Raw genomic sequence first — 71,856 nt, 5'->3', positions numbered from 1 at the left:
CAATAGCACTTGGAGTCATACCATTGCCTCCATAAATGATCAGATTGCTCCTCCTCCTCCAATTAGAAACGATTTGATATTCCTAATATGACTGAAATGAGCTCCACAATCCTTTAATCCAAAGAATGCTTAATCCATCCTCAGTTGAGATATGTCTATAGGAAGATACATGAAAAGGTAAGATAAGGTACAACACAAGGTTTTCACAGACATGTTTCACAACAGCCCTATCTACATAGCATCCTACAATTCTTACATTAGGATTTATTCAATTCAAATGAAGTATAAACATTAACAAATTACTGCAACAGTTTACTGTTAATTCATGTCATGTTGACACCATTTTGAAAACTTCCCAAACTCCAAATCTATTCTATCTATACAATTATCAGACCTCAGCAATGACGAGGGAATGTTAACAAAAGAGACTCAACCCTCTTTGCGGTATCGATTTTAAATTGTGTACTAAACTTGAATAAAACAAGTTAACGTGGATTTAAAAATAAAGAATCCATTCTAATTAAGGAAAAGAGTGGCGTTCTACAAGAAATTCCAGCAATGGATTTACAATCTAGCTACGCGAGCGCGATCTGCTATGACGGGGTGAGTAGCGGGGAGATCCTCTGCTTCGTCTGGGAGAGTAACTACGGCTTCTGCTGCGGCTTCGGCTACGACTTCTGGTTCGACTGCGGCTACGTGAACGAGATCTTCCATAGCTTGGACTTCGTGGACCGTCAACTTTCACACGGATATATGCTGTTTCTCCCTATTGAATACGTGAAGAGAAATGTTCACTACTTTCAAATGTAATCCAGGAAAGCCACTGAATAAGGCTAATACTATGTTAGTTTTTTTTTGTGTAAAGTATTACGTCCTTGTGCCACTCAGTGGCGACTTTCAACCAGAATAGTTTTCCTTGCAACTTAAGGCATGTTAAAGATAGTGCTGCAAATTAATCACAAACTTTTCGTTAAGACAAAGAGGTTAAATTGTAAAACTCAGCACAATATATTTGCCCACACAATTATTAAATGGCCAATTCCCACAAGGATTCAAAGATTGTTGTATTAGCCATAAACAGAAACCCGTTTGCTTAAGCCATTCCTTGTGGTTATTTTTGCCTTACCTGAAGCTCCAAATGAACAGTTAAGTTACGGCTCTTAGTCATCATCTCTTAAGCCTTTCAGAATTAGGTTACATACCTCATGTGATCGAAATTTTGTGTTATCCAGCTTTCGTACAGCATAGTTCATATCTTCCTTGCGAACAAACTCCACGACACCAGTCCCATCACGAAAAACATCAGCGTAACATACATCACCTGCTTCCCGCATGTGATCTTTCAAATCTTGCCAACTACCACTCGGAGGAAGCCCTGGGAAAGTCCATTTTGTTATTAAAAAAAACATTATATGTTGTTCAAAAATAAGTGAAAGGATTGTAATCTCAGACTCACCTGATACCACCACTCTGTATTCTGAGCGCCTAGAGGGGGGCCCATATCTTCCCCTTGGTGTTTGACCACCACCACCACCACCTCCGCCTCCTCCTCCACCACCGCCTCCTCCTCCGCCGCCGCCGCCACCACCACCACCACCCCCTCTTCCAGTCCCTCTCCCACTCCGTGGAAATTCAACACGCAGACGGTATCCATCATAATCATAACCATCGCGTCCATATACGGCATCTTCCGCGTCTCTGTAAATACAGAGAAACGTCAAATTTCAAGTGAACATTGACAAAACAGTCATTGGAGCAGGCTCCAAGTTTTAAAATAAGGCAGTACGGCCAAAACTTTATCATTCCATGTTCCCAAAAACATGAAATCGTCTTGTATTTGGGGTAACCGCGTGGTCTACACAGTGCGCGGGAAAACAAGAACCAATCACAAGTACTTCACTATTATAATGTAACACGCCATCAAACATATGTGCTGTTTGAGTTAAATCTGATCTCACGTTTGTCTGCAAAGCATGCGGTCTTATTCTCACTTAGAGCTGCAGCAAATCCCCGCTAAACAAAGGGCTTGCGTGGCGCGCTTTCCCTCTGCAGCAAAATGGCGATCAGACTGGAATAGATACAACCAGTCGGTTACATTCCAGATAAACACTGCCGAAGTGGTGCTCCGTATGGCACATAAATCTTTCATCATCATGGTTTAAACCTCCCCTTGTCCTCGGGAACCCCAAACATTTTACACAACAGAAACAAGGTCAATCAGAATGTAACTGAAACTAAACGGACAGCACATTTATCATCTGAACAAATGGATCGCCCTCTCATTTAAGCGGCTGCCCTTAACTATGGTAACACGCTTTAAAAAAAAACTTGAACAAGCCTTAAAAAAAAAGCTGCACCAAGTTCAATTCCTGCGGGAGTTAAACTAGTAGATAAATGTAACTACGTCCAAATGTATTACGACCACCCCGCCCGGAGATGTGTCCACCACGAGGTTGCACCGAATACTCATGTTCAAAAGCTGAAAGCCAACACGGTCCCCGCCACACAACAGGCAGCAAAGCCAAGCTCAGGCTGGTTGTAAGGAGAAAACACACTGATGCCAAGCCCCGAGCTGCAACGGAGGGATGCAACCTCCCCACCATTGCCAATATTCCCGCGGATAGAAACAAAAACACATCGAGTGGATATCTTAGCTCCAGCCTAGGGAGTTACATGTACTGTATGTCCCCCCCCCCCCAGATAGAATAGTAACCTTCCCGGCCCTCCCTCCCTCCGAGGGGGGGGCGCTCGGGAGGTGAGGGCAGAGCAAGAGGAGAGAAGGTGGGAGACGGGAGGGGTTGGAGAGTGGAGAGTACATAGAAAATAGGTGGAGGAGTATGCCATTCGGCCCTGCAAGCCAGCACCGCCATTCAATGTGATCATGGCTGATCATCGCGTCAGTACCCCGTTCCCGCCTTCTCCCCTTATCCCTCGATTCCCTTAGCCCTAAGAGCCAAGTGTCTTGAACTTTCTCTTGAAAGTTAGGGGGTAAGGTGAGAGGGGGAGAGATGCTGGTGGTGGTGAGGGAGTAGAGTAGGGCGCCTGGTGGTGGGGGGAGCGGGGTGGGGGTGTGATGGGGGGAGCGGGGTGGGGGTGTGATGGGGGGGCCGGGGGGGGGTGTGATGGGGACCCGGGTGAGAGGCGGGGACCCGGGTGAGAGGCGGGGACCCGGGTGAGAGGCGGGGACCCGGGTGAGGGGTGGGGTGTGATGGGGACCCGGGTGAGGGGTGGGGGTGTGATGGAGGCCGTGCGCGACTGGGGGTGGGTGCGCACACCTGACCCCCGCCGTCCTGCCCGGTCGGTCGGTCCCGGCTCCGCTCTGCTCTACCTCGGGTCCTCGAACTCGACGAAGGCGAAGGGCGGGCCGCCGCGGCGGTTCTTCAGGTCGATGTCCCTGATGCTGCCGTACTTGTAGAAGACGTCCTCGATGTCCTTGGTGCGGATGTCCGGCGGCAGGTTGCCCACGTAGATCCGACAGTCGTTGTTGCCCGCCGGCCCGCGGATAACGCCGCTGTGGTTTTGCATCCCGTTCCCCTCCAGCGCGGCGGTTGGTGCGGCTCCAAGTAGGTGCGTAAAAACTAAAAAAAAAAAAACCCGATGGGATCACCGAGAGAGAGAGAGCGAGAAACGCCGAGAGTATTTGCGCGACTCTGCCGGAGCCCACGCTCTGCAGTCTGTAGAATTAGTTTGGTTAAGACGCCAAACGAAAGGAAACTGGCCGGGAGATGGATGTTTCGGCGCAAGTCGCGGGTTCCAACCGCCGTCCGCCGCTTCCCGCGATCGCAACAAAATGGCGGGTGCTCCCCTCACTCTCGGCTCCGTCCCGAGGAGTGCGGCGGCCGCAAGTAGTCCCGGCCCCCGCGGAGCGCCACCACTCCAACAAAAGAGTACGGCTCTTCCAAGTCGGCCCATCCCACAGCCGGTTGTTCCTACGTGTCCTGTGCAACTGCAGACCGATTTCTTTCACGTTTCCCGATTTTTCATGCCGTTGAACGTCTCTCACCCGGCAGGAACGGTGCATGTTAGGGTTTTTTTGGGTGGGGGGGAGGGGTGCTGCGCAAGAACCCCGGGTGAGGAGGCGGCGCTGACGTCATGGTACTTGGCGCGCTTGGGCATCTCCTTCCCCCGACACCCGGACGGCGGCTCCATGTCGCCCACAGACACCAGCGACGCTGCTCGCTGCCTTTACACCAAAGATGCTGCTTTACACCACTTATAGCGGCCAGACTCAAGAGACTGCAACAATATAAGCGGCTGCTGGGGGATGCGTTGCAGCCGCACAGTTGGCCCAATCTAGCATGTCTCCAGTGACTCTTACAAACTTCCACAAGAAGCATGCTTCAAATGCTGCTTTATTTGTCACGTGGATCTTATAGAGGTGTACAAAGGCATGAGAGGAATGGTTCAAGTAGGCGCACAAAGATTTGTTGCCCAGAGTAGGGGAATCGAGAACCAGAGGACATAGTTTTACCGTGAGGAGGAAAGATTTAATAGGAACCTGAGGCATAACTTTTTCACACAAAGGGTGGTTGCCACATGCAATGAACTGCCGGGGGAGGTAGTTGAAAGTACAGGAGAAAATACATGTGCTATTATTGCAACGTTTGAGAAACATGAACAGGAGGGATATGGGCCAAACGCAGGCAGGTGGGAGCTAGGCCAGATGGTGCATCAGGACGGCGTGGGCAAGTTGGGCCGATGGGCCTGTTTCCATGCTGTATGACTATATGGTTAGCGTCCAGGCCTGACGTCAGAGAGCCAACATCCCGGCGAGCGGGCCTGATCGGCGGGCTGCCCGTAGCGGCGACTGTGGAGAGGGCTCTGGAGGCCCCGACCACTGGTGAACATCGAGGAAGAGACTGACTTTGGTGCCTTCCCTCACAGTGGGAAACTTTTGATTTTGCTGTGTGGGGATGTTTTATGTTTAAATCTATCGTGTGTTGTGTTCTTTATTTTAGTGTATGGCTGTATGGTGATCACATTTCACTGCCATCTGGCACATGTGACAAATAAATGTATCTTGTATCTTGTGTATCTGCACAGTGAAATTAATTTGCATATATTACACATGCAGGAGTCGCCTTGTTTTGGCACCATTTCCAAAGTCCAGTCGGCCCACGCTCGATGTACTGGAGCAGTTCTCGAATATTGACATCCCTCTACTTGTCCAGCAATCTTTGTGTCCCATGGGCTCCTACAGCCGACTTTGAAGGCATAGGAGGCATTGCCTCGATTCACTTTCCTATCGGCGATTATTTCTCCAGTTATGCCGCCTGATGAGCCTGGTCCTGCTGACGGACGGGCCCTGCGGTCTGATGAGGTTTATTTTAACAAAGTGCTGGAGTAACCCAGTGGGTCAGGCAACATTTCCGGAGGGAAACTATTGGTAACGTTTCAGGTTGGGTCACTTCCTCTTGACTATTTGGGAACGGCTTGGCCCAGGACCGCAAGAAATAGTAGAGAGTTGTGGATGTAGCCCAGTCCATTACACAGACCAGACTCCCCCACCACCGACTCCCATCTGCATTTCATTCTGCCTTGGAAAATCAGCCAACGTAATCAAAGACATCCTACCTAGCTCATTGCTTCTTCCAGCTCCAGTCTGGCAGTAGATACAAAAGCTTGAAGGCAGGCACTGCCAGGCTTGGGGATAGCTTCTTCCCCTCTGTTATCAGGCTTCTGAACAGTCCTTCCATAAGCTAGGGTATTGTCTGATTCACCTCTACCCCATTGTGGCCATCGGGCTTTGTCTATGGAACTGATGCGCTACTGAGCTAAAATATACTCTGTACCTTCCCCATTGCTCTATCGATTGTACTTGCGTTTGACTTGATTGTATTTATCTATAGTATTATCTGCTCCGATTGGATAGCATACAAAACAAGTTTCTTCCCAGTACTTTGGTACACGTGACAATAATAAACCTAATCACTGGAGAATTCAATGTTGATGTTGGAGTAACAGCACCGCATACTCCACTTGTGTAGCTTGCAACCCAACAGTATGAACAGTGTCAAATTCAATTTCAGATTAACTAACCAAATCCACCTTCTGACTTTCTCCCCTCAACTCCCTCCCTCCCTCCTCCTCCCCTCTTCCCTACACTGCACCTGGACTTGCACCTACTTCACTCACCTTCCACTTGCATTCCTTCTGGCTTCACAATTCACGACGACAGATGGCACAATGGGCTAAGTGTTCGGCTGGCAACCGGAAGGTAGCCGGTTCGAATCCCGCTTGGAGTGCATACTGTTGTTGTGTCCTTGGGCAAGACACTTCACTCACCTTTGCCTGTGTGTGAATGTGTGAGTGATTGGTGGTGGTCGGAGGGGCCGTAGGCGCAGATTGGCAGCCACGCTTCCATCAGTCTGCCCCAGGGCAGCTGTGGCTACAGAAGTAGCTTACCACCACCGAGTGTGACTGAGGAGTGAATGAATAATGCGATGTAAAGCGCCTTGAGTATTAGAAAGGCGCTATATAAATCCCATCCATTATCATTATTAACTCTTTTATGCTTATCTTTTCACCTCTGGCCTTTGTCCAACCATCTGCCTATCAACTCCAACTGTATGTGAGTATCACTTGCCAGGGTTTGTCCTGCTTCCACTTCTCTTCCAGCTTTCTTAGCCCCACCCCCTATCAAAATCAGTTTGAAGAAGGGTCCTGACCCTAAAAGTCACCTATTCATCTTCTCCCTGAATGCTGCCTGACCTGCTGAGTTACTTCAGCACGTTGAGTCTAAACCTAAACAACACGTAGTTAAAGAGAGACTTGTAGTCATGTGGTGCTTTTACAAATCCTTGGACCTTGGATACACACAGAAACAAGCCCCTTGATCTACTGAGTCAGTGCCAACCATAAGCCAGTCATTTACACTAGTGCTACATTGTTCCCTTTTATTTTAGTCTCTTAGATTACACCACTTGCCTACACACCAAGGGGAATTTGCACTGGACAATTGGTCTGCCACCCTATTTATTGTTTGGATCGGTGGGAACCCATAATGTCACAAGAAGTACGTGCAAACTCCACGCAGAAAGCATCTGAGATCGGGATTGAACCTGAGACTCGTGGCGTTGTGAGGCCACAGCTGTGCCACTGACTTCCAAAGCATTTTACAGCAAAATGTAAACCAGCATCTGCAGTCACCCTTGTTTAGTTTAGAGATACAGCGGTCCCTTTGGCCCACCGAGTCCGCAGCAGATCCCTGCACATTAGCACTATCCTACACAAACTAGGGATAATTTAGAATTTTACCAGCCAATTAACCTACAAACCTGTATTTGGAGTGTGGGAGGAAATCGAAGCACTTGTAGAAAACCCGCCATTGTATCTACCTTTATAAGAATCATCGTTGCTGAATAATGTTTAAATTTTTTAAAAAATGTTTTCAAGTCTTCAGCTTAAACGGCAGACCACCAGCTATGCTTGGATACGAGAGACATCCTCTGCACTTGATTTAATTTCATTCCTATGCCATGAATTGCCCTACCTTGTAATACCAATTGCTTAGGGATCAGCATGATCTCTATTAAACAGTGACTAAGTTTAGGTTTATTGTCAGGTGTTCCAAGGTAAACAGCTTTGCATGCTATTCAAACAGATCAGATAATGCTATACATAAAAACAATCATGCCAAACTCTAGTACAATAGGTAGAGCAAAGGGGAAGACACAGAGTGCAGAATATAGTTCTCAGCATTGTAGAGAATATTAGCATTAAGCTGAGGTTGGATGCATTTGGATTGTTTATTTCTGGAACGCAGAGGAAGACCCGATAGAAATATGTAAAGTGACGAGTGGCATAGATAGGGAAGATCGACGGTAGAAATGTCAAATACTCTAGGACATAGCTTTAATGTGAGAGCGAGAAAGTTTAAAGATGATAGTCCCCACCAGACTGGCCGGGAAGCTAATGGAATTGGGGCTCAACACCTCCCTGTGTGCCTGGGTCCTGGACTTTCTCACCGCCAGGCCCCAGGTAGTCAAGATGGGAGGGAATACATTGAAGTACCTCACCCTGAGCACAGGATCGCCCCAGGGTTGCGTCCTCAGCCCCCTACTGTACTCCCTGTACACACATGACTGTGTGGCTAGGTTCAGCTCCAACTCTATAATCAAGTTTGCTGATGACACTGTGGTGGTGGGCCTGATCTCAGACAACGACGAGAAGGCCTACCGGGAGGAGGTGGCTGGTCTAGCACTCTGGTGCCAGGATAACAGCCTCCTCTTGAACATCAAAAAAACGAAGGAGCTGATCATGGACTTTAGGAGGGCACATCATCCGAGGACGTACACTCCATTGAGGATAAATGGGGATCCTGTGGATAGGGTGAACTGTTTTAAATATCTGGGAGTCCACATCTCCGAGGATATGACATGGGCATCACACGCCTCAGCACTCGTGAGTAAGGCAAGGCAGCGCCTTTACAACCTCAGGCAATTGAGGAAATTCAGAGTGTCTCCGAGGATCCTCCAGTGCTTCTACGCAGCGGCGGTGGAAAGCATCTTGTCCGGGAACATTACCATCTGGTTTGGGAATTGCTCTGCCAAGGACAAGAAGGCTCTGCAGAGAGTAGTGCGTTCGGCCGAACGCACTATGGGAACTTCACTTGCCCCCCTGCAGGAACTATACATCAGGAGGTGCAACTCCAGAGCCAACAATATCATGAGAGACCCCTTCCACCCCTGCAACGGACTGTTCCAACTGCTACGGTCAGGCAAACGCCTCCGTTGCCATGCGGTGAGTACGGAGAGGTTGAGAAGGAGTTTCTTCCCAGAGGCCATTCGGACTGTAAACGCCTATCTCACCAGGGACTAACTCTACTGAACGTTTTTCCTTCCATTATTTATTATGTAAAAGAATATGTGTGTTATGATTGTGTTTATAGTTTGTTTGGTTGTTTGTCTTTTGCACAAAAGTCCGCGAGCATTGCCACTTTCATTTCACTGCACATCTCGTATGTGTATGTGACAAATAAACTTGACTTGACTTGACTTGATTTACAAGTCAAGTCTCCTTAAACTGCATCTGGAATGCGCTGCCAGGATAAATGATGGAAACAGATATGATATCGATGTTTAAGAGGCATTTAGCCTCGTGAATAGGTAAAGAACGGAGGGATATGGTTCTTGGGCAAGCAGATACAATAAATATCAATTGGCATCCTAGTCTTCACAGACACTGTGGTCTGAAGGGCCTATAGTGTGGTTCTGTTCTGATGTAGCATGGGCTGATGAGTTATTCATAACTACACCTTTGATTTGGAGAAGCTGCGCTCTATAAGGCGCATTTGGAATATTGTGAGCAATTTTGGGCACCATATCTGAGGAAGGATGTGCTGGCTCTGGAGAGGGTCCAGAGGAGGTTTACAAGAATGATCCCAGGAATGAGTAGGTTAACATATGATGAGCGTTTGACGGCACTGGGCCTGTACTCGCTGGAGTTTAGAAGAATGAGGGGTGACCTAATTGAAACGTACAGAATAGTGAAAGACTTGGATAGAGTGGATGTGGAGAGGATATTTCCACTAGTGGGAGAGTCTAGGACCAGAGGTCAGAGCCACAGAATTAAAGTAGATGAGGAGGTATTTCTATAGTCAGAGGGTGGTAAATCTGTGGAATTCTTTGCCACAGAAGGCTGTGGAGACAAAGTCAGTGGCAGAGATAAATAGATTCTTGATTAGTACATGTGTCAGAGATTATGGGGTTAGGAGGGAGAGATAGATCAGACATGATTGAATGGCGGATTAGATTTGGTGGGGTGAATCGCCTAATTCTGCTCCTATCACTTATGAAAGCACATGTAATGAAAATGAAATTGGGCTGCTTGTGTTTAAAAAGAGGGTGGCCCAGTGGCGCAGCAGTAGATTTGGGCCACGTGGGTTTTCTCCGGGTGCTCCGGTTTGCCTCCACACTCCAAAAGATGTACAGGTTTGTAGGTCAATTGTCTTTGGTAAAATTGTCCCCGGTGTGTAGGATCGCGTTAGTGTATGGAGTAATCGCTGGTCGCTGCAAACGTGGCGGGCCAAAGAGCCTGTTTCTGCACAGTATCACTCAAGTAAAACCTAACGTCGTATTCTGCAAATTTACTAATCAGCTTACTTACATTTGCTCTTCTTCCATTGCCTCCGCCTCCAACACCTATGTGTATGGCAAAGCCTCCTTTACTCTCAGTTACAAACCCTTCTCCTATCTCTAACATTCCTTCTCCTCCTGGACTCCTCTTGCCGGCCTTCCACCCTCTCCGGACTTCTTGATTTCCAACTGTGGAGGGACTTCTCCACTCCCCTTGCCCATACATTCACGAGGATGTTGCCAGCAATCGAGAGCCTGAGCTATAGGGAGAAGTTGGGCAGGCTAGGACTTTATTCCTTACGCTCTTGTACTTAAGTATTATTGTGACTAATGTATAGTAAGATTGTTACTGAACTTTACACAAACGAAGAATTTCACTAAACCGTGGTACATTACGAGTGTATTGCCATGACATGAGGGCCTGAGCTATCAAGAGATGTTACACAGGCTAAGACTTTATTCCTTGGAGCTGATCTTATAGAGGTGTATAAGATCATGAGGGAAATAGATAGGGTGAATGCACAGAGTATTTTGCCCAGGGTCGAGGAATCAAAGACCAGAGGACATAGATTTCAGGTGAGAGGAGAAAGATTTAATAGGAGCCTGAGGTGCAACTTTTTAACTCAGAGAGTGCTAGGTGTATGGAACAAGCTGCCAGAGGAGGTAGTTGAGGCAGGAAATATAATAATATTTAAAAGACACATGGACAGACACATGGATAGGGAAGGTTTTGATGGCTATGGGCCAAACGCAGGCATGCAGCATGGAAACAGGACCTTCGGCTCAACTTGTCCATGCCGACTAAGATGCCCCATTAACACAAATCCCACCTGCCTGGATTTGGCCTATAACCTCAACCTTATCTATCCTGTTCAAATGTATTTTAATTTGTTATAGTACCTGCCCCAAATACCTCTTCTGACAGCTTGTTCCATACACTTACCTCCCTCTGTGTGAAAAGGTTGCCTCTCAGTTTCCTATTAAATGTTTCCCTTCTTACTTTAAACCTATGTTCACTGGTTATTAATTCCCCTACTCTGGGTGAAAGGCATCTCTGTAAGATCTCTCCTCAGCATTCTGTACTCCAAGGAATAAACTAAATAAAGGATCAGTCTGAAGAAGGACCTCGACATGAAATGTCACCCTTCTCGGCCTTTTGGCTAACATCAAGTGTAGTATCTGTTCTTATCAGTCAGTAAAAGAGCTATATAAAGAGCATCTGTTCTTGTTAGAACAGGGAAAGAGATCTGTTCTTATTAGAACAGTCCTGGCGGTCCTTTAAGGACAGGAGCTGCAGATTACGATTTAAAAAATCGTAGCAATGGCAGCTGCAATGGGAACCAGAGGACAGGGTATCCGCAATACCCTCAGGATTAGTGTCAAGGATCTCAGTGAGGGGATGCCCTTCAGTCGAGACACCTTTGTAAAGAAGGTATTGCTGGAGACCTGCAAGTTCGAGCCCAGGGATATCTACTGCCTCCAGGACTTCCCGGGTAACGGTTATTTTGACGTTACATTTGTGCTTCCGACAGGATGGCAAAAACTGTTAAAGGATTTCCAAGAGAAGGGGAATGAAGCTCCGCTGTCGTTGCTGAAGGTGCAGCCACTCTTCACCCTCCCGAATCAAAAAGAGAGGACGATCACGGTCCATATGTTTAACCCACATGTGCCCGTAGTGGATGTCCTCACCTTCCTTGCTCGCTACGTCGACGGAGCAGGGAACAGCGTGGACGTGAAGGATCTGCATGGGATTTGGACGAGCAAGCGGCAGGTCAAGGTAAAACTGAGGGTGGACAAGGAAGGAACTCTCCTCCACCCTCCATCGGTGTTCGCAATTGGAGGAAACCGAGGATATTTAATTTACGTGGGGCAGCCCAGAGTTTGCAGAAAGTGTAATAAGCCTGGACATGTGATGGCCCAATGCAATGCAGTGGTCTGCAAAAACTGCAAAATGGAGGGCCACGAGACAAAGGACTGTCAAGCCAGCAAGAACTGTAACCTGTGTGGGGAGGGAGGCCACCTTTACAGGGCCTGCCCAAAAAGAGCATGCACATATGCACAGGCAACAAGAGGGGCGGCTTCCAGCACCCCCAGGGTAGGTGAGACACCCACTACCACTGCCAAGTCCCCAGCAGAAAGGGGAAACAGGGATGAGGACAGCCCAACCACCTCAGCCACCTCAACCACCTCGAGCCCCCAAGTGCCAGGAGAACTCCAGCACCAAGCCCAGGAGGGAGAGTCGATGGAGGAGGGGGGAGAGCAAATTTGGACTACTGTAAAATCCAAAAAACACCAGAAGGGTCAGCACACGGAGCAGAGGCCAGAAGGGGATGGCAAGCCCAAAAAAACCACCAAAAAACGGTCTCTCTCCCTGACAGAAGGGAGAAACCTCTCCTCGTCGGAGGATGAGGCGAACGGGAAACCCCACAAGAAGAAAATCGGGGCGGAAAGGAGAAGGTGCAGGACGATTGTACACCTGCACCAGGAGACCGAGAGCAGTGCAGCGGTCGAGGGGCTCCAGCCCCAGGACATCGGGAGCAGTGCAGCGATCGAGGGGCTCCGGCCCCAGGACAACGGGAGCAGTGCAACGATCGAGGGGCTCCGGCCCCAGGACAACGGGAGCAGTGCAGCGGTCGAGGGGCTCCGGCCCCAGGACAACGGGAGCAGTGCAGCGATCGAGGAGCTCCAGCCCCAGGGCATCGGGAGCAGTGCAGCGGTCGAGGGGCTCCAGCCCCAGGGCATCGGGAGCAGTGCAGCGGTCGAGGGGCTCCAGCCCCAGGGCATCGGGAGCAGTGCAGTGGCCATTGGGCCCCAGCTCCGGGCAACCGGGAGCTTTGTAGCGGCCGATGGGCCCCAGCTCCGGGCAACCGGGAGTATCGTAGAGGCCGATCGGCCCCAGCTCCGGGCAACCGGGAGCAGTGCAGCGGCCATTGGGCCTCAGCTCCGAGTTTCCGGGAGCAGTAAGCCTGTCACTGAGCCCCAGCCACGAGAGACGGGGGAAGCGGCGCACCCAGAAGGGGGTAAAACGAGCAGCCCCCCCCCAACGACACCTCGGGTTACCACAGGGGAAACCCAACCCGTTGAGGAGGCCGGGTATCTGAGCCCAGGAAAGGTGAGGCAATTCACCGAAGCGGTGGGCATGAGGGAGCAGGAAAACGGACTCTAAAGGACAATGGAGCTCAAACTGGCATCCTTAAACGTGCGCAGTGTGAAGAGCACTGCGCGATGTGTTAATGCCTTGCAGTACCTGGCCAAGGTCAAGGCAGATGTGACTTTTCTACAGGAGTGCGGGTTGCCACACCTCCGCTGTTATCGGAGGTGGTCGCGATGGTGGCCCCACGGACTGTCTGTGTGGTCGGGGGGCAATGATTGTCGTGCTTCTGGCCTGGGGATCTTGCTGCGGGGAGGGAACTTCGCCATCACTGAGGTCAGGGAGGTGGTTGCGGGGCGTCTCCTCGTGGTGGATGTAATGTACCGTGGTTCTCCGCTCCGGCTGATTAATGTGTCTGCCCCACCCGTGCGGAGCGAGCGGCAGGCCGTTCTCCAGCAGCTCCCAGTGCTGTTGGCCACGTCCCGGCAGCTCGTTCTGGCCGGTGACTTCAACTGCATCATTGATGCGGCTGGACGATCCGGCAGTGCCGACAACAGACTGGACAGCACGTCCAAGTTCCTGATGGAAACGGTAAAAGACGCAAAGCTGCACGACGCCTTCAGCGACCCTGCAGGCGGGTCCCAGCCGCGGTTCACCTGGTCGAGATCGGACGGTTTGGCCCGATCCCGGATAGACTTCGTCTTCACCACGAAGGCCGTCACGGTGAGACACACCGACCTCACGCCGGTGTTCTTCTCTGACCACTGCCTCCTCCAGGCTTCCTGTCACCTACAGGAGGACCGGAAGGCAGGCAGAGGGACGTGGAAGTTAAATGTGAAGCTGTTGACCCCAGAGAACGTTGAGGAGCTAAAGAGGGACTACGCACGTTGGAGAACGGTGAGGCCCCTCTTTGACTCCCCGACACTCTGGTGGGAAGCAACCAAGGAGAACATTAAGAGGTTCTTCATAGCCAAAGGGGTTCAGAGAGCAAGACAGAGTCAGAGGGAATTGTGCCAACTCCAGACAGAATTGCAACAACTGCTCCTTCTGCAGTCGAGGGGGGTGGATGTGAGGGAGGAACTTAGAGAGGTGAAGGACCGGCAAGCTCGGTTCTTTACCTCTGAATCCTCCAAGATCATCTTCCGATCCAGGGTCCGCCATGTGGAGCAGGATGAGACGTGCTCACGTTTCTTCTTCCATAAGGTTCACAGGGGGAGCTCTGTGATCAACAGCCTTAGGGAGGAGGACGGCTCGGTAGCATCCTCGCAGACAGACATGATGAGGGTCTGCAAATCCTTTTACTCGGAATTGTATGACCAAAAGGCCACAGACAGCACCGCCTCCCAGAACTTCCTGTCCTCTATCACGGAGGTCTTGGAGGACAGCAAGCAGGAGAGTCTGGACCAACCACTGACCCTAGAGGAGCTGACTGGCTCCATCCGCTCCTTTGACTCGAGTAAAACTCCCGGAAGCGATGGCTTACCGGCCGAGTTGTATTCGGCTCTGTGGGACTGGGTGGGCCCGGACCTGCTGGAAGTGTACAACGACATGCTTCTAGCCGGCAGCATGTCAGACTCCATGAGGAAGGGCAGCATCACCCTAATCTACAAGCAGAAGGGGGAGATGAAAGATATAAAGAATTGGAGACCCATAACATTGTTGAATGTAGACTACAAGATCCTGTCTAAGGCCATCGCCAACCGGGTCAAGTCTGCTCTGGGACGGGTGATCCACCCGGACCAAACCTGTGCTGTACCTGGCAGGAAAATCTCAGACAGCCTAGCGCTGCTGAGAGATACCATCGCCTACGTGCAGGACAGACGGGTGGATGCCTGCCTAGTCAGCTTGGACCAGGAGAAGGCCTTCGACAGGATATCGCACACGTACATGAGGGACGTGCTCTCCAAAATGGGTTTTGGGGAGGGAATCCGAAATTGGATCAAACTGCTCTACACCAACATCCGTAGTGCAGTCCAAATCAATGGGTGGGAATCAGACAGTTTCCCTGTAAGGTCTGGAGTCAGGCAGGGTTGCCCTCTCTCTCCTGTCTTGTTTGTCTGCTGTATTGAACCTTTTGCCGAGTCCATCAGGAAGGATGCGAGCATAAGAGGAGTGACATTGCCAGGCAGTGGGGGCATTCAGGTCAAGACCTCCCTGTACATGGACGATGTCGCCGTCTTCTGCTCGGATCCAAGGTCGGTCCGCAGATTGATCAGCATCTGTGACCAGTTTGAGTCGGCCACGGGAGCCAGGGTGAACCGCAGGAAGAGCGAGGCCATGCTCTTTGGCAACTGGCCCGACCGATCTTCCATCCCCTTCACCATCAAGCCTGACTTCTTGAAGGTGCTGGGGATCTGGTTCGGGGGGGCTGAGTCGAGTAACAAAAATTGGCTGGAGCGGATAGCCAAGGTGGGGAGGAAGCTGGAGCTGTGGAAGCAACGCTCCCTCTCCATAACCGGGAAAAATTTGGTCATCAGGTGTGAGGTGCTCTCGGGTCTGCTGTACTTGGCACAAGTGTGGCCTGTCCCTCCCTCCTACGCCACGGGGATCACCCGGGCCGTCTTCCAGTTCATCTGGGGGTCGAGGATGGACCGGGTACGACGGGTCACCATGTACAAGTCGGCAGACAACGGGGGTAAAAGCGTGCCCAACGTCGCCCTCATCCTGATGGCCACCTTTGTGTGTGGCTGCATCAGGCGGAGTGTAGAGCCAAGGCACGTGGGCACTAAGTGCCACTACCTGCTGAGGTTCTACCTGTCCCCGGTGTTGCGAAGGATGGGCCTGGCGCAGATGCCACGCAATGTACCAGTCAGCTGGACATTGCCGCCCCATCTGACGTCTGTTGACAGGTTCTTCCGGACCAACACCTTTGACCACAAGTCCATCGGGCAGTGGTCAGCACGGAATGTCCTGCAGGCACTGCAGGGAAAGGACTCGATGGATCCGGTGGCGTGGTTCCCAGAGCAGACTGCCCAGCTTGTCTGGCAAAATGCCTCATCGCCAGAACTGACCAACAAGCACCAAGACCTGGCTTGGCTGGCGGTGAGGGGAGCCCTCTCAGTTAGATCCTTCCTGCACCGTCGGAACCTCACTACCAGCGCACGCTGCCCCCGGGACGGTTGCTATGGAGAGGAGACGGTTGCCCACCTCTTTGCAGAGTGTGGATTTGCAAAACGAGTCTGGAGAGGTATGAAAGGGTCCCTGGAACGATTTATCCCGAACAGCTCCGTCACAGAGGACTCTGTGATTTACGGACTGTTCCCAGGGACACATTCAGAGACTGACATCGAGTGCTGCTGGAGGGTCATCAACTCGGTGAAAGACGCTCTTTGGTCTGCCCGAGCGTTGCTCACCACCCAGCAGAGCGAGATGTCCGTCAGGGAATGTTGCCGACTGGCCCACTGCAGACTGCAGGAGTACGTGCTAAGGGACTCGCTGAAGCTTGGTGCAGCCAACGCCAAGGCTTGGTGGGGGAGGGCCACAGTCTAGGGTCCTTCCGCTGCTGGACATGGGGGGCACAGTATGGTGGAGACGCCCCTCAAATTAAATTAAATTAAGGGAAGGTATCCCACACCAGAGGGCCACATGAGTGGCACGGGTGGGGGACATTTTTTGTGGAACTTGAAATGTCAGATGGAAATTTTCGCACTTTGTACACATTGTATATATTTATTACTTGAACAGGGGCCACAGAGTGGCACTGGTGGGGGACTGTTTGGTGAAATTTGACAAATGTAAAAAATTGTACTGGAAAAAGTTTGTATAGTCTCCGAAAATGTCGGATGAATTTTGTTTTGAATGGTTCAGAAATTGTATATATTTACCAATTGAATAAAGTATATTTTGAAATAAAAAAAAAAAAATGAAATGTCACCCATTCCTTCTCTCCAGAGATGCTGCCTCACCAGCTGAGTTACTCCAGCATTTTGTCTACCCAGGAATAAACTAGACTGCCCAACCTCTCATAAGTCATAGGAGCAGAATTAAGCCATTCGGCAAACCGGGTCCATGCCAACTAGCGATGATCCCGTACACTTAAGGGCCTGTCCCACTTAGGTGACTCTTTAGACGACTGCCAGGGACTAGTTTTAATGGAATTCACCTACGACACCTGGTGACAACCTACGACAGCAAAAATTGTCACCACTGTCGCCGAATAATTTTCAACATGTTGAAAATTTTGCGGCAGTTGCCTGTAGTCGCCAAAAAAATCGCCTGTGAGACAGTCCTTTAGCATTATGCTACACACTAGGAACAATTTTGATTTTTTTTTTACCGAAGCCAAATAACCTACAAACCTGCGCGTCTTTGGAGTGTGGGTGGAAACCAGAGCACCCGGAGAAAACCCATGTGGTCAGAGGGAGTTCATACAAACTCTGTATAGACGGCTCAAGTAATAAGCATCGATCCCGGATCTTTGGCACTGTAAGGCAACAGCCCTACCGCTGCTCCACTATGCTCCCTGATTTCAGTGTGTGAATGCAACCCCAATATGACTCTTCTACATCTTTTCCCTTTTCATTGAACATAATCAGGAATGTCCGTCCTAATCAGAAGCTACCTTCACAAGGGATCTACCTCCTTCTGTAATGTGCCCTGTTTGATGGTAATGAGGATATTTGTAGTTTTCGAGATACACCGTGGAAACAGGCCCTTCAGCCCACCGAGTGCGCAGACCATCGATTCCACGTGCACTAGTTCTATCCTACACACTAGGGACAATTTACAGAAACCAATTTAACCTACAAATCAGCACGTCTTTGGGATGTGGGAGGAAACCGGGGCACCCGGAGAAAATCTACACGATCGCGTACATATAGCACCCGTAGTCGGGATCGAACCTGGGTTTTTGGTGCTGTAAGGCAGCAACTCTTAACACTGCACTGCCGTGCCGCCCTTTCCACAGTGCTGTCTGATCTATTGTACGTTTCCAACATTTTCTATTTTTTATATTAGATAACAACCCTCTTCAGATCAAATCCATTTATCCATTTTTGAGATGCCAACATCCTAATGTCTCTCTTCATTAAACCTTTCTGTTCACCATTATAAATAGAAAGAGGCTGCAAATGAGCCGCAGAGAGAGGAGTAAATAATTTAGGAGACATTACGCCACATTCTTCTAAGCTGAGGTGGAATGACAAGTACTCGATCCCTCTATATAAAGGTAGCAGGAATTAAATATAAAGTAGTGTGAATGTGTGTTTGACTGGTTGCTGATTCATAGACTTTGCAGAATAAGGAACATGTAAGGAGCTGGTTCTGGGAAGGGGAGTGAGGAATCTTTGCAGTTGGGGGCTTGCGATTGCCAAAATGAGCAGGTGTTAATTTGGAGAGAAGGGTAGAGAGGGACGACCTATGACACACTAAGCAAGGCTGAATAATGTTTGCTAGAGGAAGGATGGCATTTAACTCACTCTTAAATCCATCCAGTGGAGGCCAAGTCACTGGATGGATTTAAGAGAGAGTTAGATAGAGCTCTAGGGGCTAGTGGAGTCAAGGGATATGGGGAGAAGGCAGGCACGGGCTATTGATTGGGGACGACCAGCCATGATCACAATGAATGGCGGTGCTGGCTCGAAGGGCCGAATGGCCTCCTCCTGCACCTATTTTCTATGTTTCTATGAGTGCAGAGAGACGTTGCCAGGATTCGAGGGTTTGAGCTACAGGGAGAGATTGAGCGGGCTAGGACTTTATTATTTGGAGCGCAGGAGGCTGAGGAGTGGTCTTATAGAGGTGTATAAAATCATGAAGGGAATAGATAGGGTGAATGCACAAAGTCTTTTGCCCAGAGTAGGGGAATCAAGACTCAAGGGCAGTTTTAAGGTGAGAAGGGAAACATTTAAATGGAACTTGAGGAGTATTTTTTCACTAAAGAGAGTAGTGGGTATTTGGAACGATCTGCCAGATGAGGTAGTTGAGGTGGGTACTATAATGACATTTAAAATACATTTGGACATGTACGTGGATCGGAAAGATTTACAGGGTTATGAATCAAATGCTGGCAAATGGAGTGTATAAAGAAACTGCAGATGCTGGTTTATACCGAAGATAGACACAAAGTGCTGGAGTAACTGAGCGGGTCAGGCAGCATCTCTGGAGAGAAAGGATGGGTGACATTTCAGGTTGGAATCCTTCAGACTGGAAGTAGAGGGGTGGGAAATGAAAGTAAGAAAAGGCTTCCCGACCCAAAACGTCACCCATCCTTTTTCTCAAGAGATGCGGCCTGACCCACTCAGTTACTCCAGTACTTCGTGTCTGTCACCGGAAAATAGGACTAACTGAGATGGGGCATCTTGTCTGACTGGGCAAGTTGGTCCAAAGGGCCTGTATCCATGCTGCATGACTCTAATGTTGTGGCACCTACAATACTGGTGTTGGTGGGTTATTGAAACATCTCCAGCGAGTGCAACATGCTGCACATGTTTTTTTGTTTGAAAGATGCAACATGGAAACAGGCCCTTCAGCCCACCGAGTCCATGCCGACCACCCATTCACTAGTTCCATGTTATTCCACTTTCCCATCCACTTCCTACCCACTAGGGACAATTTACAGAGTCCGATTAACCTACAAACCTGCATGTCTTTGGGACGTGTGAGGAAAGCAGAGCACTTGGAGGAAACCCACGCAGTCCCAGGGAGAACATGGAAACTCCATACAGTCAGCACCCGAGGTCAGGATTGAACCTGGGTCTCTGGCGCTGTGAGGCAGCAGCTCTACCACTGCGCCACCGTGTTGGTTATCATTGCACAGATTCTGCACGGATCAGCTCTTGTTTTGTTGAATACACTGCCATATTGTGTTCTGTGTGGACCAGTGTCAAATCAATTCAGGTTTAATAGTTAAAGGGGTAAGTAACCAACAGGACACTTTATTTGCATTTTTGCATGTTTTCCATGCTGTATGTGATACATCCCTGATTTCAATGACCAAGTTACTGTTGGGTCACAGACCTTTCACTCATTCTCGCCCAGCTGGGCTAAGTTAAAGTTAACCATTTTCCACCATGCTTATTCATTCAAAGATTATTCATAACCACGGGGACACTCCTTACCCCTTAGTCATTGTCATTCCAGTAGACTTGCAGAAGATAATCTGTTATCAAAGTCATTTTATCACCCAACTAATAACTAGGAGGTAAAGAGATCTAAGTTTAGTTTAGTATAGAGATACAGTGCAGAAACAGGGCCTTCGGCCCACTGTTCACCCTGCCATCATAGAAACATAGAAAATAGGCGCAGGAGTAGACCATTCGGCTCTTCGAGCTAGCACCGCCATTCAATATGATCATGGCTGATCATCTAAAATGTTCCCGATGTTGGTGGAGTCCAGAACCAGGTGTCACAGTTTAAGAAAAAAGAATTTGGCTCTTAGAGCCAAGTCTAACTCTCTCTTGAAAACATCCAGTGAATTGACCTCCACTGCCTTCTGTGGCAGAGAATGCCACAGATTCACAACTCTTTGGGTGAAAACGATTTTCTTCATCTCAACCCTGAAAGGCCTACCCCTTATTCTTAAACTGTGACCCCTGGTTCTGAACTCCCCCAACTTCGGGAACATTTTTCCTGCATTCACCCTGTCCAATCCTCTAAGAATGTTATATGTTTCTATGAGATTACCTCTCATCCTTCTTATTTCCAGTGAATACAGCCCAGTCGACCCATTCTTTCATCATATGTCAGTCCCGCCATCCTGCGAATTAACCTGGTGAACCTGCAACCTCATAGCATCCTCCTCGCAGCTCACACGGCCACCCAGCTTTGTGTCATACGCAAACTTGGAGATGTTACATTTAATTTCCTCGTCTAAATTGTTAATATATATTGTAAACAACTGGGATCCCAGCACCGAGCCCCGCGGCACCCCACTAGTCACTGCCTGCCATTCTGAAAACGGCCCGTTAATTCCTACTCTTTGCTTCCTGTCAGCCAACAAGTTCTCTATCCATGTCGATACCCTACCCCTTTTTCAAGTCCTTACCTTCCCGGAGATGTGATCATTTTTCGGATCACATTCTCCGGGCTCTGCAGCCTACCATCGATGGAGTTGGAAGCCCCCTCGGACTGTCGTGAGCCCCACCGCGGGGCGCGGACTTAACATCGGAGCTGATCCCTTGCCTGGGATCGCACCCACCTGTGGACTTACCATCAAGGGCTTGCAGTCTCGGGAGAGGCTCGTCGGGAGCTCCAACGCCGCGGAAGGCTCGACCAGCCCCAACGCGAGGTTTGATCGCCCGGCGCGGGGGAGCTGACAACCCCCCGATGCAGGAGCTGAACGCCTCGAAGCGGCTACGGGAGTCAAGACTGTCTCGTCTACGGTGGCTCGAGGCCCACGACCGAGGAAGAACAAAAGGAAGAGACTTGAACTTAATTTCACCTTCAATCACAGTGAGGAATGTGTAGGAGTCAGTGGTGGATGTTCATGTTAAAATGTGTTTTTGAGTCTGTGGCTTTTAATTATATGACTGACCTGGCCAGTGAAATTCCTCGTATGTTGCAAAACATATTTGGCGAATAAAATCTAATTCTGATTCTGATTGACTCCCACAGCTATCTAGACTACACTATCTTCCACACTTTCTCTTACAAGGATGCCATCACTTTCTTGGTGTTCCCCATCTCTGTCTCTGCTCTCAAGATGAAGTTCTCCATTATAGGACAGTCATAAAGCACGGATATTCAGTCCATGCCGACCAAGATGCCCCATCTAACCTTATCCCACTTACACAAAGCACCATCCTTTAAAAATGTAGATTACCTCCAGATTATGCGAACTTCACTTGGTTATCAAATAAAGTCATACAGCACAGAAACAGGCCCTTCAGCCCAACACATCCATGCTAACCAAGATGCCCCATCTAAGCTAGTCCCATTTGGCTCATATTCCTCTAAACCTCTTATTTCCATGTTTCTGTCCAAATGTCTGTTAAGTGGGATAGCACCTGCCTTAACTGCCTCCTCTGGCAATTCATTCTATATACACACTACCCTCTGAGTGAAAAAGTTGCCCTCAGGCAATTGAGATTAAATCTTTCCACTCACATTAAAATTATGTCCTATGGTTTTTGATTCCCCTATTCCAGCAATGATTTTACACACCTCTATAACACTTCCAAACTATCCACTTTCTTCTGGAAATGGGGTTACCCCCCACACTTGCGGATGAAGCCCTCACCCATGCCTTTTCCAGTCCCTGTAATTCTGCTCTTGTTCCCTCCACCTTCCTGCCCACACAACCTCCCCCCTGACAGAACAAAGGTGGAGTTCTGATCAATACCTTTCAACCCACCGGCCTCTGCATCCAACACATCATTCTCTGACATTTCTGCGATCCCACCACTAGTTGCATCTCCTTCCCATCCCTTTCTGTTTTCCACAGAGACCTTTCTTTCCGTGACGCCACGATTCGTTCAATTTCCGATACCCCCCCCACTCCCACATACACGCTTCTCTCTCCTAATCTACACAAGTCCTCTCAGGTATAACGTTCTCTCCACAGCTCCTGCTCCCCTATCGAACAGTTCCTTTTGCTTCCTCCAGCTATAGAAGCAATGGCCAATAAAGAACACCAACGCCTCTACTTCTATAGAAGGCTTTGGATGTTCAGCATGTCCCCAACAACTCTCACCAACTTCTACAGATGCGCCGCAGAAAGTATCTTATCAGGATGCATCACAGCATGGTTTGGGAACAGCTCCAATCAAGCCCGCAAGAAATTACAGACTATTGTGGACGCAGCCCAGACCATCGTACAAACCAACCTCCCTTCCATTGACTCCATCTATACTGCACGCTACCTCGGCAAGGCATGATAAAGGACGAGTCACTGGTCACTCCCTCTTCTCCCCTCTCCCATCAGGAAAGCGGCACAGAAATGTGAAAACACACACCTCCAGATTCAGGGACAGTTTCTACCCGGCTGTTATCAGGCAACTGAATGGTTCAGTTCTATTCCAGTCAACAACTACAGAGTGGTCCTGACCTCCCATCCACCTCATAGGAGACCCTCAGAATGTCTCTAATCGGACTTTACTGGACTTAATTCCGCACTAAACATTATTCCCTTCATCCTGTATCTGTGCACTATGGACGGCTTGATTGTAATCATGTACAATCTTTCTGCTGACTGGATAGCATGCAAGAAAAAAGCTTTTCACTGTTCCTCGGTACACGTGAAACTAAACTAAGCTGACCTTAAGTAAACTAAATTAACTGGAGTTTGAAGAAGGGTCCCGACCCGAACCGTCACCCATCCCTTTCCCCCAGAGGTGCTGCCTGACCCACTGAGTTACTCCAGCACTTTGTGTCAAACTAAACTAAACTAAACTAAACTAAACCAAACTCTACTTCACATCTACCGTAGTCCTCTCACATATAACTTTCTCTCCACTGTCTCTGCCCCCCCCCCCCCCCCCCCCCCTATCAACCAGTTCCTTTCCCCTCATCCACCACCTCTGTCCTCATCGCCAGCCCCTGCCCACTTAGGGGTCCCCTGTTCCCCTCATCTCCCATTCCCATCCATCCACCACCCCTCCCTCTGGTTCTGCATCTAACCCCTCATCTGTTGTCTACACCCATGACCCCACCCCTTTGTTTCCTCTGCTGGCCCATCTGCCAATCGCCGCCTCCTTACCTGCGTCCACCTCTCACTTGCCAGCTCTTGCCCCACCCTTTCCCCCTCACCAGCTATCTCCTGTCTGCTCCAGTCTTCAGGAAGGCTCCCAACCTTTCTGAAGCGGCACGGTGGCGCAGCAGTAGATTTGCTGCCTTACAGCGCCAGAGACCCGGGTTCGATCCCGACTATGGGCGCTTGTCTGCACGGAGTTTGTACGTTCTCCCCGTGACCTGCGTGGGTTTTCTCCGAGGTCTTCGGTTTCCTCCCACACTCCAAAGTCGTACAGGTTATAGGTGAATTGGCCAGGTGTAAATGTAAAATTGACCCTAGTGTGTGTAGGATAGTGTTGGTGTACGGGTCGGTGAGGACTCGGTGGTCTGAAGGGCCTGTTTCTGCGCAGGATCTCTAAAATAAACTAAACCTAAAACGTCATCTGTCCATTTCCCTTCGCAGATGCTGACTGACCCGCTGAGTCCTACCGGCACTTTGCTTTATGCCCAAGATTCCAGCATCTGCAGCCCTTGTGTCTCCAGTCTGTTTTCTAGGGTGCACAATCATTAAGGAAGGTCCCTCTTCATGTTCTCTCTCCAAGGGAACATAGGCACATACAATATAGTGGAGGGGATGTGGCCAGCAGCCAAATGCTCTACAGTCCAACAAACCATTATAGAGTCACACCGCATGGAAACAGGCCCTTTGGCCCAACTTGCCCAAGTCAACCATGATGTCCCATCTACACTCGTCCCACCTGCCCACATTTGCTCCTTATTCCTCTAAACCGCTCCGTTCCATGTACCTGTTCAATATATATTTTAAATGTTTTAATAGCTGCCTCAACTACCTCCTCTGGCAGCTCGTTCCATATACCCACACCCCTCTGTATGAAAAAGTTGCCCCTCAGGTTCCTATTAATTCTTTCTCGTCTCACCTTAAACCTATGTCCCCTGGTTTGTGAGTCTCCTACTCTGGGTTAAAGACTCTGCGCATTCACTCGATCAATCCCTCTCATGATTTTACACACCTCTATAAGATCAGCCCACAGCCTGCTGCGCTGCAAGGTTTCTTTTGCATTAGGACATTAATAGCTGTGCGTAAATGGCGGACTAATAGCAGACAAATTATGAAGCAAGTTACAGAGAAGTAACATCAGATAGTAACATATTAACAATAGAACCAAGTGTCGGGATTACCCGATGCAATGTAAGTAGGAGTTCCAGCTGCTATTTATTGCTGTCTGAACTGTAACTGTACAGAGCCTCTAATGCCATCTGTTAGCGACTCATCTTTAATTGAATGACAACGAGTAAATAGGCCAAGAGAGTTCTTGGTGCCTACTTTGAGTTTTTAGACCATAGACAGCATGGAAGCCAGCCCGTGTCCACACTGACCATCGATCACCCATTCACTCTCGTTCTATTTAGGGCGGTACAGTAGCGCAGCGGCAGAGTTGCTGCCTTACAACGCCACAGACCCAGGTTTGATCCTGACTACGGGTGCTCTCTGTACGGAGTTTGTACATTTCTCTTGTGACCGCAAGGGCTTTCTCCGGGTGCTCCGGTTTTCTCCCACACTCCAAAGACGTACAAGTTAGTAGCTTAATTGGCTTTGGTAAAAATTGTAAAATGTCTCTAGTGTGTAGGATAGTGCTGGTGTACGGGGTGATCGCTGGTTGGCGCTGACTCGGTGGGCCGAAGGTTCCGTTTCCGCGCTGTATCGCTAAACTAAACAAAACAATGTTACCCCCTCTTTCTCATCTACTCCCCGACACACTGGGGGCTATTAACAGAGGCCAATTAACCTACAAACCCACACATCCTTGGAATGTGGGAGCACCCGGAGAAAATCCACGCGGTCGCACCGAAAACATGCAAACACCTCACAGACAGCACCCGAAGTTAGGAACACAAACCCCGGTCACCCCACTGTGAGGCAGTAGCTCCTCCTGCTGCGCCTCAGTGATCTTACTGAAGTGTTTAGAACTGGGCTGGGAAACCTTTTCATGGTGGAAGGCCGCATTAAGTTAGCTGTAATCTAATAAGGCCACATCCAAGATACTTCAATTAGATATACTTCAAAATGTACATTATTTTGTTAAAATAGCCCTCATGACTTACTAATGTTTTAATTGTGACTGTCAGTCGGGGAGGATTATTTTGTTGAATCTTTTTTCACTCTTTGATATTTGAAATACGTTCATTTTAAGTTTAAAATAAAAATAATAAAAGATGAACAAAAACATATTAATAATAATAAATATTTGTTCTACAAAATTTGGGTTCATTCAAAAGGCCGCACTTAATGGCTTAGAAGGCCGCATGTGGTCTTAAGGCTGCAGGTTCCCCACCCCTGGTCTAGAATGATGTTTTAGGTGCTGGTGTTAGGGTGTCTTATGCCTTTTTGCAAAAGAATGAACATTTTACAAAGTATAATCAAACCAACCAAAAAAGTAAATAACTATACTCACAGCTTTGTCGTTACTCTGTTCCTTTCCACAATACAGCAAACCTCTAGGTTTAACCTCTTTATAACGCATTTTGGTTATAGTGGACCAAATCTGTTGTAGACCATTTGTTGCTTGTTGTTTCATGGTTCTCATCACCATCGATCACTGGCCCGGCGTGGTCTGTTATAGTGAGGTTGTCTGTCACTGATTGATTGATTGTCACTGGTGTCAGTTCTTCCTTTCAACTGGTCTCTCAAGTCTACACATCAACAGGCACACTTACTGAGACAAGATCTTGGTCAGGGCTTTTTAATATCAATAAGGCATGAACCACAATTCTTCAACTTTCATCAAAATGCATTCATCTTGTTGGATTGAGAAAATGTGGGATGGTTATTTGCCAATAATCTTTACATTTGAAGCAAATCTTCATGCGGTAGAGTTGCTGCCTTTCAGCGCCAGGGACCCGGGTTCGATCCTGACTACGGGTGTTGTCTGTACAGAGTTTGCAGGTTCTCCCTGTGACCGCGTGGGTTTTCTCTGGGTTTACTCCCACACTCCATTGACGTGCAGGTTTGAAGGTTAATTGGCTTTAGTAAAGATTGTAAATTGTCCCCAGTGTGTTGGATGGTGCTGGTGTATGGGTGATTGCTGGTCAGTACGGGCCCAGTGGGCCGAAGGGCCTGTTTCCGCACTGTATCTTTAAACTAAACAAAACTTTTAATATTTTAGATCAGGAAACGGTGATCTCCAAAAAACAACACTTCTGACACAATATTACACTCATTAAATATGGATTGTGAATATTTTGTGACTGTTTGCTAGTTTGGAGGAGTGCTTGAATCCAGTTGGGTAAGTGAGGATGCTTTGGGCAGAAGCATCAAGGAGATCTTTCTAACGTGGCCAGCTTTCTTCAAATGATTGTCGAGTCTTTTACCCAGAGGAGGTGAAACAAGAACCAGATGACATGGGCTTAAGGTGAGAGGGTCAAGTTTTAATAGGAATCTGAGGGGCAACTTTTTCACACAAAGGGTTGGAGGTATATGGAACAAGCTGTCAGAGTACGTAAAATGTGTAGGAAGGAACTGCAGATGCTGGTTTATACCGAACATAGATGCAAAGTGCTAAGTAACTCAGCACCGGCACTTTATGCCAGAGTAGGTAGATGAGGAAGGTACTATAAGAACATTTAAAAGACACTTGGATAGGTATGTGGATAGAAAAGATGTATTGGGATATCTCTAATATAAGGACGGTTAAATATTAGGGGCGGCACAGCGGTGTAACGGTAGAGTTGCTGCCTTATAATGCCAGAGACTACGGGTGCTGTCTGTACGGAGTTTGTAAGTCCTCCCTGTGACCACGTGGATTTTCTCCGGATGCTCCGGTTTCCTCCCACACTCCAAAGACGTACAGGTTTGTAAGTTGATTGGCATCGGTAAGTTGTATAATTGTCCCTAGTGTGTAGGATAGTGTGAGTGTACGGGTGATCACTGGTCAGCGCGGACTCAGTGGGCTAAAGGGCCTGTTTCCGCGCTGTTTCTCTAAAGTCTAAAGTAAAGTCCAAAGAACAAATTTGGTACAACAGTTCCCAGGAATTTAGGTGAAAGGATGATTGCCACCTGGACCCAAACCTATTTCTCCCCCTCCCCCTCCACCCACATTCCTTCCTCTGGCTTCACAATTTGCTACTCTTCAATCCTTTTGTCTCACGCCTTCTGCTTTAGTCACTGGCCTTTGTCCAACCATGTATGGTGCTGTGTACAGTGTTTGTACATTCTCCCCATAACCTGCGTGTTTTTTCCCCGAGATCTTCGGTTTCCTCCCACACTCGAAAGACGTACAAGTGTGTAGGTTAATAGGCTTGGTATTAATGTAAATTGTCCATTGTGTGTGTAGGATAGTGTTAATGTGTGGGGATTGCTGGTCGGCCCAAACCCGGTGGGCCGAAGAGCCTGTTTCTGCACTGTATCTCTAAACTAAACTCAACTAATCTATCCTGTTCCTGCATTGTACTGTTCTGTGTTCTATTTGACTATTGTGAACAGGTGATCGATAGTCAGAATGGACTCGGCGGGCCGAAAGGCCTGTTTCTGTAGGGATCGAGAACGTCACAAAGGCGTAGGCCATTGCCTGTTTGAGTTGGAAGTGAATCGTACAACTCTATGGGTAGCAGTAACCCTCCAGCTCTTGTGAAATTGGTCATTGTTCGGGTGTGTGGCTAAAGTACCGGCCAGCTGTTCAATGATGGGGAAACACTGCTGTTCAGTCCAACGCTCTCTTTATTCAATGCCAAACAAACACGCTCTCTAGCTGGGCTAATGACAGTAATCAAGCCTCCAAAACGTGCTATTGTTCTGTTTCTTTGCCCAAGATGCCAAATGTAGCACCAAAGTATTGTTGCCACAGAGATTAATGAACCGTTCACTTAGACTGAACTTTAAGCCTCATTGTCCCCCTGGCAAAATTCCACCTTAAGGACTAAAGCAGACATTAATGAATCTAATAATTCGTCTGCACATCAGTAAACCTGTGCACCTGTTGCTAGTTTCTGTCTCAAGACTTAGCTCCTGCTTTGGCATGTTTTTGTCCCATGTTTAACATCAACTTTTTGAAAATGGAAACCACGATAATCCAGCATCCATTTTATCTCTTTAAAAATGTCAATGCCTTCTACATGCTCATCCATATCGTTGATATAAACCACCAACAGCAATGGGCCCAGCGCATCCCTGAGGCACACCACCAGTCACAGGCCTCCTGTCCGAAATACAACCTTCCACCATCACCCTCTGCATCCTTCCATGAAGCCACTTCTCTATCTATCCAAGGTACACAAAAGTGCTGGAGAAACTCAGCGGGTGCAGCAGTATCTATACCCTTCTTCAGACTGATGTGGGGGGGGGGGAGAAGAAAAGGAAAAGGAGGAGGAGGAGCCCGAGGGCTGAGGGAGAGACAGCAAGGGCTAACAAAATTGGGAGAATTCAATGTTCATGCCCCCAGGATGCAGACTCCCCAAGCGGAATATGAGGTGCTGTTCCTCCAATTTCCGGTGGTGCTCGCTCTGGCCATGGAGGAGACCCAGGACAGAGAGGTCGGATACAGAATGGGAGGGGGAGTTGAAGTGCTGAGCCACAGGGAGATCAGGTTGTTTAAAGCGGACCGAGCGGAGGTGTTCGGTGAAACGATCGCCAAGCCTACGCTTAGTCTCACCGATGTAGATCAGCTGATATCTAGAGCAGCAGATGCAATAGATGAGGTTGGAGGAGATGCAGGCGAACCTCTTTCGCACCTGGAACGACTGCTTGGGTCCTTGAATGGAGTCCCCGCCCGCACCCCCACATCAGTCTGAAGAAGGGTTTCGGCTCGAAACGTTGCCTATTTCCTTCGCTCCATAGATGCTGCTACACCCGCTGAGTTTCTCCAGCATTTTTGTCTACCTTCAATTTTCCAGCATCTGCAGTTCCTTCTTAAACTCTCTATCTATCCAGTCGGCTAGCTTTCCTTGGATCCCATGCGATCTAACCTTGCAGAGCAGCCTACCGCGTGGAACCTTATCAAGTACATAGACTCTTCTATCTGCTGAAGTCCATGTAGACAATATCTACGTCTTGCACTCATCAACGTTTTTAGTTGGTAAATTGGTTTGGTAAATTGCAGGGGATCTGAGGTTAAACAAAGTGAGAGACAAGCCACCTCGGATACTGTCACTGTAATGTAAAGTGAGATTTTTTAAAGTTCGAACCCACGGTACGGCACGGTGGCGCATGGGTAGAGTTGCTGCTTAACAGCACCAGAGACCCGGCTTCGATCCTAACTACGGGTGCTGTCTGTACGGAGCTTGTACGTTCTCCTCGTGACTGCGTGGGTTTTCTTCGGCTGCTCCGGTTTCCTCCCACACTCCAAAGACGTACAGGTTTGTAGATTCATTGGCTTGGTATAAATGTAGTATGTGTTGGATAGTGCTAGTGTGCAGGGATCGCTGGTCGGTGCGGACTCGGTGGGCCGAAGGTCCTGTTTCCGCTCTGTATCTCTAAACTAAACTAAACCAAGTGAAAAATATGGCTTCACCAGGAAAGGATCTGACAACTTAACTTACCTTAACTCACTTCTTCTTCTTTCGTGTCCTTATGCTCTATAGTGGCTCGTCACTGCTGTACACATCGTTGCGCTACTGGAGGGTTGAGTGCAAGGTCTGCAGTAGTGCATGGATTATCCAGCAATGGGCATTGCAGTAGGTGTTGCATTGTCTGGGTCTGTGTGCCACAGTCACAGGTTGTTGTACCCTCGATGTAGCCCCATTTGTGCATTGTCACCCTTGACCGACCGATCCCGGTTCGCAGTCGGTTGAGACATCTCCAGTTCAGCCGGTGCTCATCAGCACCTGGTGATAACAAAATGGTGTTTAAGAAGGAACTGCAGATGCTGGAAAATCGAAGGTAGACAAAAGTGCTGGAGAAACTCAGCGGGTGCAGCAGCATCTATGGAGCGAAGGAAATAGGCAACGTTTCGGGCCGAAACCCTTTGGGTTTCGGCCCGAAACGTTGCCTATTTCCTTTGGTATCAAAATGGTAGCTGGTGTGGGCATACCGGCTCTGCTGCTGGAATGCCCATCTTGGTGGAAATAGGGACAGTTGCTGGTCTGTTCTTCCACATCTGTAGGCGAGCTTCAGTCGGTGTTGTTTCCAATGGGGTGACGCTGATTAGGAAGCTCTTACTGGATTTTAACCGCCTAGGAGGGACACATGGTTGTGTAATGGGTGTCTGTGGTCTGTCAGTGGTTTCAGACGCTCTGTCCTACTTGCGACAACTCTCCTGATGTCTGGGGGAGCGATGCCAGCCAGTAGATAGACGTCAAGTCAAGTCAAGTCAAGTTTATTCATCACATACACATACGAGATGTGCAGTGAAATGAAAAGTGGCGATGCTTGCGGACTGTGCAAAAAAACCCGATGTTTTTGTCCGTAGATCGGAAGCAACCAGTGATGCTGCGGCAGCTGCCATTCACGGATGAGTCGATCTTCTTTGCATGTGTAGATCTCTCCCAAGCGGTTTCACTTACTGCGTCCACCTGATTCATAGTTCTCAAGAGGATGTAGCCAAGTAAACTCTGATCTTTGTTCAAAGCACAAGTAATGTTGATATAATTTATAGACTGACTACTGACAGCTATTCATTTAACAGCTTCCTATGGAGTTCCTCACAATAAACTCTGCAAAAATGTTTGTTCACTATTAACATGTGCCCATTTAAATAATGCATTAACTTGCCATTGCAGTCAGAGTGTACTACTTATTTTGTTCATCAGCCTAAAAACATGCATACATGTATAAGAAAGAACTAGGCACAAGGTAGACACAAAATGCTGGAGTAACTCAGCAGGAAATGCATATTCATTGATTAGATTAGATAGATTAGATTAGATAACCTTTATTGTCATTCAGACCGAAGTCTGAACGAAATTGCAGCAGTCATACATACAATACAATACAATAAAAAACAACAATAAACACATATTAACATTAGTAGGTACACAAAATTGCTGGGGAAACTCAGCGGGTGCAGCAGCATCTAAGGAGCGAAGGAAATAGGCGACGTTTCGGTCCGAAACCCTTCTTCCTTAGTAGGACTGGATGTTACAATCACTAAGGTTTTTCACTACAATTGACATTTGGCATTCTTGGGGATGACCAATAGGTGATTTTGCTACAAATCAGACACATCTTCAGTTGTGTACCAAAACGTTACTGGGTGTTTCGGCCTTTTATCCCAAGACACCCTCAGTCGAGGCAGGCCCACCGCAGGGTGATCAGACCTGGGTGTGTGTCTTATGGTTAGCCTCTAGATCAGTGGTTCCCAACCTTTTTTTGGCCATGCCCCACCTAATCACCTCTAAAATCCTGATGCCCCCCCCCCCCCCCCTTTTTTACCCCCAAAAAAATATTTACTCAAAATAACATCTGAAACATAAACTACATATGATTACCTGATGGAAAATCCAAAAAAATAAAAATCGAAAATTTGGACCCAGACCTCCTCAGTCGCGCTCAATTGCCCCCCTTAAAAATCAAATTGCCCCCCTGTGGGGCGTACGCCCCACGTTGGGAACCACTGCTCTAGATGGTCACGTGGCAGCCAAGACAGCTTATTTTCTCTTCAGCCACAGCCAGTGACTGCTCCATTCGGCTTTTTTCCTTCCATCTTCCTCTCTACCACTGACTGTGGCTGGTTGGGCTCTGGACTCGTGTCCGTTGGTGGGACAGTACGTGGTTGAGCTTCACCTGAGGTGCTGATACCCTGTGGACTGTGGTGGTTAACCTGTCACTGGGCTTCACTCGACTGATTTGGCCTACCTCTTAGAAATTAATGGTCAATTATATCTATCTCTATACATAAACCTCTGATCTCGGATGTATATTTTTTGTGTGTGTGTTTGTGCATAATCACATCTTCGCAAAAAAACTACGCGTTAACGGTAAAATCTTTACATATTCCGGTAGACATTTTTCCTCTGGAGTCCAAAATCGTCTTATCTGAAAATGTCATGCTTTATTTCTTGATGAAAATGTTCAAAAACATTACACCTGGAAGAGATGAGACTCCTCCTAGCAGGCAAAGCAGACCACTTCCAAAAGACGTGGTCTGCATTTATGGAACTATTACAAGCATAAGGTGCAATAGTAATTTAAAAAATAAATGGTACCAGGATCTGGTAACGGGGGGTAAAAAAAAACAAAAAAAAAACACGGTTGGTATATCCTTTTTTGCGGAGTTTTGTGTTATAATAGAGCGATTGTTTCTCCTTTTTTTTCTTTTCTTTCTAGGGTCTATTTCCTTTCTTTACTTCCTTCTCTAACTTCTTCTTTAAGGGGCTTTCTTTTCCCAACACTTTCCTGCACCTTCACGACTCTTGCTCACTTTCCTTACTTCTTTTATTTCTACCTTTTTTAAAGCTCGAAAAACGAAGTGGTACAACAAAATGTAATAAGATATATGTGATGTGTATTACTGTAATTTACTGTACTTCTAATAAAAGTAAATTTAAAAAAAAAAGAAAATGTTCAAAAATCCGACAAAACTTTGAATTTAAAAACGATTGTCTTTCGCTCACAATGGGTCTGCGTGCCTTCTTCCTCGTGCTGCGAGTGACGTCACCCCCCCCCCCCAACCCTCCATTCCCCCCCCCCCCCCAATATTCAAAAGACGCCGCCGGAGATGAAGTCGGGCCCTGGACTGTAGACCAAAGATCATAGCTGAAGACTGCGGCGGCCCAACTCACGGTCCTTTGGTCGATGCTCGCCCGCTGGCACAATTTTACAATTCACCGAAACCAATTAACCTACAAACCTGTACGTCTTTCGAGTGTGGGTGGAAACCAGAGACCTGGAGAAAGTCATGGGGAGAACGTACAAATTGCGCACAGACAGCACCCGTAGTCAGGATCGAACTTGGATCTCTGGCGCTGCAAGGCAGCAACTCCACCACTTCACCACCGTGCCGCCCCATCTTTAAACCGAGAGGGACAAAGTTTTAAGGAGATGTGCAAGGCAAGGTTAGTGAGTACCTGGAACACACTGCCAGCGGTGCTTGTGGAGGCAGATATGACAATGGCATTTAAGAGACTTTTGGATAGGTACATGGATCATGAGCAGGTAGATAAGGGTTGGTCTTGTCATCATGTTCGGCACAGACATTGTGGATTGCAGGGCCTGTTCTCCTGATCTATGTGTTAAACTCCCAAAGTGATACAGAGCAGTATAATCAAAAGTTCATACCAATTCAAAGGAGACAGTTTTCAACTGACGAATAACTTTCCTGAAGATAGACACAAAGTGCTGGAGTAACTCAACGGGTCGGACAGCATCTCTGGAGAAAAAGGATGGATGACGTTTCGGGTCGAACCCCTTCTTCAGCCAGTTCAGTCCGAAGAAGGGTTCAAGACCGGAAACATCACCATCCTTTTTCTCCAGAGATGGTGCCTGACCCGCTGAGTTACTCCAGCACTTTGTGTCTATCTTAGAAGGATACAGGCCAAACACGGGCAAATGGTACTGGCGTAGTTGGGGTATCTGTTGGCATGGAAAAGATGGGCTGAAGGGCCTGTTTCCATGCTGCATCACTCTATGACGCTAAGAGGTAACGCACTGACTTTAGTAAAACAGATGTGCTCCGGGAATATCCCACAACATTTTACAACCAATAAATAATATCTGAAATAGGTTTACTGCTGCAGTTGAGTAAAATATGTTAACTTAGGTGCACTTCAGGGAGTTCTGGGCTCCTCTGGTATTTCATTCAACTGGGAGCTCTCTATGTGTGAACCTGCAGTGTATCAACTAAACATCCTCCATGCAGAGTAGGTAACATCTATTGGGACGACAGATGGCACAATGGGCTAAGTGTTCGGCTGGCAACCGGAAGGTAGCCGGTTCGAATCCCGCTTGGAGTGCATACTGTCGTTGTGTCCTTGGGCAAGACACTTCACCCACCTTTGCCTGTGTGTGAATGTGTGTGAGTGATTGGTGGTGGTCGGAGGGGCCGTAGGCGCAGATTGGCAGCCACGCTTCCGTCAGTCTGCCCCAGGGCAGCTGTGGCTACAGAAGTAGCTTACCACCACCGAGTGTGACTGAGGAGTGAATGAATAATGCGATGTAAAGCGCCTTGAGTATTAGAAAGGCGCTATATAAATCCCATCCATTATTATTATTATTATGCTTTATCATATATTACATAGTAATTTTGTGTCTAAATTGAAACATTTGATTTAACCCACACAATTCCTGAGGGTGTAACCAGCTTTGATTGATGTCAGAGGAAGGACTTGACAGAAGTGGAGACACGAGGAACTGCAGATGCTGCTTTACCACAAAAAAGACACAAAGTGCTGGAGTAACGTTTCGGATCGCTACCCTTCTTCAGAATCTGAAGACACAAATATTCACAAATTCTAGCATTACTCCAGCACTTATATTGAAACATAGAAAATAGATGCAGGAGGAGGCCATTCGGCCCTTCGAGCCAGCACCGCCATTCATTGTGATCATGGCTGATCGTCCCCAATCAATAACCCGTGCCTGCCTTCTCCCCATATCCCTTGATTCCACTAGCCCTTAGAGCTCTATCTAACCCTCTCTTAAATCCATCCAGTGATTTGGCCTCCACTGCCCTCTGTGGTAGTGGAGGCCAAATCACTGGATGGATTTATGAGAGACTTTGTGTCTTGATTTGACATAAGTGTCTGTTTGGCTGGGTAAGCACTAATTAAAAGCCAATGTTTTGTGTCTAACTTAGTTTACTTTAGATTGGTTTAGTTTAGTTTAGTTTAGAGATACAGTGCAGAAACAGGCCCTTCGGACCAGCGAGTCCATGCCGACCAGCGATCCCCGCACACTAACACTATCCTACACACACTAGGGACAATTTACAATTTTACCACACCAATTAACCGACAAACCTGTACGTCTTTGGAGAGCGGGGGGAAACCAGAGGTCTCGGAGAAAACCCACGCAGGTCACGGGGAGAACATACAAACTCCATACAGATAAAATTGAAAGATACTAATCTTACCTGGAAGAGCTGAATCTTGGCTGAAAGATACCCAACTCCTGTCTTCCACGCCACACAGCACTAACAATGCAAAGAATGTGTGGTTGATGTTAAGATCCCTGCGAGGTTCAGTGCAAGTTTAATGGGTTCTTAATTGTCATGTGTGCACTGCACAGTCAAATTCTTCCACCCATCGCATTATTTTTTTTTTTTATTTTTTTTTTTATTTTTTTTTTAAATTTTTTTTTTATTAGAAGTAGACATATTATAAAATGTAGTTACATATTATAGTAAAAAAACTTTTCATATACATCAGTCATACATTATTAAAATTTTCCATTATCAATTACTTCTGCTTCTAGTGTTTTTATTTTTTATAGAAAGAGGGAAAAAGAAAGGGTAGAAAGTTACAAATAAAAAAGAAAGCAAAAAAAAACACAACAGAAAAACAAGGGAGTAGGAATGGGTTACCTGTAATACATCAATGGAGATAGGTTTGTAGGTTATAAAGTATAGTTTTTCATCTATTCCTGAGTTCAAGTTTCAGCTGGGTCCTCGTGCTGTACCAATCTATCCCTTCAGATAGTTAATGAATGGAGCCCAAATTTTATGGAAAAGATCTAGTTTGTCCATTAAGACAAGTCTAATTCTTTCTAAGTATAGGGTCTCCGACATTTCCGTAATCCACATTTTAATTGTGGGGGTTGTAGGGCCTTTCCAAAATTTTAATATTAATTTTTTTCCAGTTATTATACTGTAATTTAGGAAATTTCTTTGGTTTGTTGTGAGTGTTAAGCTTTGTTCTGATATTCCAAGTATTATTAATTTTGTGTCTGGGTCCAGTTTTGTATTAATAACTTCTGAAGTTATTTCAAAAATATCAGTCCAGAAATGTTTAAGTTTTATACAGTTTGCAAACGTATGTTAAATTAGCCTCTAGATGTAGACATTTATCACAAATAGGAGAGATTTGTGGGAAGATTCTATTTAGTTTTATTTTACATAGACTACTATGTAAGACCTTGAATTGTATTAAAGTGTGTCTGGCATTTAACTATGAACATTGATGTATTTGTTGTAAACTTTCGTCCCACATATCTTTCGTGATAGGATGACCTATTTCATTTTCCCATTTGTATCTATATGGTTCGGTCGGTGGTACCTCGTTATTTAGTAGGGTGTTATAAATATAAGCTATTAGTTTTTCAGTATTAGGATGCTTGTTCAGACATTCATCAAGAATTTCTGATTCCGTATTCCTGTAGACTTGTGTATTAGATTTAACATAATCTCTAATTTGTAGATATCTGAAGAAATTATTTGAGTGCAGTCCATAATTCTGTTGTAACTCTTGAAATGAAAGAAAAGTACCTTTCCCATAAAGATGTCCTATATTTTTGATTCCATAATTTTTCCATTGTGTGAAACCTTTGTCCATAAAGGATGATTTGAATAAAGGATTATTTACAATGGGAAGGCAGAGTGGTATATTATTCAATTTTAAATCTTTTTTTATTTGTTTCCAAATTCGTATTCCACTATGTATTATGGGGTTTTCTTTATAGGTTTTTTTGTGCAGTTTTGTGGGGGCAAATATGATCGGTCCAATTTCAAAAGGTAGACAGTCTTCCTTTTCCATCATTAGCCAATCTGGTTGTTGATCCATTTCTTCCAGCCAGAAATTCATGTTTTTAATATGGACTGCCCAAAAATAAAATAAGAAATTTGGCAAAGCCAGACCTCCATTTATCTTTGATTTACATAAATGTTTTTTACTTATTCTATGATTCTTATAATCCCAGGCAAAACTTGTAACAATGGAATCGACTTTTTTGAAAAATGTTTTTGGGATATATATCGGAATTAATTGAAGTAGGTACACCCGTCGCATTATTTTGGCGCCATTTATAAAAGGAAAGAAAAAGTCCAAAGTCCAAACCTCGGTCCATGTGCTGAATGTATTGGAGCTCCCCCAATCCAGGTAAACCCAGGAAAGCTCCAGGCTCGGCACACTAACCAACTATAGAAGCACCTGTGAGTTTACCTGGTGCAGTGCAGAAGCAGCTCGATGTTCATTCAAATATTGTGCCACCTTCTGGAGGGAGGACCGTCACTAAGAAGCACGAGTAAAAGTGGTTGAAACTGAAACCATTTGGTAATCTCAAAGACACAAAGTGCTGGAGTAACTCAGCAGGTCAGGTTGGCATCTCTACAGAATGTAAGAAGAAACTGCAGATCCTGGTTTAAGCCGGAGATAGACTCAAAAAGCTGGAGTAACTCAGGAATGGGTGATGTTTCGAGTCGAGACCCTTCTTTACCCCCGGCTAGACTCCCCATAGGCTGTGAAAGGAACTACCCCCCCCCCCCCCACCCTGGGAAATACGGTATTCAAAAACATATAGCATCACATCATTTGTACACAAATTCCATTCTTCTCTCTTTGTTTCCTAAGACACACTTAAGATAATGGCAATCCATATTTGAAAACCCCGCCAAGAAACTTGCGCCGGTCGCGAGGTGGGGGTCCCTCTACGCAGGGATTCTGCCCCTCTACAATGGGGACCTGGGGTGGAGGGTATTGCATCGAGGTGTTCCCTGCAACCTGTTTCTCTTGCGGTTCACAGACTCGCCAGCCGCCTGCCACTTTTGCGGGCTGGAAGAGTCTGTGTACCACGTGTACATGGAGTGCGTGAGGCTGCAGCCACTGTTTGAATATCTAAAGGGGCTGCTCCTTGCCTTCTGGCTGCATTTTTCACCCACCATCCTCATCTTTGGACACCCTGTGCGTAGGGGAGAGGTTAGGGCTGAAGATGTCCTGGTTGGGTTGCTCCTGAGCCTGGCCAAGCTGGCCATCCGCGAGTGAAGGCGCCAGATGGTGGAGGGCTTTACCCGAGCCAGCTGCCTGCCCCTTTTCCGGGGATACGTCCGTGCCCGGGTGCGGATGGAAAGGGAATACGCCCTGTCCACGGGAACCCCGAGGGAGTTCCGCGACCGCTGGGCACCGAGGGGGGTTGAATGTATCCTGGACAAGGATTGCAATATAGTTGTTTAGCAGTTGCTTAGCATATCTGTTTTGTCTTGTATTATGGTGGTGTTTTGTTTTATGGTATTGTAAATACTATTTTAATATTTGAATAAATATTTTTGATTAAAAAAAAAAAAAAAAATTAAAAAAAAAGAAACTTACGCTGTGCATGTGCAGTACTGCAAAGGCAGAATTTCAGCTGCCTTCATCCCTGCTTGTCATTGACGGCTTGAAGCAGCGCAGACGGCACGTGGGCTGCACAAACCTTCGCATGTTACAAGTACTGCGGATGAAAGGCACGGAGAATTATGCCTACTTAAGAGATCGATCTCTTAGATAGGCATGATTCTCCCATGCCTTTACTATTTATATTTAGTAATTACCATTTTATAATTTTACTCAGGGTAGGCAGTGCCTACCATGCCTACCCTGACGGCACGTGCCTGCTACCATCATGGGGATCTATCGCAGTCGCTGCCTCAAAAAGGCTGCCAGCATCATCAAGGACCCACACCATCCTGGCCACACACTCATCTCCCCGCTGCCATCAGGCAGAAGGTACAGGAGCCTGAAATCTGCAACATCCAGGTTCAGGAACAGCTACTTCCCCACATCAGATAACTTCAAAACAAACTCTGAACTATAACAGCCTATTGTACTTTATCTGTTTATTTATGTGTGTATATATATATTCTATGGTATATGGACACACTGATCTGGTCAGTATTTATGCGTACTATATTCTGTTGTGCTGCAGCAAGCAAGAATTTCATTGTCCTATCTGGGACACATGACAATAAACTCTCTTGACTTGACTCTTCTGTAAATTGTCCCTGGTGTGTAGTATAGAACTAGTGTGTGGGTGATCGCTGCTTGGTGCGGACTAGGTGGGCCCATGGACCTGTTCCCATGCTGTATCTCTAAAGTCTAAACTGAACTAAACTAAACAGCACTAAGTCTAGAGCCACAACATCAAAGTCCCCAGTTGAAAGACTGCGTGCACTTCACATCTGGCCCCTCAGATTAACACCAGTCCTGCATGTTACGGGCTCCTCCCCCACACCCTGCACCTCCTAGCCCTGGTACACCGTCCAGACATAAAATGGCGGTCAGTGTGAAGGCCTACAGTGGGATCCCTCTGCGCAGGGATTCTCCCCCTCTACATCGGGGACCTGGGGTGGAGGGTATTGCACTGAGGTGTTCCCTGCAACCTGTTTCTCGCGGTTCACAGACTCGCCAGCCGCCTGCCACTTTTGCGGGCTGGAAGAGTCTGTGTTCCACGTGTACATGGAGTGTGTGAGGTTGCAGCCCCTGTTCCATTATCTAAAGGGGCTGCTCCTTGCCTTCTGGCTCCACTTCACACCCACCATCCTCATCTTTGGACACCCTGTGCGTAGGGGAGAGGGTAGGGCCGACGATCTCCTGGTTGGGCTGCTCCTGGGCCTGGTCAAGCTGGCCATCCACGAGTCATGGTGCCAGGTGGAAGAGGGCTCTGCCCGAGCCGGCTGCCCGCCTCCTTTCCGGGGTTACGTCCACGCCCGGGTGGTGTTAGAGAGGGACAAGGCACTGTGCACGGGCACCCTGGGGGATTTCCAGGACCACGGGGGTTGGAATGCATCCTTAATAAGGATGGTGATATAGTTGTATAATGTTTTACTTAGTATTGAAGAATTTTTGCTTGACTTGTATTATGGTGGTGGGCTTTGTTTTGATTTATTTTGTGCTCTACATATTATTGTAAATAATTGAATAAATTATTTCTGGTTATATAAAATAATAGTTCTGCGTGTTAGACCAGTCGGTTCGCGTGGGCAAGATGGGCCAACGGGCCTGTTTCCACACTGTATGAGTACGACTCCGAGAGAAACTTTAAATGATTTTCACATTACTTTCAGAGCCGGAGGCGAGAGAATGGTGGGTGAGTTGAAGTAGGGTGAGTAGTGGCCCGAGGGACAAAATGCCTGTTGCTGAGTTGTCTCTCTCTGAGTGTGACAACGCCCAGCATTTCTCTCCATCCCTCCCCAACCGACTCCAACTTATTTTCTCTTTACCCAGTTTACTTTAGATTTTAGACTTCAGAGATACAGCAAGAAATAGGCCCTTCGGCTCAGCGAGTTCGCGCCGACCATTGATCACCTCGTGCACATTAGGGACAATTTACAATTTTACCGGTCAATTAACCAGCAAACCCAAACGTCTTTGGAATGTGGGAGGAATCCGGAGCACCCAGAGAAAACCCACGTGGTCACTGTGAGAGCGTACAAACTCCGTATAGACAGCGCCTGTAGTCAGGATTGAACCCGAGTCTCTGAAGCTGTAAGGCAGCAACTCTACCGCTGCGCCACCGTGCCACCCTGTTCTGACGGAAGTTCTTCAATTCGCAAAGTAATAGCCCCCTCCCACGGTGCGAGTTAATTCAAGTGCTCTCCCGAGCTTAAAAAAAATCAAACTCGGAGAATGAACGTAGCAGGTATGTCAGAGCTCGGGGAGGTCTCTTAACGGCTCGTAATGCTAACGGCAGGTACTCGGGAAGACTCGCTAAGGGCAGGTAAGCACGGGAAGACTCGTGAAGATTTTTCAACATGTTGAAAAATGTCCACGAGAGCCCCGAGTACCGACGAGTGGCCATTACCGTAGTTCTCCAAGTTCGAATCAGGGCAAATGCGGGAGAACTCTTGGAATGAACTCGTACCGTGGGACAGGGCTATTAATCTGTTTCTCTCAACTGCCTGACCTGAGTGTTTTCCAGCATTTTCTGTGTTTAGTTTGGCTTGTTTATCAGAAAACAAAGTGCTGGAGTAACTCAACAGGTCAGGCGGCATCTGTGCAGGACATGGATAGGTGACGTTTTGGGATGGGGACCCTTCTTCAGACTGATGAAGTGTCCCGACCTAAAACGTGCCCTATCCATTTCCCTCCTGAGATGTTGCCTGACCCTCTGAGTTCTTCCAGCACTTTGTGTTCCGTGCAAGATACCAGCATCTGCAGTTCCCTGTGTCTATGCCTGACGTTTATCATGTCATGTCACAGCATAAAGCCCTCCTGGGACGAGCAGGTGTGTTATTAGATAAGTCCTCTAGCCTGGAGTGTCAAAGAGTGCTCGAGAAATATCGCACTGTGATGTGGGTTGACAGGTTACATGCTGTTCGGATGTTTTCCCATGGGAAAGTCTTGTAATAGAGTCAGACAGCATGGAAACAGTCTCTGCAGCACAACTTGCCCACACCGACCAACTTGCCCACACCGACCAACCGATATCGCCAAACGGAAAGCGGAGACTCTGATCCCGGCTAAGGAGAACGACCAGCGACCAGCGCCCGCTGTGAGTCCCCATCGCATCGCCAATTCCAGCCAATCCTCCTCTGGTCCCCCTCGCTGACTCCTCCCCCTCCCTCGTGATGCCCCCCTCTCCCGCATGGCTCTTCCCCCGTATTTTCTCCGAGCTCACTCCCCCCCTCCCTCCCCCCCCCCGCCCACACACCCCTCTCCCCCCACAAATCCACCCCACACACCCCCCGCCCCGCTCCAACAAGCCCGCCGGCCCCACAAACCCCCCCGCCTCCACAACCCCTCCCCCCACCACACACCCCTCCCCCCCACAACCCTCCTGCCCACACACACCTACCCCCCACAACCCCCCACACACACACTCCCCCCCTCCCACACACACCTACCCCCCACAACCCCCCACACACACACCCCCCCAACACACACACACACTCCCCCCCTCCCACACACACCCCCTCCCGCCCACATACACACCTCCTCACCGCCACACACCCCACTCCACCACACCCCACCAACTCCCCCCCCTCCTACACCTCCCCGTCCACACACAACCCTCCTCCCCTCCAACCACACGCCCCCTCTGCCAGACACCCCACTCCCCCCCCCCACACAGGAAGAGGAGGGGGTGGGAGTGCTCGGGGATGAGGGGAATTGAGCCGCGCCTGCGCAGTTAGGGGCTATGGGTGAGTGGTGGAATATTGCGTTGGGGAACGGGTTGCGTTGGGGGACCAGGCCTCCCGTGTGATGGGACCCAACAGCTCCCACCTAGTCTAGTATTCCTCTAATCCATTCTTATCCATGAACATGGTCAAATGTCTTTTAAATGCTGTTATCATATCTGGCTCAACTAACAATTCAGTCCACATATCCACAACCTTCTGTGCGAAAGGGTTGCTTTTCAGGTTCCTATTCCATCTTTCCCTTCTCATTTTAAACCTATGTTCCCTAACTAAGGATCTGGTTTCACTGCTGGTCTTGGAATAATCAAAGGGGCTGTGAGTAATATCTAACCCAGAGAGGTCTGGATGCTCAGGTGTTGAGTCAAAAGTGTTTTAGTGGAATTCTTTCTTGCAGCAGCACAACAGAATATGTAAACAATATCATAAACAAAATTAAGTTCAGTGTGTGTATATATGTATATACGTAAACACCCACATACATACAAATAAAAACAAACAAACAATAATGGCACAAAAAGGCAAAAAGGAACTGCAGATGCTGGTTTAAACCGAAGATAGACACACGATAAACGTCTGAAGAAGGGTCTCGACTCGAAACGTCACGTTTTCCTTTTCTCCAGAGATGCTGCCTGACCCCCTGAGTTACTCCAGCTTTTTGTGTATATCCTCGAAATCCATGTAGTTCGGAGCCTATTTGGAGCTTGTAGTGTTTAATAGCCTGATGGCTGTAGGGAAGAAGCTGTTCCTGAGCCTGGACGTTACCATTTTCAGGCTCCTTTACCTTCTTCCCGATGGCAGGAGTGAAATGAGAGCGTGGCCTCTGATGATGCTGGCTACCATTTTGAGGCAGCGCCTCCTGTAGATCCCTTCGATGGTGGGTGCAATCAAAGTGTGTTTGTAGGAATTTGGGAATTCAAGGAACATTGGAACAGCATGGGAAAATCGGCATGAGTTTGGGAATGATCCTTCGTCTCATTGAACGGCAGAGCAGATATGAGATGGACTCTTACTGTTTCTTATATTCTTATTATTTTGTTATATTTTCTGCTTAAGTTCAGCTCATCCATCCAGAATGCCAAAAAAGTCACCTCCAGTGTCACATACAGCACGGAAGAAGGCCCTTTGGCCCGTCAATGGTTTGATGGTTCTTTATTGTCACATATGCACAGCCCACAAATGCACAGTCGCCGTATTGTGGCACCGTTTACAAAGTAAAAAGTCCAAACCGACCAAGATACCACATCTCAGCTAATCCTCTGCTTCTTGATTCCCCTACTCTGGGTAAAAGACTGTGCATTCACCCCATCTATTCCCCCCCCTCTTGGCAATGAGGGGAACACAGTCACTGGACGACGTCTCCTACATTTTAAATTGGAATGCGGAACAAATTTCTTCTGTGATGGTGGGGTGAGATGAGATGAATCTTTAGAACACTTCACCCTGGAGAACTGTGAATGCTGAGTCATTCAGTGCTGATTTTGCTGAGAAATGGGTCAAGGAACAGCAGGCTAAAAAAGGGGCTGGTCCAGCTGATGGGAGCTTCAAGTGGTCCGTACTTGTTCAAAGAATAGTCAAACTTAGGTATCGAGCGGTTCAATATTTTATTATTTCAACAAATGAAGCTTGGATGGATTGCTGGATGCTGCGGCAAGTTTCATGAAAGTGCATCCCTTCTCTCTCTCTCTCTCTCTCTCTCTCTATCCCTCCCTCCCTCTCCCTCTCTCTCTTTCTCTCTCTCCCCCTCCACCCTCTCTCTTGCTCTCTCTCTCTCTCTCCCTCCCCTCCCCCTCTCCCCCCCCCTCCCCCCCTCTCTCTCTCTCCCCCTCTCCCCTCTCTCTCCCCCCTCTCCCTCTCTCTCTCTCTCTCTCTCTCTCTCTCTCTCTCTCTCTCTCTCTCTCTCTCTCTAACAAGTCACATATAAAATCATGAGGGAAATAGATAGGGTGAATGCACAGTGTAGTGGAATCGAGAACCAGAAGACATAGGTTTAAGGTGTGAGGTGATCACTCAGATGGTGGTGGGTCCACGGAATGAGCTGCTAGAGGAGGTAGTTGAGGCAGGTACTATAACAACATTTAAAAGATGTTTTGACAGGTACATGGATAGGAAACATCTCGAGGGATATGGGCCAAATACAGGCAAATGGGACGAGCTTAGATGGGGCATTTTGGATAGCATGGACAAGTTGGGCTGAAGGGCCACTTTCTATGATGTTTGACTGTCTCTCTGTGTAAGACATATAAAATTATATGGATATTCTAAATTTATATATTGCCCCATATATAATTGATTAGTACGGGTGTCTGAGATTATGGGAAGAAGGCAGGAGAATGGAGTTAGGAGGGAGAGATAGATCAGCCATGATTGAATGGCAGAGTAGACGATGGGCTGAATGGCCTCATTCTATTCCTATCACTTATGATCTATGATAACATGAATTTAGTTTGTGTTCCACAGTCAATGTTTCCTGGTCTGTTGGAAAGCTGCAGGGAAAGAAGCCAACAACCATCTCTCCCTATGCCCTATTCCCAACATGCCCAATTTACCTTTCATTCATAGAAACATAGAAAATAGGTGCAGGAGGAGGCCATTCGAGCCAGCACCGCCATTCATTGTGACCATGGCTGATCGTCCCCAATCAATAACCCGTGCCTGCCTTCTCCCCATAATTCGATGTGTCAATACTGACAATTAAAAACATGCATTGTTTAGAAGAATTATTTAGTTTTATTTTCGATAGGGTGTAGAAGCACGGTGGCACAGCGGTAGAGTTGCTGCCATACAGCGCCAGAGACCCGGGTTCGATCCTGACTACAGGTGCTGTCTTGTATGGAGTTTGTACGTTCTCCCTGTGACCGCATGGGTTTTTCTAGGAGCTCCGGTTTCCTACCACATCGATTAATTTGCTTGGTATAAGTGTAAATTGTCCCAAGTGTGTGTTGGATAGTGTTAGAGCGCTGGTTGGTGTGGACTCGGTACTGTGCTGGATCTTTAAACTAAAAGGTTGAAAGAACCTTATATTAGTTTCCTATGATTGAAAATATTTAAACAAAACAAAATAGTTGCTTTCGTTTAACATTGCAATAATTATTTAAGTTTTTTTTAGTTTTCAGAGATACAGCAAGCAAACAAGAACTTTGGTCCACCCAGACCATCGATCACCCGCTCCAACTTTCGCACCCACTCCCGACACACTAGGGGCAATTTACAGAGGGCCAATCAACCTACAAACCCGCACGACTTTGGGATGTGGGAGGAAACCCACGCGGACACAGGGAAAACGCGCAAACTCCACACAGACAGCACCCGAGGTCAGGATTGAGCCTGGGTTGGCGGCACTGTGAGGCAGCAGCTCTACCCGCTGTGCCACTGTGATTGGAATGAAAATATCTTCTTTTCAAGTGTAACTACAATTTAAGGCCTGAATGACAAAAAAATTGTGACAATCTTTACTTTCTATTAATACCAATAATTTGCAGAAGTGAGTTGAGACGGAGTCTGGTGACTTGTATAGCAGCTGAGAGTTCAGCTGATGACATCTTAAAGGGAGGACAATTTGGGCCAGTACTGCAGAGACCAAATACAGAGGGATGCATGATCTCCGCCCTATTGTATTTCAATAGAGTGTCACCAATGGGAAATTCTCATATACTTCAACAATTACGGGCAAATGTTTTATTACCATCTAACAAAGATCCCAAGGTTATGAAACGTATTGTAATAAAACAATTTTTGAAATAAAAAATTGGCTTGTCTGATCTTTCTTCTTTAGACTTTAGAGGTACAACGTTGAAACGGGTATTTTGGCTCATTGAGCTCATCAAATATGCCATTGAGGATCACGATTAAGGTAAGGATGGGACATCAAGAGAATTTTGGATGTGTCAGAAGGAACTGGTTTAAACCGAAGATAAACACAAAATGCTGGAGTAACTCAGTGGGACAGGCAGCATCTCTGGGGAGAAGGAATGGGTGACGTTTCGGCTCGAGACCCTTCTTCAGACTGAGAGTCAGGGGAGGGGGAGATACAGAGATAAGGAAGTGGACGGTGTGAAAATGAGACATCAAAGGGGTTGGAGATCAAGGAAAATGTAGAATAAATCATTGTTAGCCAGGAGAAGGTAACAACAAAGCAAACAGAGATAAAATGTCATTGGGGACAGGCAGACTGGTCGGAGAACGGGGAAGGGGGAGGGATGGAGAGCGAGGGAAAGCATTTTGGAACCTGGCACTTTGATAGAAATTTGGGAGGGGTTAGGGTCATTTAGATAGTTTAGTTTATTATTGTCACGTGTACCGAGGTACAGTGAAAAGCTTTTGCTTGCGTGATGTCCAGTCAGCGAAAAGACTGTACATGATTACAATCAAGCTGGCTACAGTGCACAGATACAGGATAAATAGTACAACATTCAGTGGAATGTATATCAGTGAAGGGAACATCATGGAATGGAAAGAATGATTCAGACTGGGACAATGTTGGGTGGTGGAATTTTGAGGAGGAGAAATAAATCAGAGGTCAATAGTTATGGTATCAGGCTCATGTGATTGTAGAAACAAAGAACTTGGGAAATTGGGAAGACCAAGTGACTGGAGTGTTCGTGGAGGAGCCGTTTGGGATCAGTGACCACAGTTCGATTAGGTTTACGATAGTTATGGATAGGGACAGAGAGGGCCCAAGTGTTAAAATGCTCAACTGGGGTAAGGCCAACTTTGAGGATATGGGAGAAAGTTGATTGGAGCAGGGTGTTTGAGGAGAAAGGAACATCAGCCAAGTGGGATGGTTTTAAAAGTGTGCTGACAAGAGCTCAGGATACACACGTCCCTGTTAGAGTGAAGGGCAAGGCAGGCAAACACAAGGAAGCTTGGCTGACGAGGGAAATTGAGGCATTGGTCAAAAATAAGAATGATGCATGGGACAGGCATAGGCTGTTGCGATCAAGTGAATCCCTGGATGAGTTTATTAAAAAAAATTAAACTGAAACATAGAAACATAGAAACATAGAAACATAGAAAATAGGTGCAGGAGTAGGCCATTCGGCCCTTCGAGCCTGCACCGCCATTCAATATGATCATGGCTGATCATCCAACTCAGTATTCTGTACCTGCCTTCTCTCCATACCCCCTGATCCCTTTAGCCACAAAGGCCACATCTAACTCCCTCTTAAATATAGCCAATGAACTGGCCTCAACTACCTTCTGCGGGAGAGAATTCCAGAGATTCACCACTCTCTGTGTGAAAAATGTTTTCCTCATCTCGGTCCTAAAAAATTTCCCCTTTATCCTTAAACTGTGACCCCTTGTTCTGTACTTCCCCAACATCGGGAACAATCTTCCTGCATCTAGCCTGTCCAACCCCTTAAGAATTTTGTAAGTTTCTATAAGATCCCCCCTCAATCTTCTAAATTCTAGCGAGTACAAACCGAGTCTATCCAGTCTTTCTTCATATGAAAGTCCTGACATCCCAGGAATCAGTCTGGTGAACCTTCTCTGTACTCCCTCTATGGCAAGAATGTCTTTCCTCAGATTAGGAGACCAAAACTGTACGCAATACTCCAGGTGTGGTCTCACCAAGACCCTGTACAACTGCAGTAGAACCTGCCTGCTCCTATACTCAAATCCTTTTGCTATGAATGCTAACATACCATTCGCCTTCTTCACTGCCTGCTGCACCTGCATGCCTACTTTCAATACCTACCTATACCCAGCCACTGACACTCTCCTCCGCTTAGCGGAGTTGGTCCTCACCCTCAACAACTTTACATTTGACTCCTCCCATTTCCTCCAATCACAAGGCGTAGCTATGGGCACACGCATGGGCCCCAGCTACGCCTGCCTCTTTGTCGGGTACGTTGAACAATCCTTGTTCGAGACGTACCAGGGCCCCATCCCCGACCTCTACCTCCGTTACATTGACGACTGCTTTGGTGCCACCTCCTGCACCCACACACAACTGACTGACTTCATCCACTTCACCACCAACTTCCATCCGGCACTCCAATACAGCTGGACGATTTCCGACACTTCCCTACCATTCCTTGACCTCACCATCTCCATCGCAGGGGACAGACTCCTGACCGACATACATTACAAACCCACTGACTCACATGGCTATCTGGACTACACGTCTTCCCACCCTGCCCCCTGTAAAGACTCCATCCCCTACTCCCAATTCCTCCGCCTACGCCGCATCTGTTCCCAGGATGAGACATTTCATACCAGGGCATCGGAAATGTCCTTGTTCTTCAGGGAACGGGGATTCCCCTCCGCCACCATAGATGAGGCTCACACCTGGGTCTCATCCATACCCCGTAACACTGCTCTCTCTCCCCATCCCCGCACACGCAACAAGGGCAGAGTCCCTCTGGTCCTCACCTTTCACCCCACCAGCCGGCAAATACAACACATAATCCTCCGCCATTTCCGCCACCTCCAACGTGACCCCACCACTCGCCACATCTTCCCATCTCCCCCCATGTCTGCCTTCCGCAAAGACCGCTCCCTCCGCAACTCCCTCGTCAATTCTTCCCTTCCCTCCCGCACCACCCCCTCCCCGGGCACTTTCCGTTGCAACCGCAAGAAATGCAACACCTGTCCCTTCACCTCCCCCCTCGACTCCATTCAAGGTCCCAAGCAGTCGTTCCAGGTGCGACAAAGGTTCACCTGTATCTCCTCCAACCTCATCTACTGCATCCGCTGCTCTAGATGTCAGCTGATTTACATCGGTGAGACCAAGCGTAGGTTGGGCGATCGTTTCGCCGAACACCTCCGCTCAGTCCGCAATAACCTACCTGACCTCCCGGTGGCTCAGCACTTCAACTCCCCCTCCCATTCCCAATCCGACCTCTCTGTCCTGGGTCTCCTCCATTGCCAGAGTGAGCAACAGCGGAAATTGGAGGAACAGCACCTCATATTCCGTCTGGGGACCTTGCGTCCTTATGGCATTAACATTGAATTCTCCCAATTTGGCTAGCCCTTGCTGTCTCCTCCCCTTCCTTAACCCTCTAGCTGTCTCCTCCCACCCTCCCATCCGCCCGCCCTCGGGCTCCTCCTCCTCCTCCCCTTTTCCTTCTTTCTTTTCCCAACCCCCCACCAGTCTGAAGAAGGGTTTCGGCCCGAAACGTCGCCTATTTCCTTCGCTCCATAGATGCTGCTGCACCCGCTGAGTTTCCCCAGCAATTTTGTGTACCTTGCCTACTTTCAATGACTGGTGTACCATGACACCCAGGTCTCGTTGCATCTCCCCCTAATCGGCCACCATTCAGATAATAATCTACTTTCCTGTTTTTGCCACCAAAGTGGATAACCTCACATTTATCCACATTATACTGCATCTGCCATGCATTTGCCCACTCACCCAGCCTATCCAAGTCACCTTGCAGCTTCCTAGCATCCTCCTCACAGCTAACACTGCCCCCCAGCTTCGTGTCTTCCGCAAACTTGGAGATGTTGCATTCAATTCCCTCGTCCAAATCATTAATATATATCGTAAATAGCTGGGGTCCCAGAACTGAGCCTTGCGGTACCCCACTAGTCACTGCCTGCCATTGTGAAAAGGACCCGTTTACTCCTACTCTTTGCTTCCTGTCTGCCAGCCAGTTCTCTATCCACATCAATACTGAATCCCCAATGCCGTGTGCTTTAAGTTTGTATACTAATCTCTTATGTGGGACCTTGTCGAAAGCCTTCTGGAAGTCCAGATATAACACATCCACTGGTTCTCCCCTATCCACGCTACTAGTTACATCCTCGAAAAAATATATAAGATTCGTCAGACATGATTTACCCTTCATAAATCCATGCTGACTTTGTCCAATGATTTCACCACTTTCCAAATGTGCTGCTATCCCATCTTTAATAACTGATTCTAGCAGTTTCCCCACTACCGACGTTAGACTAAATGGTCTGTAATTCCCCGTTTTCTCTCTCCCTCCCTTTTTAAAAAGTGGGGTTACATTAGCTACCCTCCAATCCTCAGGAACTACTCCAGAATCTAAAGAGTTTTGAAAAATTATCACTAATGCATCCACTATTTCTGGGGCTACTTATTTAAGTACTCTGGGATGCAGCCTATCTGGCACTGGGGATTTATCGGCCTTTAATCCATTCAATTTACCTAACACCACTTCCCGTTTCCATGTTAATAATTCCTATGTTAAATGCCTGTTATCAGGCAACTGAATCATTCTACCTCAACCAGAGAGCAGTGCTGAAATACTATCTACCGCTTTGGTGAACCTCGGACTATATTTGATTGGACTTTTCTGGCTTTACCTTGTACTAAACGTTATTCCCTTATCATGTTTCTATCTCTATATAACTAAAAGTTTTTGTCTTGTTTGTGCCCACGATGTGTCAATCTGGTTTTCCTATCTTCTTCCAAACGCTAGGTCACAGCCTTCCCATTTTCACACATCCTACTCACATTTTCCCAGTTGTGGCGATAAACATTTTCCCGTTGCATTCCCACCTATATTTCCGAAGTTATTAATCTTTTAAAATTTAAAAACAGCCCCAAAAACTCACCCATTTTGGGAGAAAAAAAATCCGAGTGACATCACAATGCACTCGCAAGGCAGGATGGGACACTCTGGGCGGGAGGGGCACTTCAGCGCTCGCAGTGAATGAGGAGTGGTGGCTGCCAGCGCCCGACGCCCACCCAGTACCTGGTGGGGAGCGTAGTGCCGCAGGCCGAGCCCGGGGCTTGAGTGAGGGCCGAGCACGGGGCTTGCAATGGGGCCATGACCAGGGCCGAGAATGAAGCCGCCACTGGAACCAAGGAGGAGCCTGGACTGCAGCCCAGGTGGCGGCCGAGCTGACGGCTGGAGTCTACAGCCAGGGCTGAGTTCCAGGCCCTAGCGCTGCTAGCTGTGGCTGAGGAACTGGTGCACGGGGCAGGGATTTAGATTCTTAGATCACTGGGATCTGTTTTGGGGTAAGGGGGAACTGTACAAAAGGGACGGATTGCATCTTAACAGGTGTGGGACCAGCATTCTGGCAGGCAGGTTTGCCACTGCTACACGGGTGGTTTTAAACTGAATAAGGGGGGTGGGGTGTCGAATGGGATAGTGGAGGATGGAGTTAAAGGGAAAGGGTTTCTTAAATGTGTGAGCGTAGAGACAGAGGGGTGTAAAATGAGGGTAGAAGCAATAGGTAGCAAGGTGAAAAGTAAAAGTGGCAGGCAGACAAAACCAGGGCAAAAATCAAAAAGGGCCACTTTTCAACATTATTGTATAAGGGGTAAGAGTGTTGTAAAAACAAGCCTGAAGGCTTTGTGTCTCAATGCAAGGAGCATTCGTAATAAGGTGGATGAGTTGAATGTGCAGATAGCTATTAATGGCTATGATATAGTTGGGTGACCAAGGCTGGGAGCTGAACATCCAGGGATATTCAATATTCAGGAGGGATAGAGAGAAAGGAAAAGGAGGTGGGGTAGCGTTGCTGATTAGAGAGGAGATTAACGCAATGGAAAGGAAGGACATTAGTTTGGAGGATGTGGAATCGGTATGGGTAGAGCTGCGAAACACTAAGGGGCAGAAAACGCTGGTGGGTGTTGTGTACAGGCCACCTAACAGTAGTAGTGAAGTTGGAGATGGTATCAAACAGGAAATTAGAAATGCGTGCGACAAAGGCAAAACAGTTATAATGGGTGACTTCAATCTACATATAGATTGGGTGAATCAAATTGGCAGGAATGGGAGGAAGAGGATTTCTTGGAATGTATGCGGGATAGTTATCTAAATCAACATGTAGAGGAACCAACGAGAGAACAGGCTATTTTAGACTGGGTATTGAGTAATGAGGAAGGGTTAGTTAGCAGTCTTGTTGTACGCGCCCCCTTGGGCAAGAGTGACCATAATATGGTTGAGTTCTTCATTAGGATGAAGAGTGACATTGTTAATTCAGAAACAATGGTTCTGAACTTAAAGAAAGGTAACTTTGAGGGTATGAGACGTGAATTGGCCAAGGTTGACTGGCAATTAATTCTAAAAGGGTTGACGGTGGATATGCAATGGAAGACATTTAAAGACTGCATGGATGAACTACAAAAATTGTTCATCCCAGTTTGGCAAAAGAATAAATCAGGGAAGGTAGTGCATCCGTGGATAACAAGGGAAATCAGGGATAGTATCAAAGCGAAGGATGATGCGTACAAATTAGCCAGAAAAAGCAGCATACCGGAGGACTGGGAGAAATTCAGAGACCAGCAGAGGAGGACAAAGGGCTTAATTAGGAAAAGAAAAATAGATTATGAAAGAAAACTGGCAGGGAACATAAAAACTGACTGCAAAAGTTTTTATAGATATGTGAAAAGAAAGAGATTAGTTAAAACAAATGTAGGTCCCTTGCAGTCAGAAACAGGTGAGTTGATCATGGGGAACAAGGATATGGCGGACCAATTGAATAACTACTTTGGTTCCGTCTTCACTAAGGAAGACATAAATAATCTGCCGGAAATAGCAGGGGACCGCGGGTCAAAGGAGTTGGAGGAATTGAGTGAAATCCAGGTTAGCCGGGAAGTGGTGTTGGGTAAATTGAATGGATTAAAGGCCGATAAATCCCCAGGGCCAGATAGGCTACATCCCAGAGTACTTAAGGAAGTAGCTCCAGAAATAGTGGATGCATTAGTAATAATCTTTCAAAACTCTTTAGATTCTGGAGTAGTTCCTGAGGATTCGCGGGTAGCAAACGTAACCCCACTTTTTAAGAAGGGAGGGAGAGAGAAAACGGGGAATTACAGACCAGTTAGTCTAACATCGGTAGTGGGGAAACTGCTAGAGTCAGTTATTAAAGATGGGATAGCAGCACATTTGGAAAGTGGTGAAATCATTGGACAAAGTCAGCATGGATTTACAAAAGGTAAATCATGTCTGACGAATCTTATAGAATTTTTCGAGGATGTAACTAGTAGCGTGGATAGGGGAGAACCAGTGGATGTGGTGTATATGGACTTCCAGAAGGCTTTCGACAAGGTCCCACATAAGAGATTAGTATACAAACTTAAAGCACACGGCATTGGGGGTTCAGTATTGATGTGGATAGAGAACTGGCTGGCAAACAGGAAGCAAAGAGTAGGAGTAAACGGGTCCTTTTCACAATGGCAGGCAGTGACTAGTGGGGTACCGCAAGGCTCAGTTCTGGGACCCCAGCTATTTACAATATATATTAATGATCTGGATGAGGGAATTGAAGGCAATATCTCCAAGTTTGCGGATGACACTAAGCTAGGGGGCAGTGTTAGCTGTGAGGAGGATGCTAGGAGACTGCAAGGTGACTTGGATAGGCTGGGTGAGTGGGCAAATGTTTGGCAGATGCAGTATAATGTGGATAAATGTGAGGTTATCCATTTTGGTGGCAAAAACAGGAAAGCAGACTATTATCTAAATGGTGGCCGACTAGGAAAAGGGGAGATGCAGCGAGACCTGGGTGTCATGATACACCACTCATTGAAAGTAGGCATGCAGGTGCAGCAGGCAGTGAAGAAAGCGAATGGTATGTTAGCTTTCATAGCAAAAGGATTTGAGTATAGGAGCAGGGAGGTTCTACTGCAGTCGTACAGGGTCTTGGTGAGACCACACCTGGGGTATTGCGTACAGTTTTGGTCTCCAAATCTGAGGAAGGACATTATTGCCATAGAGGGAGTGCAGAGAAGGTTCACCAGACTGATTCCTGGGATGTCAGGACTGTCTTATGAAGAAAGACTGGATAGACTTGGTTTATACTCTCTAGAATTTAGGAGATTGAGAGGGGATCTTATAGAAACTTACAAAATTCTTAAGGGGTTGGACAGGCTAGATGCAGGAAGATTGCTCCCGATGTTGGGGAAGTCCAGGACAAGGGGTCACAGCTTAAGGATAAGGGGGAAATCCTTTAAAACCGAGATGAGAAGAACTTTTTTCACACAGAGAGTGGTGAATCTCTGGAACTCTCTGCCACAGAGGGTAGTCGAGGCCAGTTCATTGGCTATATTTAAGAGGGAGTTAGATGTGGCCCTTGTGGCTAAGGGGATCAGAGGGTATGGAGAGAAGGCAGGTACGGGATACTGAGTTGGATGATCAGCCATGATCATATTGAATGGCGGTGCAGGCTCGAAGGGCCGAATGGCCTACTCCTGCACCTAATTTCTATGTTTCTATGTTTACGGCCTGGGTAGGTGCTGGGGCAGGGAATGGGAGTGAGGGAGGAGCATGAGGGAAATGAGGAGGAGATGGGGTGGGGAATAGGGGGGAGAGGGGAAAGATCCTGGGGAGGTGAGGAGGGGGTTGGGAGGGTAGTTGCCATGTCTACACTCCCTCCCTCCCCCTCTCTACCCACTCCCATCTACCCTCATTCTCACTCTCTCTACCCCCTCCCCTCTCTACCCCTCTCCTTGTACCCTCCCTCTCTACCCCCCTCCCTCTCTAGGGATTGAAAAGGGAGGGTGAAGAGGAGGAGGAGGGAGTGCTGGGGGATGAGGAGAAATGAGCCGCGCCTGCGCAGTTGGGGGCTATGCGTGAGTGGTGGAATCTTGCGTTGGGGGAACGGGTGAGTGGTGGAATTTGCGTTGGGGGTCTGCACTTAGTCTAGTACACTATAAATGCTCAACTGTAATCATGTACTGTCATTCTGCTGTCTGGATAGCAAGCAACAAAAGCTTTTCACTGTACCTCTGTACGCGTGGTAATACACAAAACTGAACTGAAACAAGTGCTGTGATAAGGTCACAGAGTGGTCAAACGCAGCATAAAATGCTCATTGGTCTGCAATAATAGCCTACTGATCTCACAACAGTGGCACCTACTGCACCTGTTCGAAAACCCCTCCCTCCGTTACTCCAGCCAGCCATGCAGTGACGTTTCACAAGGCCAGATTTAGAGTGAGTGATGCCATTGCCTTTGTCTGCTGCTAACTGCTTTGAGATTTTCCAAATTCATTTGCACTAAAAACATTTGCAATCAGGATAAAAAGAGAATTTCCAATCTAGATAGGATTGAAGTAGCCTAATGTGTGAAAAACTAATAATCCACTTGCAATTTATTCATTCATAAAAACAAGATGACTAATTTTTTAAATAATGCTTTAATAGATAACACATCGGCATTTATTTAATGTTCATGTGCTAGGTGCAGAATTAGGCTATTCGGCCCATCAAGTCTTGGCTGATCTACCTGATCTATCAGATAGATGGATATCAGATATCTTGGCTGATCTATCTCTCCCTCTCAATCCCATTCTCCTGCCTTCTCCCCTAAACCCTGACACCCGTATTAATCAAGAATCTGTCAATCTCCGCCTTAAAAATATCTATCGACTAATAGCCCTGTCCACTAGTGGAAACATCATCTCCACATTCACTTTATCCAGGCCTTCCACTATTCGAAGGTGAATGCAATGTTTGCATTTATTTCCAGAGGGTTAGTATACAAAAACATGGATGCAATCCTGAGGCTTTATAAGGCACTGGTCAGATTGAATTTGGAGTATTGTGAGCATTTTTGGGCCCTATATCTGAGGAAGGATATGTTGGTTTTGCAGTGGGTCCTGAGGAGGTTTACAAGAATGCTGCTATTTACTTCCTTAAATAATGCCAACAGGTTCATCAGGCAAGGTTTGCCTTCCACAAATTCATAGGTAGACAAAAATGCTGGAGAAACTCAGCGGGTGAGGCAGCATCTATGGAGCGAAGGAATAGGTGACGTTTCGGGTCGAGACACCTTCTTCAGACCCGTTTTCACAAAGCCTATTTTATTGTGTGCTTCTAAGTACTCATAAATATCATCCTTTATAATGGACTGTAAAATCTTACCAACCACTGAAGTCAGACTAACTGGCCTACAGTTTCCAATCTTATACTTCGTTCTCTTCTTGAACAGCGGAGTAATATTTGCAATTTTCCGATTGTCTGGAACCACTTCTGACTCCAGTGATTCTTGAAAAATCACACAAATGCATCCATAATCTCTAAAGCCACCTCTTTCAGAGTGCTGGGGTGTAATCCATCTGGTCCAGGTGACATCCACCTTCAGACCTTTCAGTTTCCCAAGCACCTTTTCCACCTTCTGACACCATGTTCCCGATGTTGGGGGAGTCCAGAACCAGGGGCCACAGTTTAAGAATAAGGGGTAAGCCATTTAGAATGGAGACGAGGAAATTTTTTTCTCACAGAGGGTTGTGAATCTGTGGAATTCTCCGCCTCAGAAGGCAGTGGAGGCCAATTCTCTGGATGCTTTCAAGAGAGTTACATAGAGCTCTTAAAAATAGCAGGGTCAGGGGATATGGCAAGAAGGCAGGAACGGGGTGCTGATTATGGATGATCAGCCATGATCATATTGAATGGCGGTGCTGGCTCGAAGAGCCGAATGGCCTACTCCTGCACCTATTGTCTATTGTCTATTATCTATTGAATTTCTGGCACGCTGCTGGTGTCCACAATGATGACTGATGCAAAAAGATTAAATCAATCTGCCATTTCTATATTCTCTATTATCACTTTTCCAGCCCTTATTTCCAGGCCCTTCGCTTTGTAATTAGACACTATTTTTTTGTTCCATTCAAGTCTTCTACCAAAACAGCACCGATAGCATAATAATGAGGGGAAAACATGTTGTTATTTTTATTACAAACATCGAGCAGCATTAAAACATTAATTCAATGTCCAGGTTTTGATGACCCAATAAACCACATAAACTTTGCTTTAATGACCTAACATTGTAATCATTGAATGACTGCCTTGTTACATGCTACAGAGTTGGTAAACGATTTGTTATTGTGTCAGAAGGAACTGCTGATGCTGGTTTATACTGAAGATAGACACAAACTGCTGGAGTAACTCAGCGGGACAGGCGCAGCATCTCTGGAGAAAAAGAATGGGTGACGTTTCTGGTCGAGACCCTTCTTCAGAAGAATTGAACCATTGAAAAATATTTTGCAATTAAAATGTTATCTTGACACAACAAATAAGCAAACAATAATAAATCGCTGGAGAGGAGGAATGGGTGACGTTAGGGGTTACGACCCTTCTTCAGAGCTTCTTCAGAAGAAGGGTCTCGACCCAAAACGTCACCCATTCCTTCTCTCCAGAGATGCTGCCCGTCACGCTGAGTTACTCCAGCTACGTGATAGGGAAATGATTAGTGGAGGGTTGAACAGAAGCCAGAGATGAAAAGACAAAAAGTGTGTGATTATGGAAGGAGGCATGAATTGTGAAGAGAACAAACGCCCCCCCCCCCCCCCCCCCCCCCCCCAATCTCTCGTCCCTATCTGGATACAAACCAAATTCTCCCAGTCCCCCCTCCACCTACATTCCTGCCTCTCCTTTCCTTCTCTGGGGTGGGAGATTGCAACCTTCACGTGGTCCACCCTGTTTTGGCAAATGCAATCAAGCCGACGTGCACAAACAAGATCAAATAGAACAAGTTGCCCTGCAACTTTAGGCTGTGCACGCCATACGCAAGAAGAAGTTTCCTTCTCTCACACATAGTCTCTGCCAATCAAACCTTACCCCCCCCTCCCCCCACCACTATCTATCACTTATTGTTCGCTTAATTGCTGTGTCAAAATAACATTTTAATTGCTTTTATTTTAATTACTTTATTGTCACATACTTCGAGGTGCAGTGAAATTTATTTTTTGTATACAGTTCAGTACAAGTATCACTATATCTAAGCACTTTGATACATATTAGACAAGCATCTCAGATACAGTACAAGTGTGTAGTAGTAGTGCAACTTTATTTCAGTATTAGTTTAGTTTTAGACATACAGCATAGACACAGGCCCTTCGGCCCACCAAGTTGGTGCCGACCCGCGATCCCCACACACTAACACTATCCTACACACACTAGGGATAATTTGCAATTTCACCAAAGCCAATTAACTGACAATTAATCTGTGGAGTGTGGGAGGAAACCAGAGCACCCGGAGAAAACCCACGCGGTCATGAGGAGAATGTACAACCTCTGTACAAACAGTACCTGGGTCTCTGCCGATAGTAACTCTACCGCTGCACCAACGTGCCAGATTTTTCATTTACAGAGTACTATGTTTACATATACTGTTGTGCTGCCGCAAGTAAGAATGTCATTGTTCTGTCTGGGACATCTGACAATAACACACTCTTGACTCTTGACCATGCATCAAGAGCTTTTGCAGGCATCTTCAGCCTTTGTCTGCTACGGACCTGCTTGAAAATAACGTCTCAGAAAGGAGATGAGGAGAAATTTATTTTGTCAGAGGGTGGTGAATCTGTGGAATTCTTTGCCACTGAAGGCTGTGGAGGCCAAGTCAGTGGATATTTTTAAGGCAGAGATAGATAGATTTTTGATTAGTACGGGTGTCAGAGGTTATGGAGAGAAGGCAGGAGAATGGGGTTAGGAGGGAGAGATAGATCAGCCATAATTGAATGGTGGAGTAGACTTGATGGGCCGGATAGCCTAATTCTACTCCTATCACTTATGACCTTATGACATCCATAATACTGGTGCCCAGGAAGAACAAAGTGACATGCCCCAATGACTACCCACCAGTAGCACTCATGTCTTTTGTGGTTTGGAAACAGCTCAGCCCAAAACCGCAAGAAATTACAGAGTTGTAAATGTAGGCTAGATGTACCCAATCCAGCCTCCCCACCACTAACTCCATCTACACTGCACGCTGCCTCACAGAAGCAGCAAATGTAATCAGACTTGTTCCAACACTGTCGTTCCTGCTTCTCCCTACTTCCGTTGGGCAGAAGGTACACACCACCAGTCCTCCAAATAGGATCCAAACTATATAGACTTAGGGACATTATTTCAGACTTTTGCACTGTCATTGTCTATTTATTTTCTTTATATATACTGAACTTATTTTGTTGTTTTATTATGGGTTTTTCAGAGTACTATGTTTACATATCTGTTGAGCTGCTGCACGGAAGAATTTCATTGTTCCGTTTTGGGACCTATGACAATAAAACGCTCTTGACCCTGGCTTCACATTCCATGTTTCTTCCCTCCTTATCTGACAGCCTTTTGTCTTATTTTCATCTCTGGCCTATGTCTCCCCATCTGCCAATCAAATCCCCTCACCTGATTCTAACTATCACATGGCTGGCTTTGTCCCATCCTTACCTCTCTTCCAGCTTTCTCCCCCCAAATACAATCAGTCTTAAGTCTGAAATATCGCCTACCCAGTCCTCCAGAGCTGCTGCCCCACCCGCTGAGTTACTCCAGCACCTTGTAAAGAATAATAGGATTCAGAGTAGATTTATGAAAGGGCTAATGTTTGAGGACTTTGAGGATGTGATCAGTAGAATTTGTGGTTTAATTGGATTTTCAGTAAGCTTTTCATGAGGTTCCTCACAGGGAAATGGTCAACAAGATTAAAGCACATGCAATCAGGAGTAAGATGCTGATTTGGATTGAGAATTGGCAATTGGACAGAAAGCAAAGAGTGGGGATGAGTGGATCCTTCTCAGCTTGATGGACTGTGACCTGGGATGAGGTTTATCATTGTCGTGTGTAGCGAGTTACAGTGAACAGCTTTGTTTTGCAAGCTATCCCAACAGATTAGATAACACTATACATAAACAGAATCAGATCAAACTCAAGTACAACAGACAGATCAAAGGGGTACACATATAGTTCTCAGCATTGTAGCTCATCAGTTCCATAGACAAAGTCCAATGTCCACAATGGGGTAGAGTTGAATCGGACAGCACCCAAGCTTATAAAAGGACCATTCAGAAGCCTGATGACAGAGGGGGAGAAGCTCCTCCTGAGTCTAGTGGTGCGCACTTTCAAGTTTATTGTTGGTTCATAAAGTGCAGAATTAGGCCATTTGGCCATCAAGTTTACCATTCAATCATGGCTGATCTGTCTTTCTATTTCAACCCCATTCTCCTGCCTTCTCCCCATAACCTCTGACACCCTGGCTCGGACCCAGCTCGTAATATTTGGCAGAGACTTTCATATGGTCACGTTTTTGTTTTATGAGTATACAAAGTGGGTGGCATTGTGAGTAGGGAGAAGCATGTAAATAACATCAGGGGAGCTGGACAAGGTAGTCGAATGGGCGAGAACATTGCAGATCATAGACAACAAATAAAGTTTTTCATTGTACCTTGGTACACGTGACATAAAGTTAAATTAAATTAACCCACCAGCACATCTTTGGAATGTGAGAGGAAACTGGAGAAACCACTTGGGAAGAATGTGCAAATTCCTCAGGACAGCACCTGAGATTCACATCAATTCCAGGATCCTAGGTCCGTGAAGAAGCAACATGAACTGTTATATCATTGTGCCACTGTGGAACTGACCCTGGAACTCTTTCAGTTGGCACTGTTACCACTTGTGTCATCCAATCCCCTGATCTCCATACTTTCCATAACACTCCTTTTGTTCTCCCCTACCTCCTCTGCCAGCATACTGAGGACAACTTTGGCATCCACTTCCTCATAGAGTCATACAGCGTAGAAACCGGCCCTTCGGCCCAAGCTGACCAACATGCCCCACCTATACTAGTCCCACCTGCCTGCATTTGGCCCCAATCCCTCTAAACCTAACCTATCCATGTACCTGTCCAAACGTTTCTTAGACATTGTGACAGTACCTGCCTCAACTACCTCCCCCAGCAGCTTATTCCAAACACCTACCACCCTTTGTGTAAAAATGTTGCCCCTCGGGTTCCTATTAAATATTCCCCACCTCACCTTGGTTGAGACCTCGCTTGTTGCAAACACATCGAACAACCGCCGCCCTTTTCCTCCACAGATGCTGCCTGACCCACTGAGTTACTCCAGCAACTGGTGTTAGCAATGCGATTAGATAATTTGTCTCTGCAAAGCTGATCGCCACATATGAAACGCTACTGCATTTGCAAATATTGCTGCCCCCACATTAAACCTGGATCTTGTTCTGCAATCAACTCCCAGCCGATTTGTCAGCCTAAGCCAAGTTAATATAACGCAGTGGCGCAGCTGCCTTGCAGCGCCAGAGACCCAGGTTCAATCCTGACAGCGGGTGCTGTCTGTACGGAGTTTGCATGTTCTTCCCGTGACCAGGTGGGATTTCCCCGGGATCTTCGGTTTCCTCCCACTCCTAAGACGTACAGGGTTGTAGGTTAATTGGCTTGGTATAAGTGTAAATTGTCCCTCGTGTGTGTGTGGGGGGGGGGGGGGGGAATAGTGTTAGTGTGCGGGGATCGCTGGTGGGTGCACTCTCTATGGGCCGAAGGGCCTGTTTAGGCGCGGCGGTATCTAAACTAAACACACGCATTTTGTTTATTTTGGAACGAGTAATTTGCTTCTTCTTAAGTTCATAAATTCTAGAGCAGAATAAGTCCATTCGGCCCATCAAGTCTACTCCGCCATTCAATTGTGGCTGATCTACCTTTGCCTCTCAATCCCATTCTCCCCATAACCCCTGGCACCCTTACTAAGTGTATGGGAAGGAACTGCAGACGCTGGTTTAAACCGAAGGTAGACACAAAAAGCTGGAGTAACTCAGTCTGAAGAAAGATCTCGACTCGAAACGTCAGCCATTCCTTCTCTCCAGAGATGCTGCCTTACAGAGGCTGAGTTACTCCAGCTTTTTGTGTCCGTCTACCTGCACTAAGTGGGCATTCGATCCAATTTGAGATTCCAGCTGCCAAGACAGATGTGTACAGCAATTCGCTCTTCCCCCGCACAATTAATGCATGGAATAATCTTCACCCTACCATAGTTGCCCAACCAGATGCAACTAAATTTAAGGTAGCTCTTTCTGCCTTAAGTCCTCCCTCCACAGCCTCCAGTTTAAATTCCATTTGTAATATTTTGGAGGAGCCAAGAACCAAGAGCCGCTCGCTTCGGCTCGGGGACTTCAGTTGCCTGTTGCAAGTTCCCTGACTTGGTGAATTTGGTGAGCAAGTTTCCCCGAGTGCTCTGCATTGTGGGTTGAAACAGAATGTGGGAATACACAGGCAAGGGGAAAATGCAAGGAGCGAGAGGACGGGGCGGTGTCAGCCAATGGAGGAGGCAGGCGGCTCGACCATTGCGGAAGGGCGGGCGGTATTTGAAGAGGACACGGAAGGGGCGGGGTGTCACTAAACAGCAGATTGCACCGGGGTGAAAGCGGCTACGGGGGAATTAAAAAAAACAAAAGCACATCTTCACTGGAGAGACCAGTACTGGGGAAGGTGAGATAATCTCCCGCAAGGCATATATATATATGTATGTATATATATATATGTGGTTATTTTTCTCAGCGTTGATTTTATTCTCACTGTGCCTCGGCCACCAGGTTTTAAGTTACCTTAAAATGACCTGAGCTCTATTTTGTAAAGGGACTGCGTTTGCAAAGCGTTGATGTAAAATACGCGTATCTGCTGCAGGTTTCCCCCCCCCCCCCCCCCCCCCCCCCCCCCTATTTCCCCGCCACCCTCACCCCTCCCCGTCGGGTCTGGGGAGGCAATGACAGGCATTGCATAATGTTCGTGCCGGGGAACGTCTTGGAAACTCGCTGTGCGAGGAGGGGAAGCGTGTTCATTGCGCTCACTCGCGGCATTACGTGAGTCTGCAGCGAGCAGTTGTTCGCTGTGGGGAGGGAGGGAGGGAGGGAGAGTTGTATTCGCTGAATTCGGATTAGTTGGTCCAAACCCATCAGTTCGATTACAAGGAACGTGACTGAATAAAGTTTGGATTGCAGTAGGTGCATGGTGTTTTCTTTATCGGGTTTTTTATTTCGTGGGGAGGCAAGAATGAACTCAGACGGCGTTGGGGGGGGGGGGGGGGGATGGGACCGTCTTGGTTCTCTGCAGAAATCGCAGGACTCCACCTTCAAATCGAAGAGACCAATCTCTGAGGGATTCTTTTCACCGCTTGATCGCGAACGTGCACCTTTTTGAGCTATCGGTGACCCTTCTCGGGAGGAGTCGAGTATTCGAAGCAAGGCTTAAATTTAATGCAGTATTTTTTTTGGATATTAAAAAAATATAATACATTTAGATATTAAAACAAAAAAATCTTCATCGTTTCGGTTGTCATAGCTTGTGGCTGTTGCTACATCAGACGATTAAACCCGTTGGTAATTATTTTTCTCCTCTTCCTAATAAAATCCACATTGGGGCGCGACAGTGGTTTTAAGTGCGTCGTTTGTGACCCGTGTCACAATGAACATTTTATCTCCACTCCGCCCCAGCAGGCTTTTGCTGAAATCCCGACATGTCCCCTTGCCTTGCTTTGCCTTGCGTGCCATTTTCCGGCCTGTTGTTGTCTTTTTGCAAATGGAGGTTCCCCCCGTTGTCTCCTCCTGCGTGGGTGACGAGTTTGGGGGGGAAGAAGTAGGGTGTGTGTGTGTGTGTGCGCTGTAACCATTTCTGGGTGTGATGCAGAGTGCGTCTGGTGCCTCAAGCCAAGCCGCAGGAAGTTTGAAAAAATTATTGTTTAAGAAGGAACTGTAGATGCTGGAGAATCGAAGGTAGACAAAAATGCTGGAGAAACTCAGCGGGTGCAGCAGCATCTATGGAGCGAATGAGATAGGCAACGTTTAAACGTTGCCTATCTCCTTCGCTCCATAGATGCTGCTGCACCCGCTGAGTTTCTCCAGCATTTTTGTGTACCTTTGGAAAAATGAGTGTTCGTGGCTGGACCGGCTCGGTTAAATGTAGAAGTTTAACAAAATCTGTCTCTTTTAACCGGTTTTACACATTTAACCGGTTCCTTTAACAATAAAAGACTAGCGAGGCATCATGAGTACTGTATATCATGCGTGCTCGCTTTACCCTTGAAGTGGAAACGGGATGTTTAGATGCGGTATGTTTTTTTTCCCTTAACGTTGTAGGCACGATGTCCGATAGGAAAGCGGTGATTAAAAATGCTGATATGTCCGAGGATATGCAGCAGGACGCGGTTGACTGTGCGACCCAGGCGATGGAGAAGTATAATATCGAAAAGGACATTGCTGCATTTATCAAAAAGGTAAATTCTCTCGAGCGTTATACAGTGGCGGCTGAGACTTTGTTGAAATATGGAAGACCACCGCTATTCGGTGCTTCTCTCCTGTTCCTTTCCTCTAGAGATACTGCCTGACCCGCTGAGTTACTCCAGATTTGTGTGTCTATCTTCGGTGTAAACCAGCATCTACATTCCATTCGGTTAATTCTCGATTGATATGTCTTTGACAATCACACGACAAATAATGCCCTATCTTGATACTGTCCAGTCAACAGTTGGGACTTTGGAGAAGATATTCTCGAGGGAGCCGACCTGGGTGTCTCCAGAAACAAACCGGGTAGCTTGACCAGGTCTACAATGACGTAACTGTGCTTTTGCAGATGCTTGTAAATACTGTTGGTTATTGCGGCCTTGTCGCTCATGCTCCACACAAGGCAGTGGTCCGAAACGGGTTTTGGCACCAGCCAACAATTGATTCACAAATGCAAGTGTTGTCAGCAGATTAACACCACTGCCAACGTTTCACTCTCTCAAGGGAAATAGGAACACTTTTATTGCACACTCTCCAAAGTGTGGTAGGTGTATGGAACAAGCTGCCGGAGGAGGAAGTTGAGGCGGGGCTATCGCAATATTTAAGAAGCAAAGGTACATAGATAGGACGAGCGTAGATGGACAGGAGCCGAACTGGGACTAGTGTAGAAGGGACTAGTTGGTCGGTGTGGGAAAGTTGGGCCGAAGGGCCTGTTTCAGACACTATGACTGACTCCAGGAAAGTAGCACTGCATATTTGTGTAGAAAGGAACTGCAGATGCTGTTAGACACAAGATGATAGATAGTTCCTTTATTGTCATTCAGACCTTTCGGTCTGAACGAAATTATGTTGCCTGCAGTCATACACAGAATCAATAATAACAAAACGTACAATAAACACAAATTAAACATCCACCACAGTGCGTTCACCAAGCACATCCTCACTGTGATGGAGGCAAAGTCTTCAGTTGGAGTAACTCAGCAGGTCAGGCAGCATCTCTGGAGAGAAGGAATAGGTGATGTTTCAGTCGAGACCCTTCTTCAGATGGACTGAAGAAAGGTCTCGACCCAAAAAAACACCTATTTCTTTTCTCCAGAGATGCTGCCTGACCTGTCTACCCTCAGCACATATTTGATTGTGCACCCCCCCCCCCCCCCCCCCCCCATATTAAAAATAATCTGGAGAAGCATTGTTGTGATGGGAGAAATGATTCATAATAATGGCCGCCTTTTAAACATAGAAACATAGAAAATAGGTGCAGGAGTAGGCCATTCGGCCCTTCGAGCCTGCACCGCCATTCAATATGATCATGGCTGATCATCCAAATCAATATCCCATACCTGCCTTCTCTCCATACCCCCGATCCCTTTAGCCACAAGGGCCACATCTAACTCCCTCTTAAATCCAGCCAATGAACTGGCCTCAACTACCTTCTGTGGCAGAGAATTGGCAGAAAATCAACTACCTTCTGTGGCAGAAAATGGCCAATACCCTCTTATTCTTTGCCTCCATGGGTGGGAGGGTGTGGTTCTCTTGGTCAATAAGAGTGCTGGTATCTTCACTGCCCCTCCATCTATTTCTAGAGCTATTAAGATGTACAGAATGGGAAAAGACCTCCCCATTGACCCACCCAGTCCAGCTGTCTCCATGCCTGGTTTACTGACAGCCCAAAGGAAACGTGCTCGATTAACACACGTTCCATCTTGGGTGATGGGCTATTGTGTAAGGATAATTTAGCCAAGCCTATCCTCCTTTGTCAGCAGATTAACACATCTAAAAAAGTTTCACCTTCTCAAGGGAAATGGGACCACATTGCACGCCCTCCAGGAAGATAAGAGGGGACACATTTTGTTGTTATGTCTCCCCCCCCCCCCCCCCCCCCCCCCCCGCCCCCATGCCTCCTCCTTCCACAATTACAATTACAAAGTCACCTTGGAAGCATTGTTATTATGGGAGAATTAATCCCAAATAATGCCGAGCTTTTTAAATGGCCTAACATTCTGTGCCTCCGTGGGAAGGGGTGATTCTCTTGGTCTGTATGAGTGCTGGTATCTACACTGCCTCACCATCTATTGTGATACAGAGTGGAAATGACCTTTTTGCCCCCCCACCAACCATCTCCACGTCTGGTTTGCTGACAGTCCACAACAAACATGCTCGATGAACACACATTTCAGCAATGCATTTTTAATTTTGCTTTTCTTTTCTTTTAGTTCTTCTATTTTATTTCATTTTATTATTTCATTTATTGTATGACATGTTTTTATGTGAAGCACTTTGAGTCTGCCTCGTGTATGAAATGTGCTATATAAATAAAGTTGCCTTGCCTTGCCTTGCCTTGGGTGATGAGCTATAGTGTAAGGATAATTTTGCCAAGCCTAACCTCTTTTTCCTCCTCTTCCCATCCATTTCTTCCAACTTGCATCTTGCTGTCCTGCCCCCAGCTGAAGTGTGGTGGGGGGGGGGGGGGGGGGGGGGGTAACATGAATAACTGTAGATAAATACAACATGATGGAGTAACTCAGCAGGTCAGGCAGCATTTCTATTCCCTTTCATAGAAACTGAGAAAATAGGTGCAGGAGTAGGCCATTTGGCCCTTTGAGTCAGCACCGCAATTCAATATGGTCATGGCTGATCATCCTCCCTCCCCCCCCCCCCCCCCCCCCGTTCCTGCTTTTTCCCAACCCTATATTCCATTAGCCCTATGAGCTAAATTTAACTCTCTTGAAAACATCCAGTAAATTGGCCTCCACAGTCTTCTGTGGCAGAGAATTCCACAGATTCACAACTCGGGATGAAAAAGTTTTTCCTCATCTCAGTCCTAAATGGCCTAACCCTTATTCTTAAACTGTGATCCCTGGTTCTGGACCCCCCAACATGGAGAACTTTGTTCCTGCATCTAGCCTGTCCAATCCCTTAAGTCTTTTTATATGTTTCTATAAGATCCTCTCTCATCCTTCTACATTTAATTCCCTCGTCTAAATCGTTAATATAGTAAATAACGGGTCCCAGCACTGAGCATTGCGGCACCCCACTAGTCACTGCCTACATTCTGAAAAGGACCTGTTAATTCCTACTCTTTGCTTCCTGTCTGCCAACCAGTTCTCTGTCCATGGCAATACCATGTGCTCTAATTTTGCACACTAATCACCAGCGCTGCTGTCTGACCCACTGAGTTACTCCAGCATTTTGTGTCTATCTTCGGTGTAAACCAGCATCTGAAGTTCCGACCCATGAACAACTGTAGCCCATACTGACTTGCTAAGTGGATAATCCTAGGACCTAGGCACGAGGAACTGCAGTTGCTGGCTTACAAAAGAAGGACATATTGCTGGAGTAACTCAGCACATCAGGCAGCATATCTGGTGAACCTGCCTGGATAGGTGATGTTTTGGGTCAGGGTCCTTCAGACTGATTGTAGAGGTGGGGAGGAGAAAACTGGAAGAGAGGTGGACATGGGACAAAGCCTGGCAAGTGATAGGTGGATACAGGTGAGAGGGGGGGGGGGGTGGGTGTTGATTAGCAGATGGTTGGATGAAGCCCAGAGACGAAAAGACTGAGAGAAGAGGCATGAATGTAGGTGGAAGGGGAACGGGAGGATTTGGTTTGATAGGGGGGAAGGGTGGGGTCATAGTTCATGCCTCTTGTAGTTTTTGCCTCTTTCCTTACCTCACACTTTTTGTCTTTTCATCTTGTCCAACCATCTGCTAACCACCCCCCCCCCCCCTCCCCCCCTTTATCCACCTATCACTTGCCAGGCATTTCCCCACCCCCACCTCGCTTCCAGTTTTCTCTTCCCATCGTCATCGATCCATACAGTTAACCTAAAATTGGAGCATTCAATGTTATATTCTGGGGCCTATATGCCCGTGTTCATAAATTGTAGGAACAGAATTAGGCCGTTCGGCCCATCGAGTCTAATCTGCCATTCTATCATGGCTGATCAATCTTTTCCTCTCAACCCCATTGCCCTGTCTTCACTTCATGACCGCTGACACCTCACGAATCAAGAATCTGTCACGCTCCACCTTATATGAAAAAAAATGATTTTTTTTTTTTTTTTTTAATCCATTGACAGCCTCTGCAGTCATCTGTGGCAATGAATGAATTCCACAGATCGACTACCCTCGGACTAAAGAAATTCCTTCTCATCTGCTTTTTATTCTGAGGCTATGGCCTCTGGTCCTAGACCCTCTTACTAGTGGAAACATCCTCTGTACATTTACTCTATCCAGGCTTTCACTGTTTGCTGAGTATCAGAGGTCCCCCTCCCCCCCAACCCCTCCCATCATTCTAAGCTCCAGTGAATACAGGCCCAAACGCTCGGATGTTAACCCAATCTATCGTGGGATCATTTTCGTAAACTACCTCTGGACCCATTTCAACATCAACACATCCTTCTTCCAATTATGTGGGCCAAAACTGCCTGCTCTCCTCCAAATGTGGTCTGATCAGTGCCTTATGAAGCTTCAGCAATATTGTCGTTGTGGCTTTGGTTTTCAGCTGTTGAACTGTAACCTTCAGTTGTTGCCATTGTACCTCGTATATCCTGTTCTAGCCTTAGCCAATGTGGGTAAGCTTTCAGCAATTGTGCATGTGATAATGCTGTGATGGTTAATGTGAAATCTTTAATCTCTTGCAGGAATTTGACAAGAAATACAATCCTACCTGGCACTGCATAGTTGGCAGGAACTTCGGGAGTTATGTCACGCATGAAACAAAACATTTCATCTATTTTTACCTGGGTCAGGTTGCAATTCTTCTATTCAAGTCAGGCTAAAAAAGAAAGGGGGATAAACATGAACTTGTGCACTGACGGTAGGAGCCACAGTCCCTTTAATGGCTAAAAGGCTGCATGGACTTTATCTTCTGTGTATATGTAGCAGTAAACTTGCTTTAACGCCCACAAGGCTTTTTCTTTCTTTTCATTGCACTGAAATGGTTAACAGTGGCCTTTAAATATTAAAAAATACCTGGAATGGTTCTGCCTGAAGACCTGGATTACTAGAAATCTATCCAGAGCAACTTTTATTTTGTTTCATTCAGAAACTCATTTCACGTTTCTTCTCCACACCTCTCCACTCTTTTAACCCCTCCCGTCCCCCTCCCCCCACCCACACACACACACATACCTACAAACTACCTTACCCCACATCAATTATTTGTACACAGAAGAATGCAGTAGCACTGCAGGTGTTGGGTGTGAGATATTTATTGCTTTTCATTTAGTTTTTTTTCAAATAGCAGAAGATAGCTATTGTATTGCCACTTTTTTTTGATACACCAATATTCTGTGGCTAGGTAAGGTTTGTAGGTTTAAAGAAAATCCGCTACATAGAAACATGAAATGGCTGGCCTGCCAGAAATGTCGAGAATGGTTTGATTGCACCTTAATTGGGACAAAACCAACTTGTTTTTCCTTGTGCTGTAATCTGCCAAATGTGAAGAAGCCTTCAGTTTAAAAGATCACTGTCAAACGTACAACAGTCAAAAGCTACTCTGAAATGTAGAGCACTTAGGCAAGTTGTACGTTTTCCTATTTTTGTTTCCCCCCCCCCCCCCCCCCGTTTTGCACGTTGAGGGAGATTTTCACCAAACTGTCTGTGGTGTTTTGTCCATTCTTAAACTATCCTCCTTTCCCACCTGTAGCTCACTAAAAGGTTGCAAACTGATCTTTGATATAAGCAAATATGTAAACAATGCAAGGTGCTTATATTAAATGTCATCCCAAATGATGTCTATGAAATCTAAATTTTTTCACTTCTCTTATCCTGGTGTGTATTTATTTGTATGTACATAGCTTATGATTAAAAGCATGGAAAAGCTTCAATCCTGGTTCATGCATCTGAGCTAACTTAATGTATTTGCCAATAAATGGAAAGTGTCAGACCTCTGTCAGTTATGGAAGTTGTCTTGATGTCTCTTTTGTAGCTTATGATTAGAAGTAACAAAATTTCCATTCTTGACCATTGTGGCTATCTTGGAGTGTAATCAGATTTTGCAAGTATGATTTTTTTCCCCCTGCTTATTAAAAGGGACTGTACACTACTGTAAACTAATCTTTGGGGTAACTGTAATCTTCAAGATTTTATTGCAGTGTAGCAACTTGCTTAAGATTTGAATGCAAGGTATTAATACTGCCAGCTTGAACCTTCCATCCACCTTTTCAATCATATGTGAGTATCAGCACTTGATGTCCATCCTAATTCCCCTGGTGATGAGATGACATTGGGTGGGTAACTTCAAATGCATTCAAGTGGTCTACAATTAGATCCAACTCCCAAGGTAGGAATGAAGGGAAATGAGGAGATGGTGGTGTTCACACATGTTCACAAGCCTATTTTAGATTGAAGTGGATGTGGAAGGGATAGTCAACGTGTGGAGCACATTCATTCCTCTGTGCTTTGTCTTTCAATGGGTTGAACCAATTTAATATGTATATTGCAAAGATCATTAAGCTGCTTAGGGGTTGAGATTGGTTTCCACAGGATCAGCTGTACAAAGGGGCTACATAACATGATTTATTTGTATTCTCATTGTCTTTTTTTTCCCCATCTGTATTATTTAAGAAAAGACTATTCTGCATATCGGGGAGAGTAATGGATTTAAACGTGAACCCTGTCGAACTCTCAGTTACTGCTCCCTGATGCATAAAGGTTTATTTAATAATTTTTGGATTTCAACATGTATAAATTTCAAAGCTATCTGTAAAAAAAAAAGCAATCATTAGTCTAATAAATGTTCAGTAAAACAAAGCAAGTCCAAGTCTCATCATTCAATCAACTGTAGGATTATTAATAGCAGATTTGCCTTCCATGCTAGCATTGGTTGGGGAGAGGATTTCTGGGATGGGTGAAAAGGCGCATTAACAAATATCAGTCACAAAATGGAGAATTTTGGAATAAGATGTTTACTTCCTGAAAAAGGATGTGTTTAGAACATAAAATGGAGAATCATTATTGGGTTACAGGGCAAGGGAGTTTAAACGAATTTGTGCTATGCAGCTCTTTACTTTCAGGAGGTTTACAATGTATCAAAGCAAGTTGACACAGCTAAAATATATTTTCATTTATGCACAGTTACTCTGTAATGTTGTTCTGGTAAGACCATCCGCCTTGTGGCGATCTTTTTGTGCAAAAGAATAAAACTAAGAGTTGAATAGCATATAATGAA

The 71,856-nt window shown here is 46.8% G+C and overlaps 2 protein-coding genes and 1 non-coding gene across 8 annotated transcripts in view; 2 read left to right on the top strand and 1 right to left on the bottom strand.

The window, feature by feature from the left end:
• Nucleotides 1-3,919, bottom strand: part of srsf1 (serine and arginine rich splicing factor 1) — a 6,111-nt gene extending 2,192 nt beyond the window's left edge. Inside the window, exons 1-4 of one of the 4 annotated variants that reach the window (XR_004416058.1) lie at nt 3,329-3,915; nt 1,457-1,698; nt 1,203-1,375; nt 22-155 (exon numbers count right to left, since the gene is read on the bottom strand). Coding sequence is in view for 2 of the 4 variants with exons in the window: in XM_033045611.1 (XP_032901502.1) it covers nt 572-766; nt 1,203-1,375; nt 1,457-1,698; nt 3,329-3,525 (807 nt within the window). In the remaining 2 variants the exon portion in view is untranslated. Of the gene's footprint in view, nt 1,376-1,456; nt 1,699-3,328 lie in introns of all 4 variants that reach the window. The other 3 variants (XM_033045612.1, XM_033045611.1, XR_004416057.1) reach the window with 3 other exon arrangements.
• Nucleotides 3,920-11,216: 7,297 nt separating this feature from the next.
• On the top strand, nt 11,217-11,412 carry LOC116989221. The gene has a single exon (XR_004416181.1). It is a non-coding gene; the product is annotated as a U2 spliceosomal RNA (small nuclear RNA).
• Nucleotides 11,413-62,764: 51,352 nt separating this feature from the next.
• dynll2 (dynein light chain LC8-type 2) lies at nt 62,765-71,438 on the top strand. Of its 3 annotated transcripts, none has more exons than XM_033045608.1 (3): nt 62,765-62,896; nt 64,540-64,676; nt 69,326-71,438. In XM_033045608.1, exons 2-3 carry the CDS (start codon nt 64,545-64,547, stop codon nt 69,461-69,463), a joined length of 270 nt encoding a protein of 89 aa, XP_032901499.1. In that variant the 5' UTR covers nt 62,765-62,896; nt 64,540-64,544; the 3' UTR covers nt 69,464-71,438. The 3 variants fall into 3 exon arrangements, with proteins under 3 accessions (XP_032901499.1, XP_032901501.1, XP_032901500.1); XM_033045610.1 differs by lacking the exon at nt 62,765-62,896 and adding an exon at nt 63,246-63,267; XM_033045609.1 differs by lacking the exon at nt 62,765-62,896 and adding an exon at nt 63,267-63,404.
• Nucleotides 71,439-71,856: the final 418 nt, after the last annotated feature.

This window comes from Amblyraja radiata, chromosome 28 (genome assembly GCF_010909765.2).
Source record: "Amblyraja radiata isolate CabotCenter1 chromosome 28, sAmbRad1.1.pri, whole genome shotgun sequence".
Classification (NCBI taxonomy): Eukaryota; Metazoa; Chordata; class Chondrichthyes; order Rajiformes; family Rajidae; genus Amblyraja; species Amblyraja radiata.
This window is presented reverse-complemented; position numbering and strand designations above follow the sequence as displayed.

Coding starts and splice junctions, on each gene's coding strand:
- dynll2 (XM_033045608.1), top strand. CDS start 64,545: ATGTCCGATAGGAAAGCGGTGATTAAAAATGCTGATATGTCCGAGGAT. Junction 64,677..69,325: donor TTGCTGCATTTATCAAAAAG/GTAAATTCTCTC, acceptor AATCTCTTGCAG/GAATTTGACAAGAAATACAA.